The sequence below is a fragment of the Haematobia irritans genome, chromosome 3 (assembly GCF_050003625.1).
Source record: "Haematobia irritans isolate KBUSLIRL chromosome 3, ASM5000362v1, whole genome shotgun sequence".
Taxonomy (NCBI): domain Eukaryota; kingdom Metazoa; phylum Arthropoda; class Insecta; order Diptera; family Muscidae; genus Haematobia; species Haematobia irritans.
The window spans coordinates 68,157,867-68,229,955 of NC_134399.1; positions in this window are offsets into that span (position 1 = coordinate 68,157,867).

The following is a 72,089-nucleotide window of genomic DNA, read 5'->3' on the forward strand; positions in this document are numbered from 1 at the left end:
AAATAAAATTTTGACAAAATTTTCTACAGAAATGAGAAATAAAATAAAAGTTAAATTTTGACAAAATTTTCTATAGAAATGAAATTTTAACAAAATTTTCTACATAAATGAAATTTTGACAACATTTTCTATAGAAATAAAATTTTGACAAAATTTTCTATAGAAATAAAAGTTTGACAAAAATCTCTATAGAAATCAAAATTGGACAAAATTGTCTAACGAAATAGATTTTTGAATAAATTTTTTCTATAGAAATAAAATTTTGACAAAATTTTCTATAAAAGTAAAATTTTGACAAAATTTTCTATAGAAATAAAATTTTGACAAAATTTTCTGCAGAAATAAGAAATAAAATAAAAATTAAATTTTGACAAAATTTTCTATAGAAATAAAATTTTGACAAAATTTTCTGCAGAAATAAAATTTTTACAAAATTTTCTACAGAAATAAAATTTTTACAAAATTTTCTACAGAAATAAAATGTTTACAAAATTTTCTACAGAAATAAAATTTTGTACAAATGTTTCTATAGAAATGAAATTTTGACAAAATTTTCTATAGAAATGAAATTTTAACAAAATTTTTTATAGAAATGAAATTTTTACAAAATTTTCTATAGAAATGAAATTTTGACAAAATTTTCTATAGAAATAAAATTTTAACAAAATTTTCTATATAAATAAAATCTTGACAAAATTTTCTACAGAAATAAGAAATAAAATAAAAATTAAATTTTGACAAAATTTTCTATAGAAATAAAATTTTGGCAAAATTTTTGGCAGAAATAAAATGTTTACAAAATTTTCTACAGAAATAAAATGTTTACAAAATTTTCTACAGAAATAAAATTTTGTACAAAAGTTTCTATAGAAATTAAATTTTGACAAAATTTTCTATAGAAATGAAATTTTGACAAAATTTTCTATAGAAATGACATTTTTACAAAATTTTCTATAGAAATGAAATTTTGACAAAATTTTCTATGGAAATAAAACATTGACAAAAAATTTCTAACGAAAAACATTTTTGAATAAATTGTTTCTATAGAAATAAAATTTTGACAAAATTTTCTTTAGAAATAAAATTTTGAGAAAATTGTCTATAGAAATTAAAGTTGTTTTGTTTTTTTTCATTGTTGTTTTGTTCTTCAATATAATATCAGAATAAATTCGGGTAATTCACTAAACCCAATGTAATTTACACTCGAACCTCCCGAAAAAAGGTTTTCGATAGTCAGCTTTGCATAAAATAAATTTTGTACAAATATTCCACTTTACCTTTTCCAAAGTCAAATCATCGATTTGAGTGCAGTGTAATTTTTTTTTTGAGCGTGCTTCCTCTTTCTTCATTTGTTTTGTTTTTTTTTTATTTTTGGTTTGTTCTTCAATCATATTTGGTGTTTTGATTTCAGCTTAAAACAATTTTGACAAAATTTTCTATAGAAATAAAATTTTGACAAAATTTTCTATAGAAATAGGATTTTTTGGTATGGTACTTTTTTTGTATAATTTTCTTAAAATTTTGGTAGATTATTTATGGCGCGAGTGGCAAACAGTGTTGGAGTGGCAAACAGTGCTGGATTCCTATTGGTTGTTAATAGTTTTTCGAATCATACCCAACAAAACATTTCATTGCCAAGTAATCTTGGAGGTTACTCAGTTCAAAATTGGTAAGCAATTATCTTTACCATCGCAAGAGAATGTCCTATGGAGAAAGTAATTCTCTCCACTTTTGGCAAGAAAAGTCGAAGGCGGCCTTTTGTAACACAGAATTTAAAAATACAAATTTGAAATAAAGAAAGAACAAGAATGATGTTTTTAGCACACACATAAAATAAACATACAATTTAATTTATGTTCAGCTATTGAAAATTTAAGACATTTACATCACTGAAGCTTAAATATCTAATACGGCATTAATAGCTTCGACGCCCTTAAAAAGGATCTTGTATGCATAGGAGAGTCATTTCTTTATATATAAACTCCCGGTATAAGGGTGCTTAAAATGTCCTTAATAATCACGCAGTATTCTTTGTTAAACTCCAACGATCACAATTGTATACAACGTCGATATTTTTGGTTTTATTCCCCAACATTTTAACTATTTGCAGTTGTTTTCCATGGGAATTGGTTATACATGCACGGTGATGCTGCAATTCTCTTTTTTATTACTTATGAGCGCCAACCATCGTTAGTAGCAGTTAGCTAACGATGGGAACTCTCTACACTAAACATTCAATTAATTTATATTTAATTGATTTTTTAATGAAATTTTTATGCTAATGTATGGATCCATTTTGGTGATTTGCATAAATCACATGTGTCACGAAACATGAAAAAAAGACCTGACAATAAGTGAATATATATTTTAAATTTAATACAGCTCGTTATGCAGTATAGTTCTAAATATAAGCGTATAAAAATCAATTTTATGCAAACAAGTTTTATTTAATAAAACAAATCGTGTGAATAATTGATGTAATTAAATCAAGTATTTTTTATTGAAATAGATACAGCTTTTTAATTATGTTTGATTTGTGTTTCCTTAAAGTGATATAAAAAACTTTCAATGGTTTTTATATTGAATCAGAATTCAATAATTCGCAATGCCTGTCTACGCATTGCCGCAAGCTCAAAGTTTTTTTGTTCTCAAAATTCGAATGCGAGTTTTGCTTAGCATAGAATATGCATTTCGCTGAAACAATGAAAGGATTTTGTCTTTAGAATTAGAAAATTCGATTTTAAAATTGTTATCTCTATATAGAATAAAATTCTCTTGTTCGGATATAAATTTGCAGTCAGAGAACGAAAACAAAATTTTAATATTGTTAAAATCATCCTTAAGTTCAACAAGTATATATGGCCGTAAGTTCGGCTAGGCCGAAGCTTATGTACCCTCCACCATGGATTGCGTAGAAACTTCTTCTAAACACTGTCGTCCACAATCGAATTACTTGGGTTGCGGTAACGCTTGCCGATGGCAAGGTACCTTAAAACCTCCTAACACCATCTTCTAAATTGTAAATAAGTCCATACGTGGTATATATTAAATTAAAAAAATACCGATTAAATACGTACATAATTCAGTTTGACAAATTTTTCTATAGAAATAAAATTTTGACAAACGTTTCTATAGAAATAAAATTTTAACAAAATTTGCTATAGAAATAAAAATTTGACAAATTTTTTTATAGAAATAAAATTTTGACAAAAATGTCTATAGAAATAAAATTTTAACAAAATTTTCGATAGAAATAAAATTTTGACATTTTTTATAGAAATAAAATTTTGACAAAATTTTCTATAGAAATAAAATTTCGTTTTGTTTTGTTATTGTTGGTTTTGTGCTTTAATCATTGTTGTTATTGTTATTTTTTTTTATTTCAGCTTAAAACCATGCATTGACAAAACTACAAGTGTACACCCAGAAAAAAGTGACCCCTTCTTTAAGTTAAAATGAACTCATTGTGAAGAAAGTTGAACTTCGTATAGCGCCAAAGACATTTTTATTTGTTTGAACGATGTGATTTTCGTAGAAATTAGGAATAATGCATTCCATATATTAGTTAACATTTTCCTATATTTATATACCACTATACTACAGAATGAAAAAATTTAACTAATTTGAATTCATATATGGAATGATTTTATTGAAATTTTTTCATTCATTTCGACAAATCTTACACATTTGTGGTAAAACTTTTACTTCATAATTAGAACTGCTTACCTTCGTTTTTAAATACAATTTTATTTATTTCTATAAGCAATTTTATCTTCAATAACAGACATGTTTTATTAATATATTGAATATATTTATTAAGAATCAACAGCATCGAATCTCTTTGAAATATTAGTTTATTATTCCACTATTTCCAATTTCCGTGTGATATTATCAACTGTAAAACGCACTTTTTCTTTTTCTTGTACTTTTCACTTTTAATAAGTTGCTGCCTAATGATTTTGTCCTCCTTTTACAATTTCAATACCTACAAATATAAAAAATCATAAAACATTTTTGTTGCAAAAGGTTAGCGTCACTGAATATTACCTGATAATTGAAGATTCCAAAATGAAGACAAATGAAAGGGTTGTTATTCTGCTGGTGTTTTCTTTCTTTATACACTATCACGAACATTGATAGATTTATTTAAAAAAAAAAACGAAAATTTTTCTCACTAATTTAAAATAACAAATATTTTATATATTTTATTTGTTATTTATTATATTATTTTACCATATTATTTTTTAACAATCTCTCCGTATACCAAAGCAACGCGATTCCAACTAAAAAAACAACCGACGCGCAAATATATCGATTACACCCACGCGCAAACACATCGATTACGATGACAGGTATCGATTACAGGTAGACAATAGAAATTTAGGAAAATTTCCTATATTCTAACAAGTGTGTTTCCTTAAGTTTTGAAAGGATTGCATACTTCTTAGTACGAATGAACTAAAATATTTTTCTATGCCAAGTGTTGTTCGTATGTATGAAAAACTTTCTATTATAAAGGAAGTCGCAATTATCATTTTATAAGAAATTTTACTAATTTTGAAGAAACTTGGTTTTAGTTCGGGTTTTGTTTATTTTTACGAATGCTTTGTTATAGGTGAATAAAATTTTCTTTTTCAGTAGTAAATTCTTATACCCAGCGAAGAAAATAGTATGAGTAAAATTCCATGCCTTATTCTAGTTAATGAACTATTCCTAACTGCTTACAGTTTAGGATTTTTTTACTGAAACGAGTAAATTTTATTATTTTTCACAAAAATTTACCTTAATGGAAATAAAATGGATAAACTATATTGATGAAAATTTTTTCCTTTAGTTTCGAAGGCACTTTTTTCTGGGTGTAGCTTAACCAACAGAGGAAAATAATGTTTGTCATATTTATTTGGACAAAGCCCTATAGACTGCAAGATGGTTGGATGGACGCACGTTTAGGAATTACCACATTCCTCATCAGCATCCTCTATTTGCAGCATACACTGAAAAAACAGTGAACCCACCAGGAAGAAAACTTTCGGTTAATTTTAGAAAATTTTGAATATTTGTAGAAAATTTTAACTAAACAGTATTACAAACGTTGGCATCACGCCGATGTCATAAAAATAATTACATATTTTTCGACAAATTCAAGAAAATTTATTACACATAACTAAGTTTTTTCACTTGTTAAAGAAAATTTTGTAGTTTGAAGGAAAAACTTGGAGTTCAAAATTGCAAGAATGTCTTTAGTGATATACGAAGTTCATGATGGACGCATTTTTGGTAAAATTTACAAATTTAAAGAAATTCTGAACTATTTTGTGGAAGATGCTAATTTAGTTCATCTTTATGCTTCATTGGAGTATATTTTTTTCCTCGGGTTTAGTTAATTTAACTAACGTACACAAAAAAGTATTAGAGTAAACAAAACTTTCTCTAAACATAATAATTCCATGAACTAAAATAAACTTAAATTGGCTTTAGTGAAATAGAGAGTTCACTTTTTTTTGAGTGTAACTATCAACCAATTATCAGAATAAATTCAGGCAGTTCATTAAACCCAACAATGAACCACGCTTGAACCTTCCGAAAAAAGGTTTTACATGGTAGCCGGCTTATGCCGAAATAAATTCGTACAAACATATCTCTTTTCCGTTGCCACCGTCAAATCATCGATTTGAGTGCAGTTGGCTGGGTTTATTTTGAGCGTGCTTCCTCTTCTTTCATTCGTTTTGTTTTGTTATTGTTGGTTTTGTTCTTTAATCATTGTTTTGGATCGGCTATATATAATAATGGACTGAATAGTTTAAATGTGTCTGAACCTTAATCGGGTTGCCACTTTAACCTAACCTAACTATAGCCCGATATGGCCCAATTTTGGTATGGTTTTAACGACCATATACTAACACCACGTTCCAAATTTGAACCGGATCGGATGAATTTTGCTCCTCCAAGAGGCTCCGGAGGTCAAATCTGGAGAACGGTTTATATGAAGGCTATATATAATTATGGACCGATGTGGACCAATTCTGGCATGGTTGTTAGAGACCATATACTAACACCATGTTGCAAATTTCAACCGGATCGGATGGAATTTGCTTCTCTTTGAGGCTCCGCAAGCCAAATCTGGTTTATATGGGGGCTATATATAATTATGGACCGATGTGGACCAATTTTTGCATGGTTGTTAGAGACCATATACCAACACCATGTACCATATTTCAGCCGGATCGGATGAATTTTGCTCCTCCAAGAGGCTCCGGAGGTCAAATCAGAAGAACGCTTTATATGGGGGCTATATATGTAATTATGGACCGATATGGACCAATTCTGGCATGGTTGTTAGATACCATATACTAACACTATGTTGCAAATTTCAACCGGATCGGATGAAATTTGCTTCTCTTTGAGCTCCGCAGTTTCTTAGAGACCATATACCAACATCATGTACCAAATTTCAGCCGGATCGGATGAAATTTGGTTCTCTTTGAGCCTCCGCAAGCCAAATCTGGGGATCGGTTTATATGGGGGCCATATATAATTAAGGACCGATGTGGACCAATTTTTGCATGGTTCTTAAAGACCATATACCAACACCATGTATCAAATTTTAGCCGGATCGGATGAAATTTGCTTCTCTTTGAGGCTCCACAAGCCAAATCTGGGGATCGGTTTATATGGGGGCTTTTGTTTGGTTACTATCGCACCACTCCTTCAAGTACCTGTCATACAAAGGGATCAAAAGTATCTGATTGCATAGAGGGGTGAGATAACACAAATAGCAAAATGTCCGTCATTTGGGAACGGTTATATATAGCTCTTCAAAATTTTGTATGCTTATTGATCAAGTGGTAAGCCAGGGATCCACCGTAGTGCAATGCATGCCCGCCTTGCATACATAAGGCCGTGGGTTCGATTCCTGCTTTGACCGAACACCAAAAAGTTTTTCAGCGGTGGATTATCCCACCTCAGTAATGCTGGTGACATTTCTGAGGGTTTCAAAGCTTCTCTAAGTGGTATCACTGCAATGTGGAACGCCGTTCCGCATTGCAGTTAAAATAATGTTAAAATAATGTGTTAAGAAACATCTCCTATTTTAAAATGCTTTTTAGCTTTGTAGCCAAGATGCAAAAAAGCCAACAAATTTAAAGACGATATAAAATAATTTTGAAGAGTTTTCAGAAGTATTAAAACCCAGTTGACCTTAGTAAAAGGAAATTTTCTTTGATGTTAGGATATCCAATTTAAAGACGAATCACTTAATTAAAAAAGCAAACCGACTTCATTGAAATGTTTATCAATATATCAGAGAAATGGTCAAAATTCGCATTCGTATTTTAAGGACACGGAATCTTTGGCCTCACGACATGATTTGCGTTGGTCATATTCTACACGAAATTTTTGTAAAGGCTAGGGCTATTGCTAGGGCAAAGTTGGCTCTACTTCGTCTTAACTCCATTTAAACCACTTTCCTTTCATTTAAAAAAACTCGCTGATGATATGATCTTTAACCAAAGAAATAAATCTTTATTTCACTTTACGCTGCCAAAGTCATCAATCATGTCAGCACCCAGTTTTCTCGCATTTGAAAATTTATGCTAAATTCACCGAAAATTCCATCCATCTAATGGAGCGTGTAATAAACGTTCGAAATACACTTGCCAACAAACGACAAATGGCGCCCCCCAGTAGAATGCCTCCAACTCCAACAAACTTGACTACCATTTATCGTCATCGTCACTCAATGCCATTTGAGCCAATTAATATAATCACTCCCACTTCGATTGACATTCAAGTCTTGCCCCAGGAGCTACAAAATGAAAAAAAAAATCATATCGCATGAAAACTGTAGCTCTCTTTCGTTTCCACCTGCCATTCCATCACTGTGCGTAGCGTGAGTATCATGGAATGCCTAAGATCATTACCGTTTGGAGGTTTCCTCCACCCCCCTCCACAACAACCAATTCTGACATAATTTATATTCCAAATTAATTTTTCAGCACCTTAAGTCAGAACATTTCAAATGGGGCCGCAAAACGCACATCATTCAAAGAATTCATGAAGTATCCCACACTATGCCCATCAGGCCTCTTTGCCATCTCTTTGGCAAGAAGGACGGACCGCATATAGCAATGATTTCCAATGAACACGAAGAACTAATCATTCATCCACGTAAATTTTACGCGGCAGCTGAAAAACAAAACCGACTATCAGAAGCAACAGAGGAACAGCAACAGAGGAACCTCCTGCCATTACTTGAGAGGCGGCTGTTATATAAGTATAATAGAGCCTCCGCCCCGTCCCACACCGTCACCACATCCTTACTCACAATCTTAATTCATGGAATAGTTAATGTGCTAGGCCCTCTAGCGTTGGGGTCTAAGCTATAGGCCAGCATTGGGGTGCCTCACTTCATCAGTGGCGATAAGTGACAGACTACTGTGAGTATCATAGATGGAGGTGCGAGTGCGAGTAACTTTGTAAGCAAGTGCGTGTCAGTGATAATTAAAAAAAAATGTTTTCACATTTTCGCAAGCATTCACTTGAATTTGGGCTTCTGTGTATGCGTGTGTTGCCAACTTATCCAACAAGGACGCACCATTTATGTATACAGGGTGCCTGATATCTAGTGCAACCAATTTAAGGTTGCTATCATTTCTAAAGCGCTCGTCTATAAGCGGGCTATAAGCTTTTTTCCAAGCACAATTTATTTTTATTGTTTATAAGCTTACAAAAGCATTTTATTTTATTGCAATGCAAAAGAAAATTATTTGTGATGGAATTCAAGTGTGAAAGAGTGATTGCTTTTTATTTGTTTGGAAGACCACAAGTGGCTATCGTTGGAGCCCTCTACCATTTAAATGTGAACAAAATTTTCATTTCTCGTCAGTGATGCATCTCGTGCAAAAATTGATAGAAAAAAAAACAAAACGGTAACAACATCAGAAATGATGCGAAAAGTGAAGGCCAGTTTTTATCGAAATCCACGTCGTTGTCATAGAAAATTTACACTTTAGCTGATCATATCGCGATATCGGTTGCAACACATATTGAAAAATGAGCTTGGACTGAAATGCTAAAAGTTCCATAGCTTACAAATGCACGAAAAAGTTAGACTTTCGTTTGGACCAAAGTGGACAGTTAGCGAATTTGGTTTTCCCCATTCCAAATTGAGCAGTTTGTGAACAAACAAGATGAGCTCAAAATTTACACTTTCGCTATCAGAACTCAAGCGCCGCCGATGATAATGGGTTGACTGCCGCAACCATCGATGGTTACTCCCCGCTCGTATTCATCGATCGTGGAATCAAAATAAATGCCGAAACTCTGAACACACAAACTTTTCGGCCGCAGACCATGGGCATTCCAACAGGACAAATCACGAAAATGGGAAAAATGAGCTTGGGCTAAAGCCATTGAAGTTCCAAAACGTGCAAGAGCTCGCCGATACACAAAGAAAGTTAGATTGGAATGAGCCAAGAAGTTGCTACGCATGCACGAAAGTGTCCACACTGAAAAAAAATATTGTCGTGAGACCAAATATTTCATGTCTTTAAAATGCGAATTTTGCTTAATATAGTAGACGCATTTCTCTGGTAGAGTTTTTTTCTTTTCTTGTCCAAAAGTCGATAAAAATTTCAATGTAGTCGTTCTGTCCTTATAGTTAAGTGATTCGATGTAAAACTGAGTATATTTACATGAAAGAAAAAATTGTTTGAGTAAGGTCAACTTCGAATTAATATTTCTGAAAAATTCTTCATAATCAAAATGTTATTTCTAGAGAATATTTTGCAAAATTTTAATTCTATAGAAATTTTATGTCCCAAACTAGGTTAGGTGGCAGGTGGTTGGTGAACTTCTCTCTTATCACTGAGTGCTGCCCGATTCCATGTTAAGCTCAATGACAAGGGACCTCCTTTTTATAGCCGAGTCCGAACGGCGTTCCACATTGCAGTGAAACCACTTAGAGAAGCTTTGAAACCCTCAGAAATGTCACCAGCATTACGCTGAAAAACTTTTTGGTGTTCGGTCGAAGCAGGAATCGAACCCACGACCTTGTGTATGCAAGGCGGGCATGTTAACCATTGCACCACGGTGGCTCCCAAACGAGCAAGCAATAAAAAATCTGACATTTTTGGTAGAATAGAAAATGTTGTCAAAATTTTATTTCTATAGACAATTTTTTCAAAATTTTATTTCTATAGAAGATTTCGTCATAATTTTATTTCTATATAAAATGTTGTCAAAATCTAGTTCTATAGAAAATTTTGTAAAAAATTTTATTTCTATAGAAAATCTTGTCAAAATTTTATTTCTATAGAAAAGAATTCTGCCAACTGTGGCAACAGTGGTTATATTTTGAAAAACCAAGAAAGCACTGTTCGATTATTAATATTCGTTTTTGTTGTAATACCGAAACATAAAAGACAACCCTAGTATAGTGGCAGTCTGTTATTTTAGACTCACTTATGCTATTCAGTCCATTGTAATACCACACGTAGTAAGCTCCTCTCAGTTATCAGTTAGTTCCGCCCGATTCTATATTTAGCTCAATGACATAGGACCTCCTTTTTATAGCCGAGGACGAACAGCATTTCACATTGCAGTGGAACGTCTTAGAGAAATTTTGAGATACTCAGAAATGTCACCAACATTACTGAGAGGGGATATACTACCGGCCAAAAGCTTTTTGGTTCATTCCCTGATTCGATCACATGACCAAGATTTTCAGTGGTGGACATTCCAACTGGACTCAGCACCGACACACTCTGCACGCATCAACCAAGAATGACTGCAAAAAGAGCATTCCTCGCTTCATTTTTGCCACGCAAAGGCCACCAAAATCTCCGTATCTCAATCTGTAGAGCTTTTGCTATTTTGGGGAGTAAACGGGACATCGCCGGGAATGGATCAAAATACCGTACACTCAAAAAAGTGAACCTTCGATGGCACTAAAACCAATTTAACACTATTAGAGTTTATGGAATTGTTATGTTTTTTTAGAAAGTTTTCTCGACTTTTATAATTTTTTGCACACGTTAGTGAAATGAACTAAAAAGAGGAAAAATGATACATAAATGGAGCATAAAGCTTTACTAAATTTGTGTCTCCCACAAAATAGTTCAGATTAAAATTTGTAAATTTTACAAATAATACGCCCATCTTGAACTTCGTATGACACTAAATGACATTTTTGAAATTTTGAATACCAAGTTTTTCCTCCAAACTATGAAACTTTCTTTAGGAAGAAGTGAAAAAAAAATAAAATAATTATGTCGAAGTGGAGAACGATGTCCGTCTGTCAGACTTATCTGTTGTCTTCAAGCAGTTCATGTTTGAAGATGGGCTATATCGGTCTTGGGTTTGATATATATGGGGGCTATATATAAACCGACCTCCTGATTCGAGGTCTTTAGCATATAAACACCGATTTGCATGAAATTTAAAATATAGAGTTAGTTTCGGTCCATAGATAGGTGTGTAGAACATTGTGAAATTGGGCTTATAAAAATTGCAATTTGTATCCGATTTGCATGAAATTCAAAATCTAGAAATATTTTAAACCTAGATATAGCCGTCCGCAAGGTGGTGTGTATCGGTCATGTTTTCTATAGCCTCCATATAGCCCGATCTCCCGATTCAACTTCTTGGACTTTTAGAAACAGAAATTTTAATGCGATCTGAATCGGCGTGATATCGGCTGTTTTGTGAGTGTGTAGCATGTGGTGACTTCGTTCGAACAAGTCTAACGTGATTCTAATTTCTAATTTTATGTTATTTCCTAGATTTTTTGCTTTTGAACAATAAGAAAAAATCACAAAACATAGCGTTATATTGTGTTGCATTACGTATCACCGTGTATATAAATATGAATGAAATACAAATGTGTTGAGTCAAAATGCTTTGCTACTTTTTAGGAAAATTCACATGAGTTGGTAGTTTTAGGAAATCATAAACACTTTGCTCAGGGTATATTTTCTGCTAATTTATGGAACGGAAATTCCACAATGACATGCAAAACGTTTTATAAATGAGCCATATTTGTCCGTTATGAGTATTTTGACTTATGATTTTGTGTACATGACATTCAGATTGATGATATGAGATGGGACAAGCAAAGAGCTTTTCTAATTGTGACACTCTCATTTTTGTGATTGAAGAAAATTGGATTGTGATTGCAGACAATACATATTTTTTTCTGTGTATGCGTTTCAAATACCATGGAACCTTTAGGCACTCCATGCAATAGCGAAATAAAAGCTAAATGCATATATAGTGAAAAAAATATTGACATAATATCAAAAATTATGCAATCTAACTTATATGATACGCTATTTACACAATATTAAGCATAAATTTCTTTAAATTAATTAAATTTTAATTAAAAGAAAGTTTGTAATCTTTACTTCAAATTTTTTTCATTAAATTTAGGACATAAAACTTGGACATTTTCGCCCTTTCGTTAAAGTCGTATGTCTTCGAAGTAGGGCTAAATTTCCTTAATGTAAAGAAAAACATTTTTGGTTGAAAGTAATCGTCTTCAAATTAACTGATATATTGAATCTTTAGATTTAAGATAAATAAGTAAGGACAGTCTAAAGTGGGGTGGGCATTTTCGATACCATCTCAAATCCTCAAATTTGTCGCGTGTAATATATAAAGATTTGTGTTCCCATATACATATATTTAAATCTGAACTGATTTGGGCAAAACCTATTCGACTTCTACAAAATCTCTAGGCTTAAAAATTAATGCCCTTGGGCGGAGCATAATGCTAGTACAAAAATATTGGAAATATTTAAATCTAAAGTCATTGTATTAAATTTAGCATATTTGCACTTATGATTGATCGGTCGATAGATATGTATTAGAGGTATAGGAAATTGTATGTAAGTTTTACGAGTCTTCGCCTAAGCATTGGCGACTTTACCATTTGCCAAAATCGAAAAAACATAAATATTGGGGCTTTGTCTAAATATGAGCCGACTTAGACCAAATTTTTCAACACATTGAAAATGTTAGTCTCTGTGCAAAATTTTCAGTAAATAGGGATGAAATTTTGACCTCCGTCATATGAGTTAAAATCGGAAGAAAGATATATATGGGAGCTATACCTAAATCTGAACCGATTTCAATAAAAATTTAGCACACTTTTGTATACTATCAATAGTACAAAGTTTAAAACAAATAAAGGTAAAAACAAGTATATACGGCCGTAAGTTCGGCCAGGCCGAATCTTATGTATCATTCACAATCGAATTACTTGAGTTGTGGTATCTTAAAACTTCTTAACACCGTTTTCTAAATTGTGACTTAGTCCATACGTGGTATATACTAGACCAAAAAAGGTATGTATAGGTAGTCTACAAATAATTACGAATCGATATGGACTTTTGCACGGTACGTAGAGACCCAGAATTGAAATATGGGGGTCACTTATACGGGGCTACATACAATTATGAACTTGATATGGACCAATTTTTGTGTGATTGGGGATCGATTTATCTGAGGGCTGTATATAAATAACAATAGACCGATATGGACCTAGTTAGGCATGGTTGTTAACGGCCATATACTAGCACAATGTACCAAATTTCAACTGACTCAGATAAAATTTGCTCCTCCAAGAGGCTCCAAAACCAAATCTCGGGATCGGTTTATATGGGGGGCTATATATGATTATGGACTGATATGGACCACTTTTGGCAGGGTTGTTAAATATCACATACTACCACCACGTACCAAATTTCAACCAGATCGGATGAATTTTTCTTCTCCAAAAGGCACCGGAGGTCAAATCTGGGGATCGGTTTATTTGGGGGCTCTATATAAATATGGACTGATATGAGCCAATTCCTGCGTGGTTGTTGGATACCATATACTAAAATCACGTACCAAATTTCAACCGAATCGGATAAATTTTGCTCTTCCAAGGGGCTCCGGAGGTCAAATCTGGGGATCGGTTTATATGGGGGCTATTTATAATTATGGACCAATTTTTGCATGGGTGTTTGAGGCCATACATTAACACCACGTACCAAATTTCAACTGAATCAGATGAATTTTGGTCTTCCAAGAGGCTCCGGAGGACACGTCTGGTGATCGGTTTATATGGGGGCTATATATAATTATGGACCGATGTGGACCAATTTTTGCATGATCATTAGAGAACATATACCAACACCATGTACCTAATTTCAGCCGGATCGGATGAAATTTGCTTCTCTTAGAGGCTCCGCAACCCAAATCGGGGGATCGGTTTATATGAGGGCTATATATAATTATGGACCGATGTGGACCAATTTTTGCATGGTTGTTAGAGACCATATACTAACACCATGTAACAAATTTCAGCCGGATCGGATGAAATTTGCTTCTCTTAGAGCAATCGCAAGCCAAATTTGGGGGTCCGTTTATATGGGGGCTATACGTAAAAGTGGACCGATATGGACCAATTTTTGCATGGTTGGTAGAGGCCACATACTAACACCATGTACCAAATTTCAGCCGGATCGGATGAAATTTGCTTCTCTTAGAGCAATCGCAAGCCAAATTTGGGGGTCCGTTTATATGGGGGCTATACGTAAAAGTGGATCGATATGGCCCATTTGCAATACCATCCGACCTACATCAATAACAACTACTTGTGCCAAGTTTCAAGTCGATAGCTTTTTTCGTTCGGAAGTTAGCGTGATTTCAACAGACGGTTGAAAAAAGTCACCGATTGAAAAAAGTGGCAAATTTCCCGCTAAAGTGGAAAACGGTAATGTTGTCTGGGGCTATTTAAGTGCACATCGGGCGAAAGATATATATATATATATATATATATATATATATATATATATATATATATATATATATATATATATATATATATATATATATATATATATATATATATATATATATATATATATATATATATATATATATATATATATATATATATATATATATATATATATATATATATATATATATATATATATATATATATATATATATATATATATATATATATATATATATATATATATATATATATATATATATATATATATATATATATATATCTTTCGCCCGATGTGCACTTAAATAGCCCCAGACAGCATTACCGTTTTCCACTTTAGCGGGAAATTTGCCACTTTTTTCAATCGGTGACACATTTGTGCCACTAAATTCCATACTTTTTAGTATGTTGTGACACTTTTTGCCCTTCTATGCCACTATATATTTACGTTTATTATACCCTCCACCATACGATGGGGGTATATTAACTTTGTCATTCCGTTTGTAACACATCGAAATATTGCTCTAAGACCCCATAAAGTATATATATACTGGGTCGTGTTGAAATTCTGAGTCGATCTGAGTCGATCTGAGCATATATATATATATATATATATATATATATATATATATATATATATATATATATATATATATATATATATATATATATATATATATATATATATATATATATATATATATATTTTATATATTCTGACCGAAGACACATTCTTGTGGCGAAGCTTGGCGCAGGGTGTAAAAAGCTTCAAATATGGGCTAAGACTTATGCTATGTTCCCACTGACTCGTTTTCTTCATTCGTTTTTCCAAAACATTTCACTGTTCACACCGAGTTCCGATGTTTTAGTTTGACGGTTGCCATGAAAAGTCGAAATTCCCATTTACTCAAAATTCAAATATACGCACCGTTTGTTCAAATAAATACCACGATCGCAAAGGGAAAATATTTTATAAGTTATTTTCACATCTCTATGTTCTTCAAAGCCTTTGTTTATTCGTTTTTTCTAGGAAATTTATTTTAATAATTTGACATATATTTTGAAGAGAGTATGTTCAGTCAGATCAGTCGTATTCCAAATTAGGGGCGTTTACATAATAAAATTGACGAGTTTTAGAGGAAAACTTGTGTTTTGAACTTGATTTTTTGTATGTGGAAAACGACTCGTTTTGAAATGCTTACACTCAAAAAAAAGTGAACTCACTATTTCACTAAAGCCAATTTAACTATATTTCAGTTCATGAAATTATTATATTTGGAGAAAGTTTCATTTACACTAATAATTTTTTGCGTACGTTAGTTAAATGAACTAAAAGACGGGAAAAAATTATACACAAATTTAGCAAAATGATTCACTAAATTCGTACTTCTCACAAAATAGTTCATTATTTATTTAAATTTGTAAATTTTACTACAACAGCGTCCATCATGAACTTCGTATGTCACTAAAGACATTCTTGCAATTTTGAACTCCAATTTTTTCCTTCAAACTACAAAATTTTCTTTAAAAAGTGAAAAAAATTATTTATGTCTAATAAATTTTCTTGAATTTGAATTTTTACTTATTTTTGTGATATCGGCGTGATGCCAGCGCTTGTAATACTGTTTAGTTAAAAATTTCTAAAACTATTCAAAATTTTCTAAAATTAATCAAAAGTTTTCTTCGTGGTGGGTTCACTGTTTTTTCAGTGTATAAAGGAAAAACATTTCAAACCCCAAAACATGCTTGGTGAGAACGCCATATTATTACATTGATTTATAAACGGGCATTTATTTTTACGTGATTAACTTTGTTAATATATCGCAAAATGATAATGAGATTTCGATAAATGTGATCTCTTTCTTAATTCTAATTTTATTGATCCTAGAATTAAAGTCAGATAGGTCTTTAAAATATGACTTTCCACCGAAAAAAAGTGAACTGTTTTATAGGAAGAATAAACTAACACGCACGAAAATTGAACTAGGTTAGGTTAGGTTAGGTTAGGTTATGTGGCAGCCCGATGTATCAGGCTCACTTAGACTATTCAGTCCATTGTGATACCACAGTGGTGAACTTCTCTCTTATCACTGAGTGCTGCCCGATTCCATGTTAAGCTCAATGACAAAGGACCTCCTTTTTATAGCCGAGTCCGAACGGCGTTCCACATTCCAGTGAAACCACTTAGAGAAGCTATGAAACCCTCAGAAATGTCACCAGCATTACTGAGGTGGGATAATCCACCGCTGAAAAACTTTTTGGTGTTCGGTCGTAGCAGGAATCAAACCCACGACCTTGTGTATGCAAGGCGGGCATGCTAACTATTGCACCACGGTGGCTCCCAAAATTGAACTAAATTTTCCTCCACATTTTGAGATTTCCACAAAGCGTTGTTAAAACCAGGAAATTTTAATGCCCTGTTGTACTTTTTATCTGCAGTTCACGAAATTACATCATCACATAGAGGAAAAAAATTAACTAAAAGTAAAGAAGAAAATCGTTGGCGCCAAATCATGACCATTTTAACCATACAGTAGTTCATTCTTACTATTTTTGGGAATCGTACGAAAATTTTCATTTGTTTTAGTTCATATTGAACTTATGTGTACGATCATCGAACTTTATACTTACGTTTAGTTTATAAAATTTTTGAGACGTACTTAAAAAAAAAAAAAAAAGTAAGATTTCATTAAGCTGTGGAAAATTTCGATAAAAATAATAAAATTTAACTACAAGCAAATAATTTTTTTCCAATAAAAATAAGTTAAATTTAGCGTTAGTTTAACTACGCAAAATTTTTTTTCTGTGTAGTTTAAAGAAGTCGGAATTAGGGCTCGGAATCCAAGTCAACTTTTTTGAGTGTACGCACAGATAGTTTAAACTTTCTGAATTTTTTGACTCTTGAAATTCATCTACAATGTATTCTCTGTGTCCATTTGAAGTTCTCTTTTTGTAGTTACGCTTCATTAAGACATTCGTGACATTAATGAACTGAACTTTGAAATGTTCTAAGAACCACTTGAATTTGTTTTTTACTTTCGAATAAAACTAACTATGTCCACCATGCTGTCATGGACAATTTATGGAGTATCCTTGTTTGAATAGCCTGCCAACGGTTACAATTCACCTTCATCTACTTTCAAAATTTGTCATGCAAATTGTGCCAATGTTTACAATAGAAAACAAGAACAACAACAGCTACAACTGCAAGTAAACCCAACATGATGACACTTAACAATGAATGTCCTTCAGAGACATTTACTTTTGCCGCTCTCCCTCTCCACCATTAGAACTTCAAGGTTTTCTTGTCATAAAACCGTTAACCCCTCTTGCATTCTCAGAGAGTTTACTTGGACGGTGGGTTTACATTTTGAATAGACTCCATCACTCTCTGTTGTTTTTTTGTTCGTTGTATCGCACAGGGAACTTTTCCTCATTTGAATATTTTCTGTTGACAAATTCCTTCACAAAGGACAAAAGCAAACAACGATGCCAACATTTAGAATACGCATGTGACAGTTTCACAATCAAGTAAATTTTACCAAAAGACACAAAAACTCTATGACGCGATTTGTTTAGTTTTCATCCAATGTTATCCGAGATGAGTGAGATGAACTATACTTCGCTCATATTCCAACAGAGGGGAGAGAGATTTGGTAACACAGTGAGAGGAAGTGATAACCACACACAGAAAATAAATCACAAAAATAATTCCAATTAAACAGGTAACTGAAGTTGAGAACATAATCAAGTAAAATGTTAACTGATATAATTTTTGAATTAAAGGGTGATACGGTCAAAATTTGGTCAATATAAACTTGATGTATTTCTTTCAATTTAAAAAACCTGAACACCCCTCATTTTGAAGGTGTGTGTGTGTGTGTAGAATGTTGCTCCTATTTTGATTTTGGAATTCACTCTTCAGTTGTGAAAATGCCGTCCAAGCAAGAAGAGCAGCGTATCAAAATTTTGCTCGCGCATCGCGAAAATCCGAGCTATTCGCACGCAAAGCTGGCAAAATCGCTAAAAGTTGCCAAATCAACCGTTACAAATGTAATTAAAGTGTTTGGGGAACGTTTGTCGACAGCCAGGAAGTCTGGATCGGGGGGCAATCGAAAACCGGAAGCCGCTGAGACGACAAAGAGAGTTGCCGGTAGTTTCAAGCGAAACCCTAACCTCTCTCTCCGAGATGCCGCAAATATGCTGGGTGTATCGTCTACAACGGTGCATCGAGCCAAAAAACGAGCCGGACTATCGACTTACAAGAAGGTAGTGACTCCAAATCGCGATGATAAACAAAATACGACGGCCAAAGCGCGAGAGGCTGTACACGACGATGCTGACGAACTTTGACTGCGTGGTAATGGACGACGAAACCTACGTCAAAGCCAACTACAAGCAGCTTCCGGGACAGGAGTTTTATACGGCAAAAGGAAGGGGAAAGGTAGCAGATATTTTCAAGCACATAAAACTGTAAAAGTTCGCAAAGAAATATCTGGTTTGGCAAGCCATCTGTACCTGTGGCTTGAAAAGCAGCATTTTCATAGTTTCCGGGACTGTCAACCAAGAAATTTACGTGAAAGAGTGTTTGAATAAACGTCTGCTGCCTTTCCTGAAGAAACACGGTTGTTCCGTACTGTTTCGGCTGGATTTGGCATGTTGCCATTGCGGTAAAAAGGCCATAGAGTGGTACGCCGCCAACAACGTGCAGGTGGTTTCCAAGGACAAGAACCCTCAAAAACGCCAGAGCTCCGCCCAATTGAGAAATACTGGGCTATTGTCAAGAGGAACCTAAAGAAGACCCACAAAACTGCAGCAGCAGTTCAAGGCAAACTGGCTTTCTGCGGCGAAGAAGGTGGACAAGGTGGCTGTACAAAATCTGATGGCAGGTGCCAAGCGTGAGGCCCGGCAATTCGGATTTGGAAAAGCGAAAGCCTGAATTTTATACTAATTGAACTTGAAAAAGAAATTTAATTTGATTTTTTAAATAACCGATTTCCCCGATTTACACGCGTTTTCCCTTGACCAAATTTTGACCTATCACCCTTTACTTCAATAAGGGGAGGGTGACTAAGACCGCTGGTTTAAAAAAATTGACAATCAGTTGGTACTCCTTGTGCAACATTTAAAGCAAATCACGGCAAACCTCTGGCTTCTGCACCCATATAAGTACATATCGAGCGAAAGATATATATGGGAGCTATATCTAAATATGAACCGATTTCTTCCAAAATAAATAACGTTCTATTCTAATCCAAAATAGATACGTGTGCAAAATTTGAAGTTGATTAGACCAACTTTGCGACCTAAACTTTTATTACGAAAATATTTTCACAGACAGACAGATATGGCTAGATCGACTCAGGGGCCAACCCTGAGCATTATTGCCAAAGACACTATCTCGTCTGCTTCTGGATGTTGGAAACATATGCACTAACTTATATTACCCGGTACCACATTGTGGTGCAGGGTATAATTACGGTCTCACACGCAAAAAAATAATTCTTTCCTCCCAAACGAAATTTTAGACAAACAAAGTTCGTTTCTCATTTGCTTTTCGCTGTAAGGAAGTGTATTTGGAAGAAAAGTATATACTTTTTGTGATAAACGTTTATTCTTTTCCAGGATGTAAAAACCATTTCATAAAGACTAACTCAAAAAAATTTTTTTCTGGCTAATTGCATTTTCCCTCACTTCCACGAAGATTTTTAGTTCTTAGCACATTTTTCTGTAATACAAACAATGTAGAAGAAATTATACGATTTTATAAATTTTTAAAATTTTTTTACCTTTCGCCTGGACGGAGAATCGAACCGCGGACCATGCACTTTGTAAGCCAGCACACTAACCACTGAGCTATGTACCTGTTATGGTCATCAATAGATAAATATCCATATAAGTTATATTTATATAGCATAGCTTGCGGCGCCCACGAACCGAATAAACAAAGTTTATTTAACAGAAACAAACATTTAGTTTGGCACCGTGGAGCAGTGGTTGCTACGTCTGACTCTCATGCCAAGGGTCGTGGGTTCGATCCCTGCTTCGACCAACGTTTTTTTTTTTTTTTTTTTTTTTTACATACATTCTACATATGTTCGGAAGATTCCGAAAAAAATGTTCAACATTACATTGTACTATATTAAATTTTGAACTGTAAAATGTGTTTTATTAAAGACCAAAAGTCAGAAAAGAACAGTGTTTGATATAAACGAAATGGACTCTGTTGTTGTTTCAAAAATAACTTTTTTTATTGAAAAAATAAAAACTTTGTAACAAACGAATTTTTTTGGTGATAAAAGTTTAAAATTTTCGAAGCAATTCAAAAAACTCTAACAAAAGAAAAACGTTTTCGGTACACGTTTTCCAAACGTTTTTTTTCTTTGCGTGCAGGAGGCTCATAAAATCAGGATATTTTCCATTGAGCACTTTTCGATTAATCGAAGTTTTGTCAAAAAGTGCAAAAGTCGATAGCAACTTTTTATAATCTTCAAAATCGAATAAACGACTTTTAATTGATTTGAAAATCGATTCAAATCTGCTTCGAGTGTTGGTCAAAATTGTCTAATCTACCTTTTATAGTGAGCAAAATCGGCTAATGGAACCGTACCTGCAACTTTATACTGAATATTCATCAACAGATCGAAAATCGCGGCTTTACAAATCAGCTTTTCAATAACCATAGGTTAGGTTAGGTTAAAGTGGCAGCCCGATTAAGATTCAGGCTCACTTAGAGTGTTCAGTCCATTGTGATACCACATTAACTAAAAGTACCTATTACATATGGGCACTTCTAGTTTTAACCGCTGAACTTTCTTGATTATTTTTCTTTGTTGAACCAACCAGATTGTTCCAAAAACATTAGCAGACTGCTTAAGTTAACGTTTTCCAGATCCGCCAGTAATCTGAAGCTATATGCTCCTTAAAGTTGCTTGCGCTTTACACAAAATGCAGGACACTCACACAAGAGGTGTTTAATTGATTCCTTTTCCTCCGCATCATGACAGCTCATACAATAGTCATTATACTTCGCACCAATAGTTTTTGCAAAATCGCCTATCAGGCAGCGACCCGTTATAGCAGATATCAGGAGTGATATCTGACGTCTCGAGAACACTAGCATATCTAGTTTGCGGTTTAAGTTGAAATGGGGCCATATTTGCTTGGTGTCGTTACAACCCTTGCAATTCTCCCATCGAACATTTGCCATCATAACAGCCTTCTCAAGCAGCATGAGCTTGCAGGTAGCCAGGGGCATACCAACAGATTCTAGTTCCCCTGGAATATGTAAGGTTGTCCCTAGCCTTGGCAACTCATCCGCTTCGCAGTTCCCCGGTATATTCCTATGGCCAGGCACCCATATTAGGTGAATATTGTACTGCTCAGCCATCTCATTGAGAGATTTGCGGCAGTCGATGGCCGTTTTCGAGTTGAGGAACACAGAGTCCAAGGATTTTATTGCAGGTTTACTGTCTGAGTATATATTAATACCAATATTGCTTGGAGCATTACTTGTCAGCCAATTCACCACTTCTCTTATTGCTAATATTTCAGCCTGAAAAACACTACAGTGATCAGGTAATCTTTTCGCTATTCAAAGATCATTAGAATATACTCCGAAACTCAATTGTCCATCCAATTTGGAGCCATCAGTGTAGAAATCTATATATTCTTTATTCCCCGGGGTCTGTGTGCACCACGCCTCACTGTTGGGGATTAGAGAAACTTTTTGCCGAAAAGTGGACTCGCCAAATGTTATCCACTTCGTTAGGCACATCTGGAATTATTTTGAGAACCGAACTGTAACCGTAACTTTTTTCCGACTACAGCGATAGCTCGCGCAACTGCACAGCCGTTGTTGCAGCTGACTGTTTGGCCAAAATATCTAAAGGCAATCGATGCAGCATGACATTAAGGGAATTTGTTCCTGTCTTGCTGAATGCGCCTGAGATATACAAACACGCCATACGCTGAACTTTGTCTAAACTTGTTGGCTGGTGAAGTGCCGGCCACAAGACTACAACACCATATAGCATTATAGATCTAACCACTGCGTGTATAGGTTAGGTTAGGTGGCAGCCCGATGTATCAGGCTCACTTAGACTATTCAGTCCATTGTGATACCACATTGGTGAACTTCTATCTTATCGCTGAGTGCTGCCCGATTCCATGTTAAGCTCAGTGACAAGGGACCTCCTTGTCATTGAGCTTAGAGAAGCTTTGAAACCCTCAGAAATGTCACCAGCATTACTGAGGAGGGATAATCCACCGCTGAAAAACCTTTTTGGTGTTCGGTCTAGGTTAGGTTAGGTTAAAGTGGCAGCCCGATTAAGATTCAGGCTCACTTAGACTATTCAGTCCATTGTGATACCACATTAACTAAAAGTACCTATTACATATGGGCACTTCTAGTTTTAACCGCTGAACCTTCTTGATTATTTTTCTTTGTTGAACCAACCAGATTGTTCCAAAAACATTAGCAGACTGCTTAAGTTAACGTTTTCCAGATCCGCCAGTAATCCGAAGCTATATGCTCCTAAAAGTTGCTTGCGCTTTACACAAAATGCAGGACACTCACACAAGAGGTGTTTAATGGTGTTCGGTCTAAGCAGGAATCGAACCCACGACCTTGTGTATGCAAGGCGGGCATGCTAACCATTGCACCACGGTGGCTCCCACTGCGTGTATAGCCAATGCACAATTTTTGGTTTTAGTCCCCACTTTTTCCATATTGCCTTTTTGCACGAGTACAAAGCTACCGTTGCTCTTCTCGCCCTTTCTTCAATATTAAGCTTAAAGTTCAGCTTCCTGTCCAAAATAACGTCAAGGTATTTTGCACACTCACCAAAGGGAATTTCAATAGCCCCTAAGGAAATGGGCCTAACTGTGGGGGTTTTGCGATCTTTGCAGTACATGACTAGTTCTGTCTTTGTAGGATTTACCCCAAGACCATTGTCTTTCGCCCATTTCTCAGTCATCCGTAGGGCCCTCTGAATAATATCTCTGATTGTGGATGGGAATTTCCCCTGACTGCAAGAGCCACATCGTCTGCGTATGCCACCACTTTTATACTTTCTTTTTCTAGGGAAACCAGAAGGTTGTTTATAGCAACATTCCAAAGAAGAGGTGATAGAACTCCTCCTTGGGGAGTGCCTCTGTTCACATACCTTTATATGTTTGCTTGTCCTAGTGTGGCTGAAATACGTCTCTTCATTAGAAGTTCGTCTAACAGCCTAAGTATACATGGATCAACATTCAGAGTTGTCAGTCTATTTAATATCGAGCTCGGATGGGCATTATTGAACGCCCCTTCGATGTCTAGAAACGCCACGATTGTGTATTCTTTGACAGATAGTGAGCTTTCAATAAAGCTGACTAGTTCATGTAAAGCGGTCTTAGTAGACCTGCCCTTCGAGTATGCATGCTGTCGTTTTGAGAACAAAATTGAATCAATGCTAGCTCTAAGATAAATATCTATCATCCTCTCCAGAGCCTTAAGTAGGAATGAGGATAACTTGATTGGTCGAAAATCCTTCGCCCTCGAGTGAGAGGCTTTTCCCGCTTTAGGTATTAAAAAAGACTTTTGTTTCCCTCCACTTTCAATAACCAATAAATGTCGACTTTTCACATTTTTAAAAAATAAAAAAAAAAAAAATTTCTACTTTTGAAAAAGTTATGGCAATCAAACAAAAGTCTACTTGGGATCCAAAGGTTTTGACCTTTCCTTAAGGATTTTGGTATTGATTCCGAGCCAAAGTTGAGGCTCCTTTAAAATAAAGATATTTTTAGGGAACCAAATAACCTTAATTATAGGATCAATAAAATTCAAATTTGGACACAGATCTATTTTATCGAATTTTCATTCTCTTTTTGTGATATATTAATAAAGCTATTCATGTACAGACATTTTCCAGTTTAAAAATCCCAATTATAACAGATACTTCAAAGTAAAAAATGGTTTCTTAATTCCAAAAAAGCTTTTTAAACCAATGATACACAATCCCCAAAATACGTATTAGCCTACATTTGAATCATTTTTATCTTAAATCTAAAGATTCAATATTTCAGTTAGTTAAGGACGATTTCTTTAAATCAAAATTGTTTTAATAGAGAGACGCAAATTAAAAAAAATATAAAGCAAAGATCATAGACCTTTTAATACCCTCCACCATAGGATGGTGGTATATTAACTTTGTCATTCCGTTTGTAACACATCGAAATATTGCTCTAAGGCCCCATAAAGTATATATATTCTGGGTCGTGTTGAAGTTCTGAGTCGATCACGCTAACTTCCGAACGAAACAAGCTATCGACTTGAAACTTGGCACAAGTAGTTGTTATTGATGTAGGTCGGATGGTATTGCAAACGGGCCATATCGGTCCACTTTTACGTATAGCCCCCATATAAACGGACCCCCAAATTTGGCTTGCAGGCCATCTAAGAGAAGCAAATTTCATCCGATCCGGCTGAAATTTGGTACATGGTGTCAGCATATGATCTCTAACAACCATGCAAAACTTGGTCCACATCGGTCCATAATTATATAAAGCCCCCATATAAACCGATACCCCGATTTGGATTGTGGAGACTCTAAGAGAAGCAAATTTCATCCGGTCCGGCTGAAATTTGGTACATGGTGTTAGTATATGGTCTCTAACAACCATGCAAAAATTGGTCCACATCGGTCCATAATTATATATGTAGCCCCCATATAAACCGATCACCAGATTTGACCTTCGGAGCCTCTTGGAAGACCAAAATTCATCTGATTCGGTTGAAATTTGGTACGTGGTGTTAGTATATGGTCTCAAATACCCATGCAAAAATTTGGCGAAATCGGTCCATAATTATATATATATTTGACCTCCGGAATCCCTTGGAAGAGCAAAATTCATCCGATCTGGTTGAAATTTGGTACGTGATGTTAGTATATGGTATCCAACAACCATGCAGGAATTGTTTCATATCAGTCCATAATTATATATAGCCCCCATATGAACCGATCCCCAGATTTGACCTCCGGCGCCGTTTGGAGAAGCAAAATTCATCCGATCTGGTTGAAATTTGGTACGTGGTGGTAGTATATGATATTTAACAACCATGCCAAAAGTGGTCCATATCAGTCCATAATCATATATAGCCCCCATATAAACCGATCCCGAGATTTGGTTTTGGAGCCTCTTGGAGGAGCAAATTTCATCCGAGTGAGTTGAAATTTGGTACATTGTGCTAGTATATGCCCGTTAACAACCATGCCTAACTAGGTCCATATCGGTCTATAGTTATATATAGCCCTCAGATAAATCGATCCCCAATCACACAAAAATTGGTCCATATCAAGTGCATAATTCTATATAGAGCCCATATAAACGACCCCCGTATTTCAATTCTGGCTCTCTACGTACCGTGCAAAAAATTCCACATCGATTCGTAATTATTTGTAGACTTACCTATACATAACATTTTTGTCTAATATATACCACGTATGGACTAACTCACAATTTAGAAAACGATGTTAAGAAGTTTTAAGATACCTACCCAAGTAATTCGATTGTGAATGACAGTCTTTCGTAGAAGTTTCTACGCAATCCATGGTGGAGGTTACATAAGATTCGGCCTGGCCGAACTTACGGCCGTATATACTTGTTTAAATTATAATTAATTAATTGTTTTAAAGAAATGTGTACTTAAATAGAGTGTGTAAATTGCGCATCCTAAGTTGGTAAGTCATCCATAAAAATTATTTAGTGCATATTAAAACAATCGCCAGTATTATTTTCCCAATATTCCGTTACGGAAACTCTGTGCAGTAATTGAACTACAAATTCACATATACGAACATATACCCCCAAAACTGCTTTTGCGTCATAACAGCAACAAAGCGTATAAAACGCAAAAACAACAACATCAACTAAAGGACTATTGATTGTAGGGAGATGCATAACAGATACCCTTCATGCAAATATATACTCGCCCAAAGATACTCGGGTACACAATTTGAATGTTGGAATGTGCTTCGTATTGACCCTACATTCGTTAGTGTGGCTTTGTGCTTGTATTTGTTTTTGTTGTTGTTTTGAGATTGCCAAATTGAGACCCCTTTTTTTTAGGAGAGCATTTTACACGGAGCATATGCTTGGGTGAGATGGTGTATGTGTGTATGCACCATTTGAATAGCAATGAAATGATTTACATATAAAACAGAAAAGGTGGTGTATTCACAAATGAGAATACAAACATAACCGCTGTATATGACATAACGACCTTGACACTTTGCCTTCCGATTGCCACTCTGCTCCTTTATCCACCAAATTTGCATCAATTTTCGCATTCACTTAAAAGCTTTTAAAAGTTAAATATTCGTACCCTTTGAACATTTGTCCGTCCATCCACTGTGTCCCTTTAATCTTTAAATAGAATCCAATAAAAGTTGAATAATTTGGCCAGTAGAGGCCTTTGATAGATGAGGTCAGAGGTGAATCTACGTATGTGTGAAAAGGAGAAGATTGTGCTTATGGCACAAAGGATATTTAATATAACATGAAAGAAAGTTAAATCCAATATTGTGTTTTGTTTGACCTATTGGAAAAATGCCAAAATAAAAAGATGCGATGGCTTAGTCGGCCGTTTGAAGGCTATAATTCGTATGTCAGGTAGCCAATTCGACTAAACTGATTCTAAAAATATTATTTCCGACATTGGTTAGAAGATGTATCTTGATTAAAATGTCGGATGACAACTGACGCCTCATTAGGCTCAAGAAGTCAAATTTGGAAATCGATTTATATGTCGGCTATACCTAAATGTGTTCCGATATGGGCCATTGGCAAATCATCAATAATAACTAGTTTTTCCCATTTTATTGTTTATAGCACTTAAATTTTCATTTTGACTGTGTAAATTGCTAAACGATATGGGGAAATGATTAGCCAAAAAAATGAGATACTATTGGACATAAATAAATTTCTAGTGCAGACAAGGTGTAAAATAATATCGGATCTGAAATCGTACCGCAGTTTCATTAATTTTCTTGGTCCAGAAAGCTCGAATAATATTTCATTATAAATAAAGTCATGCATTTGGACATTAGTTGCTTTCGATACATGAAAAGTAAAAGATAATCAGTTCAAAATAGCAGGGACAATTTTCTTTAGCAATTACATAAATACCTCTTGGGGATTATAAACCAATTAACCAAATGTTTACACATACCTGTGAAGAGAGAGAGAGAAAGAATAAAATAATAAACAGTTGTTCTTTGGCAGAAAAATTTCTTAAATATTTTACAAAAATAATATATTAAGAATTCTCTCTTTTCTGGCTTTTTGTATTTTATAACAAATTTTATAAATAGATCATCAAAGTCTTAGGCCTAAGATCAAACTCCGCCTCAATTATTGTCGGAGATATTTTTAACTTTTTTTGAGTGTACCAGTTTTGTAATGCAATACTTATATACTAGGGATTGTTAATGGAATGGAGAGGTTTAATTTTATAAATTTTAGAAAAAAACAAGTATATACGGCCGTAAGTTCGGCCAGGCCGAAGCTTATGTACCCTCCACCATGGATTGCGTAGAAACCTCTACTGGTAGATTATTTTTGGCTCGAGTGGCAACCATGATTATGAACCGATATGGACCAATTTTTGTGTGATTGGGGATCGGCTATATATAACGTCTGATTAGCGGCCTTATACTAACACCACGTTGCAAATTTCAACCGGATGAATTTTGCTCCTCCAAGAGGCTCCGGAGATCAAATCTGGGAACGGTTTATATGGGGGCTTTATATAATTATGGACCGATATGGACCAATTCTTGCGTGTTTGCTAGAGACCACATTCTAACACCATGTTCCAAATTTCAACCGGATCGGATGATTTTTGCTCCTCCAAGAGGCTCCGGAGGACAAATCTGGGGATCGATTTATATGGGGGCTATATATAAATACCAATTTTGGCATGCTTGTTAGAGACAATATACTAACACCACGTACCAAATTTCAGCCGGATGGGATGAAATTTGGTTCTCTTAGAGGCTCCGTAAGCCAAATCGGAGGATCGGTTTATATGGGGGCTATATGTAATATGGACCGATATGGACCAATTTTTGCATGGCTGTTAGAGACCATATACTAACACCATGTACCAAATTTCAGCCGCATCGGATGAAATTTGCTTCTCTTAGAGCAATCGCAAGCCAATTGTGGGGGTTCGTTTATATGGGGGCTATACGTAAAAGTGGACCGATATGGCCTATTTGCAATACCATCTGACCTACATCAATAACAACTACTTGTGCCAAGTTCCAAGTCGATAGCTTGTTTCGTTCGGAAGTTAGCGTGATTTCAACAGAAGGACGGACGGACGGACATGCTTAGATCGACTCAGAATTTCACCACGACCCAGAATATATATACTTTATGGGGTCTTAGAGCAATATTGCGATGTGTTACAAACGGAATGACAAAGTTAATATACCCCCATCCTATGGTGGAGGGTATAAAAACAAAACAAGTAACAAAACACGTTCGGTCAGGCCGAAACTCATGTACCCTCCACAATGGATTGTGTAGAAACTTCTACGAAAGACTGTCATCGACAATCGTGGTAATACTTACCGATGTCAAGGTATCTTAAAACTTCTTAACATCGTCTTCTAAATTGTAAGTTAGTCCATACGTGGTATATATTAGACAAAAAAAAGGTATATATGAGAAAGTCTACAAATAATTACGAACCGATATAGACTTTTGCGCGGTAATTAGAAAGCCAGAATTGAAATATGGGGGTCGCTTTATATGGGGCCAATATACAACTATTTACCGATATCGACCAATTTTTGTGTTTGGGGGTCGCTTTATCTGAGGGCTATATCTAGCTATAAACCGATATGGATCTAGTTAGGAATGGTTGCTAACAGCCATATACTAGCACAATGTACCAAATTTCAACTGAATCGGATGGAAATTGCTGCTCCAAGAGACTCCGGAGATCAAATCTAGGGATGGGTTTATATGGGGGCTATATATGATATCTTTAAGGTCTCTGTTATCTCGATCAACTTCATTTTACGGTCATTCAAAATAATTTTGTAGATTTTTTTTCGTCGGTAACCACCTCTTTCGGGGGTCCACTGCGTTCACCGTCCTCCGTGTTCATTTCACCACGCTTGAATTTTGCATACCAATCAATTATTGTTGATTTGCCTGGAGCAGGGTCCGGAAACTCATTATCAAGCAAAGTTTTTGCTTCCACCGTATTTTTTCCCTTCGGAAAACAGTATTTTATCAAAACACGAAATTCCTTTTTTTCAATTTTTTTCACAATAACAAAAGTTGATTCACAAAAGACGCTCTATCTCACAAACTAATTGACTTACAGACGTCAAATTTTGACACGAATCATTTGAAGGTTGGTGCTATATAAAAATAATATGCATTTAATACTAGCGACGCCATCTATGTGTCAGACAGGGGACTTATCAGCCAACCTGTTATATATAACCTCCACCATCCTATGGTGGAGGGTATAAGAAAAGAATACAATTTGGTTCAAAATGTTGTATCCTCTAGGATCTAAAGAATCTTATCTTATCTCTTCTCATATTTCTGTCATTCTCACAGAACTCTAAGGTCTAACAACCGTTGAAACAAGTCGAACATTGTATGCTCCTTAATATAGGACGAATCAATCTTCTCAGTCTTTTTGCGATTTCGATTGGGGGCAAAAGGTGCAACATTCTCGTAATTGATTGCAAAACATGAAGTACACTGTTATAGATTTTGGATCCAGTAGCTCTCACAATATTATCAATAAACAATACAATGAGAAAAAAATAGTCTAACACCTAGGCAACATATTTTCTGCGAATCGAAAACGCCATTAGTTTTTGTTTTATTATTTTCCTCAAATGAATACCGTTGAAAAAAAGCAAAATATATTTTAATAAATAATTTTATAAAATTATGCTCAGTAAACTCCCCAATGGATTTGAGGAAACATAAATAGAAAGTTTTTCAAAGGGTCCCCATAACCAAACGAAGAAATATACATGCATATATTTACCAAAAATATTATGAAAAGGATTCAATCACATTTTCAAGATACCCATGAGGCAAATTGAAGAAAATATGAAAAAATTCCAAAATTTATCCCAAAATCGGTAACCTCAGTACACACGAATACTACACAGAAGCCAGTCATCATGGGCTTTTGTTAAACATATGTAAATAAATAAATTGAGTAAAATCAACTCAGTGAGTTAACTGCATAAGAAATTATTACGTTAAACAAACATTTTCCTAAGAAATTAACATAAAATTGATTTTCTTATGCTAAGGTGCAAATATAAACAACAATAAGCAACAAAGTCTTATGCCGCCTATAGAGCAAACTGAGGCAGCTCCATATATAAGAGAGCGACCAACAACAATGTAAATATAAAAATCATGCATTAGCAAATAAAAACGTTTTTTTTTTTTTTTGTTCAACAAATTTATGCAAATAACATTTCAAACACCATCAACAACAGCTACTGAAGTTAGCCAAAGGGAACCATGTAGAGAAGCTGTATATAGGAGGCTTATACTTATGACGGTGATTGGTCGAAACACCTACAAGAGGATGGAAAATAAGAAGCCAGAAGACCATTGTGTTCGCAACATCATAAAAAATTGTGACTACCTTGCCATATTATTAATGAGATTTTTTCTATGTATTTTATTGTAAGCATGATAGTAACAGGTTGGCTGATAAGTCCCCGGTCTGACACACAGATGGCGTCGCTAGTATTAAATGCATATTCTTTTTATATAGTACCAACCTTCAAATGATTCGTGTCAAAATTTGACGTCTGTAAGTCAATTAGTTTGTGAGATAGAGCGTCTTTTGTGAAGCAACTTTTGTTATTGTGAAAAAAATGAAAAAAAAAAGAATTTCGTGTTTTGATAAAATACTGTTTTCTGAAGGAAAAAAAATACGGTGGAAGCAAAAACTTGGCTTGATAATGAGTTTCCGGACTCAGCTCAATGGATGAAACATGGCTCCATCACTACACTCCTGAGTCCAATCGACAGTCGGCTGAGTGGACAACGACCGGTGAACCGTCTCCGAAGCGTGGAAAGACTCAAAAGTCCGCTGGCAAAGTAATGGCCTCTGTTTTTTGGGATGCGCATGGAATAATTTTTATCGATTATCTTGAGAAGGGAAAAACCATCAACAGTGACTATTATATGGCCTTATTGGAGCGTTAGAAGGTCGAAATCGCGGCAAAACGGCCCCATATGAAGAAGAAAAAAGTGTTGTTCCACCAAGACAACGCACCGTGCCACAAGTCATTGAGAACGATGGCAAAAATTCATGAATTGGGCTTCGAATTGCTTCCCCACCCACCGTATTCTCCAGATCTGGCCCCCAGCGACTTTTTCTTGTTCTCAGATCTCAAAAGGATGCTCGCAGGGAAAAAATTGGCTGCAATGAAGAGGTGATCGCCGAAACTGAGGCCTACTGAGGAGTACTACCAAAATGGTATCAAAAAATTGGAAGGTCGTTACACTAATAGAAAAATTGCGTTCCACAATCGTGAACGGACGGTGACAAAATGAAACGGAAACGTTCACAAAAAATCAAAACGGAATGTTCACGATTTTGTCCACGGGCGTTCACGATTTCATGAACGGCATTCGTTTTTCTTTTTCCATGAAAATTCTTAAAATAATCGTTAGACGTTGTTATGGCAATTCCGCCAGTGGTGCAATGAGTTAAAACGACTGTTAACGCGTATGGTGCACACAACACAGGTTCGAGTCACGGTAGCGGAAATCTTTTTTTTTTAATTTTGTTTATAAATTCGTAACCATTACGTTTTCAGATCATGAACGCTCGTTGTTGTTTTGACAACGGATGGTGTCATTTTAACGTTGTCAGATTGACCCCGTCTGTTCTCAGTTTGACAACACATGTGTGTTGATTCACTTTCATGAACGAAACGTTTTGAAATGACAGCGCCGTTCATGATTTTTTCTATGGGTGTATAATCGTTGCTCTTGAAGGGAACTATGTTGAATAATAAAAACGAATTTTGACAAAAAAAATGTGTTTTTCTTTGTAAGACCGGGGACTTATTAGCCAACCTGTTATAAGATGTCACAACGTTCTTCAAATAATCTCAAATTAGAAAATTGATATAATGATGGAATGATAGCAGATAGATTGAAACTCAATTGCAATAAATTAATTTATATAAATTTTCACATACTACAAAGTATTTAGTAAAACACATAGCTCTTCTCCACTTCAAATCTTTGTTACTTTTCCCCCATCGCTACTTAGAAACCTCTTCATCTGGCATTACCATTTGTAATCCTGTAGTTTAGTGCAGATTCAAATAAACTGCAAAGGAGATATCCCTCACGTTACGCATTTAGTTTTGCGGTTGAGCTTCTATGTTCAGCTGTCATTGTGGCTATTGATGTTCATATGAAATCTGCTTTTCTAAACGGTTATCCTTTCTTTTTTGTTTTGTTGTTTGCAGCTCCTCTGCAGTGCTGACTGCAATTGGAGATTATAATCAAAACAATAAAAACGGTGTACGTGTTTATGGCAGCCAACTTTTATATAATTTGCCGTTGAGTTGTTTTCAACAGGCAGAAGACTCTATGAAGCAGCACAGAGTGTTGAAGTACCCAGCAAAAAAAATTGGAAATTGTTCCACAAACATTTCTCTTTAAGCTCATCCATTTTTTATTCACTTCCGGTGACGTTCTTTTAGACAAGCCTTAAAACAAGTTAAATGTCGCAATAGACAATAAAAAAATTAAAGACAATTATATGCGGCCGTAAGTTTGGTTAGGCCGAATCTTATGTACCCTCTACCATGGACTACGTAGAAATTTATACTAAAGGCTGTAATCCACAATCGAATTACCTCGTTTGTGGTAATACTTGCCGATGGGAAGGTATCTAAAAACGTCTTAACATTGCCCTCTAAATTGTAAGTTAGTCCATACGAGGTATCCGTCAGACAAACAAGACAGATTTAATAACTATATTTCAGTTCTTGACCGGTATATATAGGCGAGTCTATAAATAATTACGAACCTACATGAACCAATTTGTGCGAGGTTTATATGGGGGCTATATATAATTATGGACCGATATTAACCAATTTATGTATGGTTGTTAGAGGTCATATACTAACTCAACTTACAAAACTGTAAACGAATCGGATGAAATTTGCTCCTCCAAGAGGCTCTTGAGATCAAATCAGGGAATCGGTTTATATGGGAGCTTTCTATAATTATCGACCAATTTTTGTACAAATGTTAGGGATCATATATTAACATCACGCATATGAACCAAATTTTGCATGGTTGTTAGAGGCCATATAACAGGTTGGCTGATAAGTCCCCGGTCTAACAAAGAAAAACACATTTTTTTGTCAAAATTCGTTTTTATTATTCAACATAGTTCCCTTCACGATACAACGATTATGACGACCTTCCAATACTTTTAATGAAACAATTTCATACTTTTTATGAAAAATGTCACGAATCTCGTGATTCAAGTGTGTCACGACAATTTCGTGTCCCGCGCACACCTCTAGACCAAAGTGCATTTGATTGTAGTAACAAATTTGACAAATATCATCACTACTTTACATCTTACGTTTGTGAATAACTTTTAGTTTGATTGCTTCACCACCCATATGAGAAGTAGCGCAGACATGTATTAAAAAAAATTGAATACAGGAATACACTCAAGTACATTATCAAAGACAATTTTATGTCGCGAACGGGAATTTTACAACTTCAATGAAACTTCTTCGTTATTTCAAAGAAACTGTTTCCTACTTTTTATGAAAAATTTTAACGCAGAATGTTTCGTAAAATATTCATAAATTCGTAAAAAGTCATGAAAATCGAACAAAGTTTCGATAAAAGTACGAACTTTTTCAAAAGAAAAGAAGAAAATATTCGTAAAATGTTCTTCGTAAAATTTACAAAAATGAATGAAAATTTCGTTGTTTCAATGAAGAATTCACGAAGAATAGTTAACGAAAAAGGTTCGTTAAATTAACGAAGAAAATTCTTTTGGTCTATAAAAAAGAATGAAACTAAAACTACAAATTTAACATCAGCGTGAATTTCCACCTGTGTCGCTTGGCTTTTACACTTTCTTTTGAGAAGTTTTGCAATTTATAAGAATTAATAATTTTTCATGGATTTAAAGGGATAAATTCGAATCCGTAGCAAGATAAAAACTATGTATAACACAAAAAAAAAAAAAAAACAAGTATATACGGCCGTAAGTTCGGCCAGGCCGAAGCTTATGTACCCTCCACCATGGATGGCGTAGAAACTTCTACTGAAGACTGTCATTAACAATCGAATTACTTGGGTTGCGGTAACACTTGCCAATGACAGGGTATCTTAAAACTTCCTAACACCGTCTTCTAAATTGCAAGGTAGTCCATACGTGGTATATATTAAACAAAATTTTCTATAGAAATAAAATTATGACAAAAGTTTGTATAGAAATAAAATTTTTACAAAATATAATTTTGACAACATTTTCAATAGAAGTAAAATTTGGACCAAATTTTCAATAGAATTAAAATTTTGACAACATTTTCTATAGAAATAAAATTTTGACAAAATTTTCTATAGGAATAAATTTTGACAAAATTTTCTAAAGAAATAAAACTTTGGTAGATATTTGTGGCTCGAGTGGCAACCATGATTATGAACCGATATGGGCCAATTTTTGTGTGATTGGGGACCGGCTATATATAACTATAGACCGATTGGATCACTTTTGACATGGTTATTAGCGGCCATATACTAACACCACGTTCCAAATTTCAACCGGATCGGATGAATTTTGCTCCTCCAAGAGGTTTCGGAGGTCACATCTGGGGATCAATTTATATGGGGGCTATATATAATTATGGACCGATATGGACAAATTCTTGCGTGTTTGTTAGAGACCAGGTATTAACACCACGTTCCAAATTTCAACCGAATCGGATGAATTTTGCTCCTACAAAAGGCTCCGGAGGTCAAATCTGGGGATCGGTTTATATTGGGACTGTATATAATTATGGACCGATATGGACCAATTTTTGCATGGTTGTTAAAGAACTATACCAACATCATGTACCAAATTTCAACCGGATCGGATGAATTTTGCTCCTCTAAGAGGCTCCGAAGGTCAACTCTGGGGAACGGTTTTATAGCTCCTATATTATCGCCCCAATTGTTGCATGGTTATTAGATACCATATACTAAAACCACGTTCCAAATTTCAACCGGATCGGATGAATTTTGCTCCTGCAAAAGGCTCCGGAGGTCCAATCTGGGGATCGGTTTATATGGGGGCTGTATATAATTATGGACCGATATGGACCAATTTTTGCATGATTGTTAAAGAACATATACCAACACTATGTACCAAATTTCAACCGGATCGGATGAAATTTGGTACATGGTTCGGATCCTTCTCTTAGAGGATCCGAAGGTCAAATCTGGGGATCGGTTTATATGGGGGCTAAATATAATTATGGACCGATATGGACCATTTTTTGCATGATTGTTAAAGAACATATACCAACACCATGTACCAAATTTCAATCGGATCGGATGAATTTTGCTCCTTTAAGAGGCTCCGAAGATCAAATCTGGGGATCGGTTTATACGGGGGCTATATATAATTATGGACCGATATGGACCAATTTGCATGATTGTTAGAGACGATATACTAATACCATGTACCAAATTTCAGCCAGATCGGATAAAATATACTACTCTTAGAGGCTCCGCAAGCCAAATGTGGGGGTCCGTTTATATGGGGACTATACGTAAAAGTGGGCCGATATGGACCATTTGCAATACCATCCGACCTACATCAATAACAACTACTTGTGCCAAGTTACAAGTCGATAGCTTGTATCGTTCGGAAGTTAGCGTGATTTCAACAGACGGACGAACGGACGGACATGCTTAGATCGAATCAGAATTTCACCACGACCCGGAATATATATACTTTATGGGGTCTTAGAGCAATATTCCGATGTATTACAAACGGAATGACAAACTTAATATACCCCCATCCTATGGTGGAGGGTATAAAAACAATCTTAAAAAAAATTATTTTTTTTTTTTAATTTAAAAATAATCTCCGTTCTCTATTTATATTTTATTCATAAAAATAAAGAACATCTCGAGAAGTAGTTAGATTGTCACGTTTTGGCGTTTTGAGGTCAGTATTTCAATTTTCAAAAATAAAATGTAAAATGTTGTTTTTTTCAGTTTTTTTTTTTATTTGCATTCCAAGAGATAACTTCTAAAGTTATGCTAAGGATCCGAAAACGGAGTACTTTCATCCCAAAACAAGACCATTTAAAATTCATTGGAGATGATTCCTTTCCGATCCTGAGGATCCCAGCTTCTTTTTTAGAAGCTCTTTTTTTGCTGGGTGATTGCCACGGCTGCATGTAGAACCATCGTTGGCAAGTATTGCGGTAAGCAGCGAGATTACCAACATTAAGTCTATAAATTACAGAAATACACACACCGTGAAAGAGGTACAGGAAAGCATCCAGATGTCATTGTGCAACAGGTCGGTGGCATAAACGATAAACGGAGAGAGAGAGACATATGTTTTGCAGACCTTTTGCACAGAATGTCTTGCATTTGAAATAGTTTGGTGTAGCCTCTTAGAGGATTAAATCCCGGTGGAGGTAAAAACCATCACATGAAGTAAGGTCAACACCGTTTATTAGTCTTTATTCTAGACACTGCCACTTTAACCTAACCTAACCTAAACGGAACATCCCTAGCAGCACGACTCCGAAATTCTCTCGATAAAGGAACATTGTGAACTCCTTAGCCATCAGCATCTGATCAGATTCAGTGGGCTAAATCACGCAATGGGAATTTATTTATGGGAACTTTTGTTCTAAATATTAGTTACGCCCTTTTATACATTCTTTTCCTAAAAAACAATAAAGATGGCGCATAGGAATATTCTAGGGTAGAGGGGATAGAACTATGGAGAGTCTCCCATGGCGATTGTATCCGGTTTCAAAAAGTGGACATTTTTAAAATTAAGATAAGTCGACTCATTGACCAAGAAATAAAAAATGGAAGTTGTTCCAGAAACACTTCTTTTTAAGAGTATCCCGAGATCCTGTTTCATTTTTGTTCTACTTCCAATGAAGTTCTCTCGGACCAGTGTAAGAAAATATGCTATTTGGCGGTTCAAAGTGAAAATTTAATAATGGACTATTAACATAAATGTCGTAAAAAAAATAGAAAATCAACAAAAAAATAAAATAAAAAAATGAAAATATAATTAAAAATTCTTCACTTCCATAGAAGGTCTTTTGAGAAGGTTTTGCAAATTATTAGAATTATCAATTTGTTATTGCAAAAATATATTTATACATTCATACTAATAAAGAACATCTCGAGAAGTAGTTATAATATTATGTCTTTGGGTCATATTACGATCATATCACAAACATTTTAATTGACGTCTCGTGTTCAATGGCGTTTGTGACTGAGCGTGCTGAGCACGGTTGGCACTCAAGCCGAAAATAATCTACCAAAATCTACAAATATTTTACCAAAAATCTACCAAACAAAAAAAATAGCAAAATTTTATTTCTTAGAAAATTTTATCAAAATTTTATTTCTATAGAAAATTTTGTCACAATTTTATATCTATTGAAAATTTTGTCAAAATTGTATTTCTGCAGAAAATTTTGTAAAAGAATGTTTGTCAAATTTATTTGGGCAAAGCCCTATAGACTGCAAGATGGTTGGATGGACGCACGTTTCGGAATTACCACATTCCTCATCAGCAAAACTATCAACCAATTATCAGAATAAATTCAGGCAGTTCATTAAATCCAACAATGAACCTTCCGAAAAAAGGTTTTGAATGATGGCCGGCTTATGCCGATATAAATTCGAAACAATTTATTTTTATAGAAAATTTTGTCAAAATTTTATTTTTGTAGAAAATTTTGTCAAAGTATCATATCTATAGAAAATTTTGTCAAATTTTATTTCTATACAAAAATTTGCTCAAATTTTTATTTCTATAGAAAGTTTTGCCGAAATTTTAATTCTATAGAAAATTTTGTCAAAATTTTATTTATATAGAAAAATTTGTTAAAATTTTATAGCTATAGAAAATTTTGTCAAAATTTTGTTTCTGTAGAAAATTTTGTCACAGTTTTATATCTATAGAAAATTTTGTCAAAATTTTATTTCTATAGCAAATTTTGCCAAAATTTTATTTCTATAGAAAATTTTGCCAAAATTTTATTTATTTACAAAAATGTTGTCAAATTTTTATTTCTATAGAAAATTTTGTATAAATTTTATTTCAATAGAAAATTTTGTCAAAATTTTATTTATTTACATATTTTGTCAAACTTTATTTATTTACAAAAATATTATGCAAAATTTTATTTCTTAGAAAATTTAAAAAAAAAAATTATTTCTTTAAAAATACTTTTGAGTGTTGTTGACCTATTTTATGTTTATTCTGATTATTAATTTTGTTCGGCTTGAGGTCATAGAAACAATCGATTATTGATTTGTTTTAATATTTATTTGCAATATTTCGGTTAGTGCCACTAACCATCTTCTGGGATTTTGTATGTGAGTTCGTGTGATGCTGTTCGTTCTGCAAGTCACCGTACACTATGACCTCAAGCCGAACAAAATTAATAATCAGAATAAAAAATTATTTCTATAGAAATTTTTTTCACAATTTTATATCTATTGAAAATTTTGTCAAATTTAATTCTATACAAAAATTTGGTCAAATTTTTATTTCTATAGAAAGTTTTGCCAAAATTTTAATTCTAAAAAAAATTTTGTCAAAATTTTATTTCTATAGAAAATTTGGCAAAATTTTATTTCTATAGAAAATTTTGTCAAAATTTTAATTCTAGAGAAAATTTGTCAAACTTTTATTTCTATAGAAAATTTTGTCAAAATTTTATTTCTATAGAAAATTTTGCCAAAATTGCATGTCTATAGAAAATCTATAGAGAATTTTGCCAAAATTTTATGTCTATAGAAAATTTTCTCGAAATTTTATTTCTCTAGAAAATTTGGAAAAATTTTATTTCTATAGAAAATTTTGTCAAAATTTTATTTCCATAGAAAATTTTGTCAAAATTGTATTACAATAAAAAATTGTGTCAAAATTTTATTTCTATAGAAAAATTTTCCAACATTTTATTTCTATAGAAAATTTTGTCAAAATTTTATTTATGTACAAAAATTTTGTCAAATTTTTATTTCTATAGAAAATTTTGTCAAAATTTTATTTCTATAGAAACTTTTGTCAAAATTTTAATTCTAGAGAAAATTTGTCAAAATTTTATTTATTTACATATTTTGTCAAATCTATTAAAAATTTTGTCAAATTTAATTCTATACAAAAATTTGGTCAAATTTTTATTTCGATAGAAAGTTTTGCCGAAATGTTAATTCTATAGAAAATTTTGTCAAAATTTTATTCCTATAGAAAATTTGGCAAAATTTTATTTCTATAGCAAATTTTGTCACAATTTTAATTCTAGAGAAAATTTGGCAAAATTTTATATCTATAAGAAATTTTGCCAAAATTTTATATCTATAGAAAATTTTCTCGAAATTTTATTTCTATAGAAAATTTGGCAAAATTTTATATCTATAGAAAATTTTGCAAAAATTTTATTTCTAAAGAAAATTTTCTCGAAATTTTATTTCTATAGAAAATTTGGCAAAATTTTATTTCTATAGACAATTTTGTCAAAATTTTATTTCTATAGAAAATTTTATTTCTATAAAAAAAATTGTCAAAATTTGATTTCTATAGAAAATTTTGCCAAAATTTCATTTCTATAGGAAATTTTGTCAAAATTTTATTTCTATAGAAAATTTTGCCAAAATTTCATTTCTATAGAAAATTTTGCCAAAATTTTATTTCTATAGAAAATTTTGCCAAAATTTGATGTCTATAGAAAATTTTCTCAAAATTTTATTTCTATAGAAAATTTTGTAAAAATTTTATTTCTATAGAAAATTTTGTCAAAATTGTATTTCTATGGAAAATGTTTTGTCAAAATTTTATTTCTGCAGAAAAGTTTGTCAAAACTTTATTTCTATAGAAAATTTTGTCAACATTTTATTTCTATAGAAAGTTTTGCCAAAATTTTATTTCTATAGAAAATTTTGCCAAAATTTTATTTCTATAGAAAATTTTCTCAAAATTTTATTTCTATAGAAAATTTTGCCAAAATTTTATGTCTATAGAAAATTTTCTCAAAATTTTGTTTGTATAGATTTTTTGTTAAAATTTTATTTTTATAAAAAATTTTGTCAAAATTGTATTTCTATGGAAAATATTTTGTCTAAATTTTATTTCTATAGAAAATTTTGTCAAAATTGTATTTCTATGGAAAATGTTTTGTCAAAATTTTATTTCTATAGAAAATATTGTCAAAATTTTATTTCTATGGAAAATGTTGTTGACATTTTACTTCGATAGAAAATTTTGCCAAAATTTTATTTCTATAGAAAATTTCGTCAAAATTTTATGCCTATAGAAAATTTTGCCAAAATTTTATGTCTATAGAAAATTTTCTCGAAATTTTATTTCTCTAGAAAATTTGGAAAAATTTTATTTCTATAGAAAATTTTGTCAAAATTTTATTTCCATAGAAAATTTTGTCAAAATTGTATTACAATAAAAAATTGTGTCAAAATTTTATTTCTATAGAAAAATTTTCCAACATTTTATTTCTACAGAAAATTTTGTCAAAATTTTATTTATGTACAAAAATTTTGTCAAATTTTTATTTCTATAGAAAATTTTGTCAAAATTTTATTTCTATACAAACTTTTGTCAAAATTTTAATTCTAGAGAAAATTTGTCAAAATTTTATTTATTTACATATTTTGTCAAATCTATTGAAAATTTTGTCAAATTTAATTCTATACAAAAATTTGGTCAAATTTTTATTTCGATAGAAAGTTTTGCCGAAATGTTAATTCTATAGAAAATTTTGTCAAAATTTTATTCCTATAGAAAATTTGGCAAAATTTTATTTCTATAGCAAATTTTGTCACAATTTTAATTCTAGAGAAAATTTGGCAAAATTTTATATCTATAAGAAATTTTGCCAAAATTTTATGTCTATAGAAAATTTTCTCGAAATTTTATTTCTATAGAAAATTTGGCAAAATTTTATATCTATAGAAAATTTTGCAAAAATTTTATTTCTAAAGAAAATTTTCTCGAAATTTTATTTCTATAGAAAATTTGGCAAAATTTTATTTCTATAGAAAATTTTGTCAAAATTTTATTTCTATAGAAAATTTTATTTCTATAAAAAAAATTGTCAAAATTTGATTTCTATAGAAAATTTTGTCAAAATTTCATTTCTATAGGAAATTTTGTCAAAATTTTATTTCTATAGAAAATTTTTCCAAAATTTCATTTCTATAGAAAATTTTGCCAAAATTTGATGTCTATAGAAAATTTTCTCAAAATTTTATTTCTATAGAAAATTTTGTAAAAATTTTATTTCTATAGAAAATTTTGTCAAAATTGTATTTCTATGGAAAATGTTTTGTCAAAATTTTATTTCTGCAGAAAATTTTGTCAAAACTTTATTTCTATAGAAAATTTTGTCAACATTTTATTTCTATAGAAAATTTTGCCAAAATTTTATTTCTATAGAAAATTTTGCCAAAATTTTATTTCTATAGAAAATTTTCTCAAAATTTTATTTCTATAGAAAATTTTGCCAAAATTTTATGTCTATAGAAAATTTTCTCAAAATTTTGTTTGTATAGATTTTTTGTTAAAATTTTATTTTTATAAAAAATTTTGTCAAAATTGTATTTCTATGGAAAATGTTTTGTCTAAATTTTATTTCTATAGAAAATTTTGTCAAAATTGTATTTCTATGGAAAATGTTTTGTCAAAATTTTATTTCTATAGAAAATATTGTCAAAATTTTATTTCTATGGAAAATGTTGTTGACATTTTACTTCGATAGAAAATTTTGCCAAAATTTTATTTCTATAGAAAATTTCGTCAAAATTTTATGCCTATAGAAAAGTTTGCCAAAATTTTATGTCTATAGAAAATTTTCTCAAAATTTTGTTCCTATTGAAAATTTTGGCAAAATTTTATTTCTATAGAAAATTTTGTCAAAATTTTACTTCTATAGAAAATTTTGTTTCTATAGAAAATTTTATTGCTATAGAAAATTTTGTCAAAATTTTATTTCTATAGAAAATTTTGTCAAAATTTTATTTCTAGAGAAAATTTGTCAAAATTTTATTTATTTACATATTTTGTCAAACTTTTATGTTATTTATTTACATATTTTGCAAAAACTTTTATTTATTTATAAAAATTTTGTCAAAATTTTATTTTAGTTGGGGATCCAAACTGCATGTTTAAAAGCTCTTTTTGCTGGGGAAATTTCGACTTTTTAATAAATTGAAAAGTTCAATTTTTCGACTTTTTAAAATTTTAAATGACAATTAATAATATAGTTAATAACATAGTTGGAGCCGGAGGAATATGTTCATTTCAGCTAAAAAGGGGCTGATTCTCGATCACTTGATACACTCCAAGTTCCAAATAACAGAACCCCATTCGGCTAAACCACCAGTGTTTCAATATCTCCCATTGGCCACAACCAGCAAACGTTAAGCAATTAATATAAATACAATAATCAATCATTTGGTTTAATTGGAGGAAAACATTTCTCGCCACTTCATATCTATTCAGGCAATATAGTCTGTTGGCCAACTAACTAAGCCACAGCTTTGGGGGACTATCCACACAAAATGCGGTTGATATCCAATCCAATACAAAACACTTGTTGCCATAAAATCTGCCGCAAAGTCTAATCTATCGACTTTTGACGCTATTACCAACCACATTTACATGCAATCAAATGCGAAATTAACCGCAAAGCAAGAGAGTTTAATAAAACTGCGACTAAACGCCAAGCTAAGCTCCTTAATTATGGCCACAAGTAACGACAGTGATGACGACGACTATGGCATAGGCGGAGCAATCACGTACGCTATAACTGCTACGTCTAACTAAAATTCAATCTGCCTGGTTTTTTGTTTTGCTTTTTCTTTGTCTTGTTTATAATCGGCCAAATCTACAAATCGCTTTGGAGCTTATCAGCCATTTGCCATATTTCAGTAGTTTAAGGCATGCGAAGAAAACGGATGCATTTTCAAATTTAATTTCGCCCAGAGGATTGCCTGGGGACTTGCTGGTCTGGCATAGGTCGATAAGGATGGTAGGAGCTTAAAAACCAGTATTTAAAACAAGTTTCCTTAAATAGTTAACACAAAGACGATAACTGAGTTGGGGTAAAGGAGCGCAAAATTAGCGTGATGGAAAAAACGTGAAAGCGAGAACTAAAACAAGTATAAACGGCCGTAAGTTCGGCCAGGCCGAATCTTATGTACCCTCCACCATGGATTGCGTAGGAACTTCTACGAAAGACTGTTATACACAATCGAATTACTTGGGTAGTGGTATCTTAAATCGTTTTCTAAATTGTGAGTTAGTCCACACGAGGTATATAAAGGGTGATTTGTTAAGAGCTTGATAACTTTTTTTAAAAAAAAAAACGCATAAAATTTGCAAAATCTCATCGGTTCTTTATTTGAAACGTTAGATTGGTCCATGACATTTACTTTTTAAAGATAATTTCATTTAAATGTTGACCGCGGCTGCGTCTTAGGTGGTCCATTCGGAAAGTCCAATTTTGGGCAACTTTTTCGAGCATTTCGGCCGGAATAGCCCGAATTTCTTCGGAAATGTTGTCTTCCAAAGCTGGAATAGTTGCTGGCTTATTTCTGTAGACTTTAGACTTGACGTAGCCCCACAAAAATAGTCGAAAGGCGTCAAATCGCATGATCTTGGTGGCCAACTTACCGGTCCATTTCTTGAGATGAATTGTTCTCCGAAGTTTTCCCTCAAAATGGCCATAGAATCGCGAGCTGTGTGGCATGTAGCGCCATCTTGTTGAAACCACATGTCAACCAAGTTCAGTTCTTCCATTTTTGGCAACAAAAAGTTTGTTAGCATCGAACGATAGCGATCGCCATTCACCGTAACGTTGCGTCCAACAGCATCTTTGAAAAAATACGGTCCAATGATTCCACCAGCGTACAAACCACACCAAACAGTGCATTTTTCGGGATGCATGGGCAGTTCTTGAACGGCTTCTGGTTGCTCTTCACTCCAAATGCGGCAATTTTGCTTATTTACGTAGCCATTCAACCAGAAATGAGCCTCATCGCTGAACAAAATTTGTCGATAAAAAAGCGGATTTTCTGCCAACTTTTCTAGGGCCCATTCACTGAAAATTCGACGTTGTGGCAGATCGTTCGGCTATTCATGATGAAATGTCAAAGCATACTGAGCATCTTTCTCTTTGACACCATGTCTGAAATCCCACGTGATCTGTCAAATACTAATGCATGAAAATCCTAACCTCAAAAGAATCACCCTTTATTAGACAAAAAGGTATGTAAGTCCACAAATAATTACGAATCGATATGGACTTTTGCACGGTACGTAGGGAGCCAGAATTGAAATATGGGGGTCGCTATATACAATTATCAACTTGATATGGACCAATTTTTGTGTGATTGGGGATCGATTTATCTGAGGGCTATATATAACTATAAACCGATATGGACCCAGTCAGGCATGGTTGTTAACGGCCACATACTAGCACAATGTACAATGTAGCACAACTGACTCGGATGAAATTTGCTCCTCCAAGTGGCTCCAAAACCAAATCTCGGGATCGGTTTATATGGGGGCTATATATGATTATGGTCTGATATGGACCACTTTTGGCATGGTTGTTAAATATCATATACTACCACCACGTACCAAATTTCAACCAGATCGGATGAATCTTCTTCTCCAAGAGGCTCCAAAACCAAATCTCCAAACCAAATTATATGGGGCTATATCCAAAACCATATTATATGGGGCTATATATAATTATGGACTGATATGAACCAACTAATGCATGGTTGTTGGATACCATATACTAACATCACGTACCAAATTTCAACCGAATCCGATGAATTTTGCTCTTCCAAGGGGCTCCGGGGGTCAAATCTGGCGATCGGTTTATATGGAGCTATATATAATTATGCACCGATGTGGACCAATTTTTGCATGGTCATTAGAGACCATATACTAACACCATGTACCAAATTTCAGCCGGATAGGATGACATTTGCTTCTCTTAGAGGCTCCGCAAGCCAAATCTGGGGATCGGTTTATATGGGGGCTATATATAATTATGGACCGATATGGACCAATTTTTGCGTGGTTGTTAAAGACCATATGCTACCACAATGTACCAAATTTCAGCCGGAACGGATGAAATTTGCTTCTCTTAGAGGCTCCGAAATCCAAATCGGGGGATCGGTTTAAATGGGGGCTATATAATTATGGACCGATGTGGACCAATTTTTGCATGGTTGTTAGAGACCATATACTAACACCATGTACCAAATTTCAGCCGGATCGGATGAAATTTGCTTCTCTTTGAGGGTCTGCAAGCCAAATTTGGGGGTCCGTTTATATGGGGGCTATACGTAAAAGTCGACCGATATAGCCCATTTGCAATACCATCCGACCTACATCAATAACAACCACTTGTGCCAAGTTTCAAGTCGATAGCTTGTTTCGTTCGGAAGTTAGCGTGATTTCAACAGACGGACGGACATGCTCAGATCGACTCAGAATTTCACCACGACCCAGAATATATATACTTTATGGGGTCTTAGAGCAATATTTCGATGTGTTACAAACGGAATGACAAGTCGATGGCTTGTTTCGTTCGGAAGTTAGCGTGATTTCAACAGACGGATGGACGGACGGACATGCTCAGATCGACTCAGAATTTCACCACGACCCAGAATATATATACTTTATAGGGTCTTAGAGCACTATTTCGATGTGTTACAAACGGAATGACAAAGTTAATATACCCCCCATCCTATGGTGGAGGGTATAAAAACTAGACAGTAGGGTGTAGGTCATAGTTTATTTTATTTATATAAGTAGATCGATAACTGTGTGTTGTATGAAATGAATACGAGACACGTACCTATTGTGAATGCAATGAATAAGATTATTAGCCTATCTTCATATTGGGAGCGCAAATTAGTAATGTGGGATTGACAACAGATGGCATATTTCAGGATATACTCATAGGATAATACTGAACAGCTACATTCACGTGATATCTTCACTCCACAGCTTGAATTTTCAGTATGTACATTTGACGGATTATAAACGATGTTTCTTTGCTGTCAATATGGCAAGTTTCGTGCCCACAATACACCAGAATCGCATCAATTACTCTTCGGAGTGTGCTCATTCGGTTTCAATGTGCAAGAGGTAGTGATCTTGATGAGGAAGGCGAGGAACGTCTAGGACAATTGGAGACACTACTCGAAACAGATTCACGGAAAACGCAATAAGAATATACAAAATATTTGGAAAGGTATGCCTAGATGAGATTGCTGCATTATAAGGTTCGGTCACATGATGCAAATCCTGTAAAAGCTGATTTGGAAACACTCAAATGGGAAGAAGAGAACGGCTGCGTATACCGCAACAGACCAGTGTATTTTTCAGCAGTTCGGTATTCTCTTATTTGATACTCTCTCAATTCTTTAAAGGTGAGCCCAAATGCTGAGAGGTGTTGTTGTTGTTGTTGAGTGCAATCACACTCATGTGTGTGCATACGACCAAACTCGTTTTTTGTTAACAGTGCATTGTTGCGATGCTGATTGGTTTAACACTGGTATATTCTAGTGGTACTTTTATTCTGGCATTTTTATTAAAGCAAAACATCGCATGGTAAATGGTGTCTTACTCACTGGCACCGACATTTTGTGGGTAAATCTTACCAAATGCTAAAAAAAGGTTAAAGTGGCAGTCCGATTAAATTTCAGGCTCACTTAGACTATGATGGGAAGAACTACACACAACTTTTTTTTCTGATTCAATCACGAAATTAATTGATTCAATTAATTTTTTAATTGGAATGTCTTCAATCACAGAAATGGTAGTATCAATTAAAAAATTATTGATACTATTCATTCTTGTGATTGATTTTTGTTCCAATTAAATCATTTGTTGAATAAATCAAATTTTTAATTGAATATTTTTTTTAAATCTCAATTAAGATTTTAATTAAAAAATTATTTGTGATTTTTTTCTGTGTACCCATCAACTTACAGCTCAGGCATTGCCCTTTCTTATTACCTCTTGTTTCGATCGATGACGAATGGTTCAAATCGTGGATTGAGTCAAAACATGAGTAGTTTTTTGTCGCAGTATTCCCATTATTGAAGGCTGTAGCGTGATTACAACAGACCGACAGATGAACATGTTTATATCGTCTTAGAATTTCTCCCTGATTAAGAATATATCGATATTTCGATGTGTTACAAACGGAATGTCAAACATATTATACTCCCATCACAGTTATATGGTGGTGGGTACAAAAAAACATTTTTTGACCGTGGTCCCGGTGATTAAACGAGTGTTTATGGAAAATAAGACTGATAGGAATAATACATCCCACGATAAAAACAGAGCTTTTTGTTTGGATACCTACTTTGTGATCCAGTAGTAGTGCAAACTTGGATCATCTCCAATGAATTGTACATAGGCTTGTCATAGGACGGAAGTACTCCATTTTTTCGATCCTTTGCATTGTTTTAGAAGATGTGCCTTCGAAGTTCATTTGAATTAAGAAATAACAAGTATATACGGCCGTAAGTTCGGCCAGGCCGAATCTTATGTACTCTCCACCATGGATTGCGTAGAAACTTCTACGAAAGACTGTCATCCACAATCGAAATACTTGGGTTGTGGTATCTTAAAACTTCTTAACATCGTTTTCTAAATTGTGAGTTAGTCCATACGTAGTTTTAGACAAAAAATTATGTATAGTTAAGTCTACAAATAATTACGAATCGATATGGACTTTTTGCACGGTCTGGGGATCGGTTTATATGGGTGCTATATATAATTATGGGCTGATAGGATCCAATTCCTGCATGGTTGTTGGATACCATATACTAACATCACGTACCAAATTTCAACCGAATGGGAAGAATTTTGCTCTTCCAAGGGGATCTGGAGGTCAAATCTGGGGATCGGTTTATATGGGGCCTATATATAATTATGGACCGATTTCGACCAATTTTTGCATGGGAGTTTGAGGCCATATATTAACACCACGTACCAAATTTCAACTGAATCAGATGAATTTTGGTCTTCCAAGAGGCTCCGGAGGTCAAATCTGGTGATCGGTTTATATGGGAGCTATATATAATTATGGACCGATGTGGACCAATTTTTGCATGGTTGTTAGAGACCATATACTAACACCATGTACAAAATTTCAGCCGGATTGGATGAAATTTGCTTCTCTTAGAAGCCTCCCAAGCCAAATCGGGGGATCGGTTTATATGGGGGCTATATATAATTATGAATCGATGTGGACCAATTTTTGCATGGGAATTTGAGGCCATATATTAACACCACGTACCAAATTTCAACTGAATCAGATGAATTTTGGTCTTCCAAAAGGCTCCGGAGGTCAAATCTGGTGATCGGTTTATATGGGGGCTATATATAATTATGGACCGATGTGGACCAATTTTTGCATGGTTGTTAGAGACCATATATTAACAGCATGTACCAAATTTCAGCCGGATCGGATGAAATTTGCATCTCTTAGAGGCCTCACAAGCCAAATTTGGGGGTCCGTTTATATGGGGGCTATACGTAAAAGTGGACCGATATGGCCCATTTGCCCATCCCACCTACATCAATAACAACTACTTGTGCCAAGTTTCAAGTCGATAGCTTGTTTCGTTCGGAAGTTAGCGTGATTTCAACAGACGGACGGACGGACATTCTCAGATCGACTCAGAATTTCACCACGACCCAGAATATATATACTTTATGGGGTCTTAGAGCAATATTTCGATGTGTTACAAACGGAATGACAAAGTTAATATACCCCCCATCCTATGGTGGAGGGTATAAAAAATAAACTATACTTTTATTTTCTTATTATTTAATTTGTACAATTTGAAAAGCTTCCACCAGGTGTTGAACCTGGGTCTGTAGACACCATAACAGAACGCCTTAGCACACTCAGCCACAAACGCCATTGAACACGAACCGTCGAAACATCAATTCAAATGTTTATGATATAACCCAGTAAAAACCCGTCGCCAAAAAAGTAGTGAAAATGTTCTTTTTGAATCCGGAAGTGGTGCCAAATTGACGCAAAAGCGATGAATTTAACATGGGCTTGTCATAGGACGGATGTCTAACATTTCAACAGCCGCTTCTTAAGGTGTGAGGTGAATTCAGAGTTTTGGATGTGAATTAAGAATTTTTGTGATATTTTGACAAATAAATAATTTTTAAATTTTTAATAATTTTTAATGCATTATAATTTTTAATGCATTATAACGCTTGTCTGGAACATTTGTCATCAAATATTTTCAATAATTCGCAATTTTTTTTTAGAAAGGATTTTAAATTTTTTTCGGCTAAATTTAAATAATTTGTACCATTTTATTAATTCTTAATATGTTTTTAACCTATTTGAAACAAATAAAAATAAATTTCCCTTTAAAAATATGAAAAAAGCGGGTTATAAAAAATTGATTCAAATGAAATTCCTGTGCAGTTAAAATAAACAACGTCTTTGGGAGAGCATTTTTGGAAGTTCTTTTAAAGTTGTGCCTTGAGAAGAACTTCCAATTTTTTTTGCTGGGAATCGTAATATGTCACTGAGGCATAACATTCAAACTACTTTTCGAGATGTTCTTTATTAGCATGAATGAAAAAATAAGAAACCCAGACTCAAATCTCACCAGCGGGATTTTTGTTTTTTATGTTGTACATCGATTTTATTTTGTTATTTTCGACGTATATTTTTGTAAAAACATATTTATACCCTAAACCACATAGTGGTCAGGGTATAATAAGTTTGATCGGCCAAAAAATGTGTCTACCAGAAATATTGATTTTAGATCCCATAAAATATATACCGATCAACTCAGAATCACCTCCTGAGTCGATCTAGCGCTTGGTGTCCGTCCGTCCGTCCGTCTGTCCATGTATTTGTTGTTCACAGGGTTCCGGTCGCAATTATTAACCGATTTTTATGAAATTTGGTACAGGGAGTTTTTTGGGCACAAGGACGAACGCTATTGAATTTGGAAGAAATTGGATCAAATTTAGATATAGCTCCCATATATATGTATCGCCCGATTTCGACAAATGGGGTCACGTTGCGCGTTTTTTCAAACGGATCGTGACCAAATTTGGCAAAAGCTAATCTTTTCCATCGCCCTTCAAGTCTGCAAAATTTCATCCAAATCGGTTCTGATTTAGATATAGCTCTCATATATATGTATCGCCCGATTTTCCCAAATTTGGCCACAAAACCTTTATTTATCAACCGATCTTACTCAACGTTGGCTAAATATAATCTTCTATAGCACTAACTATATGTGCAAAAAATCATCGAAATCGGTTCAGATTTAGCTATAGCTCCTATATATATGTACCGCCCGATTTTTCTAAATTTGGCCATAAAACCCTTATTTATCAACCGATCTTACCCAAATTTCGCTAAATGTAGTCTTCTATAGCACTAACTATATGTGCAAAAAATCGTCGAAATCGGTTCAGATTTAGATATAGCTTCCATATATATGTATAGCCCGATTTTTCCAAATTTGGCCATAGATTTATTAACCGATCGTACTAAAAGTTGGCTAGATCCAGTCCTCTATAGTACTAACTATATGTGCAAAATTTCATCGAAATCGGTTCAAATTTAGATATAGCTCCCATATATGTATCGCCCGATTTTGAAAAATTCGCCCTTATAACCCTATGTTTGACCATACAGGCCTCATTTCGTAACTGATCTTACTCAAATCTTGCACAAGGTAACCTTTTGTATTAATCAAACCCGCAAAATATTATGCAAATTGGTTCAGATTTAGATATAGCTTCCATATATATGCATCGCTCGATTTTCCCAAATTTGGCCATAGTACTCTTATTTATTAACCAATGTTACTCAAATTTCAAATTTTGATGTACTAGCCGATCGTACTTATACGTACTTGTACACCCAGAAAAAAGTGACCCCTTCTTTAAGTTAAAATGAACTCATTGTGAAGAAAGTTGAACTTCGTATAGCGCCAAAGACATTTTTATTTGTTTGAACGATGTGATTTTCGTAGAAATTAGGAATAATGCATTCCATATATTAGTTAACATTTTCCTATATTTATATACCACTATACTACAGAATGAAAAAAATTAACTAATTTCAATTCATATATGGAATGATTTTATTGAAATTTTTTCATTCATTTCGACAAATCTTACACATTTGTGGTAAAACTTTTACTTCATAATTAGAACTGCTTACCTTCGTTTTTAAATACAATTTTATTTATTTCTATAAGAAATTTTATCTTCAATAAAAGACATGTTATATTAATATATTGAATATATTTATTAAGAATCAACAGCATCGAATCTCTTTGAAATATTAGTTTATTATTCCACTATTTCCAATTTCCGTGTGATATTATCAACTGTAAAACGCACTTTTTCTTCTTCTTGTACTTTTCACTTTTAATAAGTTGCTGCCTAACGATTTTGTCCTCCTTTTACAATTTCAATACCTACAAATATAAAAAATCATAAAACATTTTTGTTGCAAAAGGTTAGCGTCACTGAATATTACCTGATAATTGAAGATTCCAAAATGAAGACAAATGAAAGGGTTGTTATTCTGCTGGTGTTTTCTTTCTTTATACACTATCACGAACATTGATAGATTTATTTAAAAAAACGAAAATTTTTTTCACTAATTTAAAATAAAAAATATTTTATATATTTTATTTGTTATTTATTATATTATTCTACCATATTATTTTTTAACAATCTCTACGAAACAACGCGATTCCAACTAAAAAACAACCGACGCACAAATATATCGATTACACCCACGCGCAAACACATCGATTACGATGACAGGTATCGATTACAGGTAGACAATAGAAATTTAGGAAAATTTCCTATATTCTAACAAGTGTGTTTCCTTAAGTTTTGAAAGGATTGCATACTTCTTAGTACGAATGAACTAAAATATTTTTCTATGCCAAGTGTTGTTCGTATGTATGAAAAACTTTCTATTATAAAGGAAGTCGCAATTATCATTTTATAAGAAATTTTACTAATTTTGAGGAAACTTGGTTTTAGTTCGGTTTTTGTTTATTTTTACGAATGCTTTGTTATCGGTGAATAAAATTTTCTTTTTCAGTAGTAAATTCTTATAACCAGCCAAGAAAATAGTATGAGTAAAATTCCATGCCTTATTCTAGTTAATGAACTATTCCTAACTGCTTACAGTTTAGGATTTTTTACTGAAACGAGTAAATTTTATTATTTTTCACAAAAATTTACCTTAATGGAAATAAAATGGATAAACTATATTGATGAAAATTTTTTCCTTTAGTTTCAAAGGCACTTTTTTCTGGGTGTAGCTCTTACATAAGAATATTGCTCGATTTTTACAAATTTGTATTTATTACCCACACTAATTTAACGATTTTCTCTTTTTGAATAATGGGTTCAATATTAGTGGCATACTAACTCCGTAGGCGCAATATCAACACAGCCAGTGTTGCTAGAAGTAGTGAAAATTCCCTATATGTAGGGTTTTTCTAATATTTAGCGCCTTGTAGGGACGTAGGGCCACAATGTAGGACATTTTCACTCAACACAATTTGTAATAAGTTTTACATTTTAGTGGCTCTAGAGGAGGAAATTAGAAGCCGGCAAGGCTTGATCTTTAACAATGTGTGGTAAACTTTATTCCTGTAGAAAATTTTGTCAAAATTGTATTTCTATAGAAATTTTTTTAAAATATTATTTCTATAAGAAATTTTCTCAAAATTTTATTTCTTTTTATAGAGATTTAACAAAAAAGATTACTAATTTGGGTAGAATTCTACCAACTGTGGCAACCGTGGTGGTAATACAAATTTATATTCTAAGTTATATACGTTGCATATTCATGTTTTAAGATAATAAAGTACTTAGAACCATTTTTGTTTTGTAAATTTTTTTAAATTTAACGAAAAATATGGTAGGGAAAATTATTTGGGAATGTATGGGAAAGTAGGGAACTTTTTTTGTCCTTGTAGGGTAAACCGAACATTTTCCCTGGCAACATTGACTATGAGCTATAGTCAGATTGACACAAAGCACCCATAGACATGTACCCCTTAATTTTCTTAAATATGCAACTGCGGTTTATCTCCCAGATCTATATGTTACCCCACAAATGCTTATGATTACTAATTCTGTAATGGTGGTTTAGGGTATGATATAGTCGGCCCCGCCCGACTTTCTACTTTACTTACTTGTTTTTCATTTAAACTCCATAAAAAATTGATAATTCGGGATATTTGTGGACCAACTTCCATTTTTTTTGATGTGATTGTATCGACAGTACTAGAGTGATAAGGCTTGCTTAGGGTTCTCATGGAATGCGTTTCTTTCTAACTTATTGAATACTCAATTGTTATGAATTACATTTTAAAAACGTCCACATTTTTTGTCACCCCACTACTAAAGTCTCCAGCAGAATGTGTTTTGCTTTCTTCATCCATCGTTAACAATCTGTCATAGAAATTAGCGACACCCTATCGATGTGACTTTAATTTATGCACTTATTTTTTTAGTACTCAATTTAAGTGTGGTTAATTTTATGCTTTTAACTTTTCAAAAGTCACGCAACTTTATCTGGATTTAGGCTTGTTGTTTACCGCGTTCAGTTTTGGCAAATAACAAGAAAAGCAACAACAAATTGTAAAAAAAAAAAAAAAACAAAAAAGTTGTTGGACTTTTCTTTTTGCCATATTCGTTCGTCAGTGTGACAGGCAGAAAAAAGCCGGAAAACTCACAAAAATAAAAACAAAAAAACACAACATTTTGTTGTGTGGAAAATCTATTGGGAGTTTTTTTTTGTGAGCAGTGCCATGCCTACCCATTCCATGTGCAAAGTGTTTAGTGGATTGCTGATGTTGCCAAATTCCTTGAGAGAGTTTCCACCAGCGGTATAGCATTGATGTTTGATGCTTCACGGGATATTTGCTTGGTTGGCAATCGGGCGTTCCTTGGCCTAGGAAAGTAGCCGGTATTAGTCTCTAGGCTCGTGTAGAGTACTTAAGATTTGCTATGTTGACACTTTTGACATTATGCACAGCATGTCCATGATGCGTTTTGTCAAGCACTAAACAAGAAACGCAACACGAACATAGGGCTATTGCATGGGGACTATAGATTTTTAATGTGACCTACGTTGTATTCCTTAAAGAATTAACATAACAACTTCAGGTTGTTTTCATTTCTAAACCGCTAGTCGGACAGCTGAAAGTTTTTTTTCCATATTTTATTGTTTACACGCTTACAAAAGCATTTTGATCTATTTTATTCAAAATTAAAGTTACTCAAGATAGAATTCAGTGGCGATAGTGTAATTGCTTTATAGTTGGCTGGTAAAACCACTAGTGGATATCGTTAGAGACTTTCAGCATTTAAACTGAAATAAATCTTCTGTTTTTCGTACGATTACTCGTTACTTTGATTATGGCAGTGTTTCAGTGGGTCCAAAAAGTCGACGAACGGTAACAAAACCAGAAATGATCCGAACAGTGAAGGTCAGATTTGATCGAAATCCAAGACGCAGTGATAGAAAAACTCCTTTCCAAATATATAGAGAAACTACTTCCAAGATAAACTGGAAAGAGCCAAGGATATACTTCGCTTGCACGAAAGAGGCCACTTACCGAATTTGGTTTTCGAAAATTAACAGCCTATTTCTGCTATCCGAATTCTAGTCTTCGTTCACATACAAAACGAAAAACAGCTGATTTTGGTTTCTCTAAGGGGTATCTAAACGAAAATCGAAACGAAAGTCAATGCGAACGAAGACGTAACGTAAGCTCTAAAATTGGGTTTCTCTAACTCGATTCGTTCGCATTTTGACGAACTGAAATGTCAAAACCACTCACTTGGTAAAGACCTTTCGTTTTGTGGAAAAAGGCATTTATAAATAGGAAAAACTTAATAATTGATAAATTTATTAAAGCTTTTATTGTAAATATGTGATAAAAGTTAATTATAGCGATCTATTTTTTCTTTATAACCGCCATAGAGACCGTTTAAGGAAAAGTCTAACACGAGCAAACACATACATTTCGAATGAAGCACTCATTAAAAGGACAACTGAACTGTAATTATTGTAGAAATATGGAAATATAAATCCTTATCTCTCTACACGGGCTAATTTGTTAAAAAAAATTATTGAGCTAAACCAAATATCAAAAGCGGGAAATGTTTGCCAAATGAACGGCGATGCCAGATTGAATTTTATGGAAAATTTTTTTTAAAATGTATGGGCCTTTTTCAGGAAATTGAAATAATTGAGATCTGGTAATGCTAGCATTTGACAGTAACGTAAGCCATGCGAACGAACGAAAGGAAGTTAGAGAAACCCAAATCTAGACGAAAGTGAGTGACTGCCGTTCGTTCGCAATTGCTTTGGTTCGGATATCAGAAATAGGCTGTAAAACTCATTCCAAATAGCGCAGTCTCTGAACAAACAAAATGGTAGGGTTTACTTGCCATAGAGGAAAGCTGAAATTTTACACCTTCGATTGGCCACCAGAACTCCAGCGCCTTCAATGCGCCCGGCCCGCTTCGCCGCGCCTCCCGAAGTATATTAGTCAACCGTATCCTTCGATCTGAAAACAAATTCGAAAAGATTTGAACTCTTTTAAAGAGTAGGATCAGGGGAAGTCTGGCACAAAAACTGAAGTTCTGATTAATCACTCCATGGTTTCCACACACGTGTCCCGTACATTTAAAAAAATTCAGAATACTTGCTTTTTCGTTTATATACAGAAATAGGGCGGTTATGCAGATGTAAAACGGGCCGACTTAACAATCGTCGGGTAGGGGGTGTTCCCTTTCAAACAACTTTTGTACCCTCCACCATAGGATGGGGGGTATATTAACTTCGTCATTCCGTTTGTAACACATCGAAATATTGCTCTAAGACCCCATAAAGTATATATATTCTGGGTCGTGGTGAAATTCTGAGTTGATCTATGTATGTCCGTCCGTCTGTTGAAATCACGCTAACTTCCGAACGAAACAAGCTATCGACTTGAAACTTGGCACAAGTAGTTGCTATTGATGTAGGTCAGATGGTATTGCAAATGGGCCATACCGGACCACTTTTACGTATAGCCCCCATATAAACCGATGCTCAGATTTGGCTTGCGGATCCTCCTGGAGGAGCAAAATTCGTCCGATCCGGTTGAAATTTGGTACATGGCGTTAGTATATGGTCTCTAACAACTATAAAAAAATGGTCCACATCGGTCCATAATTATATATAGCCACCATATAAACCGATCCCCCGATTTGGCTTGCGGAGCCTCTAAGAGAAACAAATTTCATCCGATCCGGCTGAAATTTGGTACATGGTGTTAGTATGAGGTCTCTAACAACCATGCATACTTTTGTTCACATCGGTCCATAATTATATATAGCCCTCATATAAACCAATCTCCAGATTTGACCTCCGGAGCCTCATGGATGAACAAAATTCATCCGATTCGGTTGAAATTCGGTACGTGGTGTGAGTATATGGTCTCTGACAACCATGCAGGAATTGGTCCATATCGATCCATAATTATATGTAGCCTCCATATGAACCGATCCCCAGATTTGACCTCCGGAGCCCCTTGGAAGAGCAAAATTCACCCGATCCGGTTGAAATTCGGTACGTGGTGTTAGTATATGGTCTCTAACAACCATGCAAAAATTGGTCCATACCGGTCTTAATTATATATAACCCCCATTTAAACCGATCCCCAGATTTGACCTTCGGAGCTATTGGAGGAGCAAAATTCATCCGGCCCGGTTGACATTTTGGTACGAGGTGAAATTTGGTACATTGCGCTAGTATATGGCCATAAACAAACATGCCCATATCGGTCTATAGTTATATATAGCTGATCCCCAAAAATAATCTACCAAAATGTTATTTCTATAGAAAATTTTGTCAAAATTTTACTACTATACAAAATTTTGTCAAGATTATATTTCTATAGAAAATTTTATTAAAATTTTATTTCTATAAAAAATTTGGTCAAAATTTTATTACTATACAACTTTTTGTCAAGATTTTATTTCTATAGAAAATTTTGTTAAAATTTTATTTCTATAAAAATTTTGGTCAAAATTTTATTACTATGCAACTTTTTGTCAAGATTTTATTTCTATAGAAAATTTTGTCAAAATTTTATTTGTATAGAAAATTTTGTCAAATTTTATTGCTATAGAATATTTTGCCAAAATTTTATTTCTATAGAAAGTTTTGTCAAAATTTTATGTCTATAGAAAATTTTGCCAAACTGAATTATTTACGTATTTAATCGGCCTTTTTTTGTTTAATATATACCCCGTATGGACTAACTTACAATTGAGAATACGGTGTTAAGAAGTTTTAAGATATTTTGCCATCGGCAAGTGTTACCGCAACCCAAGTAATTCGATTGTGGATGACAGTCTTTGATACAAGTTTCTATGCAATCCATTGTGGAGGGTACATAAGATTCGGCCTGGCCGAACTTACGGCCGTATATACGTGTTTGTTTTTTAATTGTTTTGTATTCAAATCGTTGGACAAACTTCTAAATTTCCTGATATCGTAAATTCACGTACCCGATATTCATTTCACAAACTACCCACTTTCGCTATTCGCCTTCCCCAAACAGACATCGAAAAATCATGTACCCTGTATAAATTTAGTCATCTTCTGCCAATTTGAAGTAAATCGGAGAAGGTTAGATTTTGGTCTATTTTTTGTAAAGGGACGTCACTTTCTCTGCAAATTCCAAGAAGATCTGTAAACTTTCCTTCAAGTTTCATAGCGTGGGGCAATGAGAATGTTCCCGTCCAAATACCCAAAACTCAAGTACATCATATTGATTTCATAACCTTCCCCTACGGCCTTTGTAAATTTCAAGTAAACTTTATAATTTTATGTTTTTTCCAGCTTTAGAGGAGGTCTCTCTCCCCGTCCCAATATTGGACAAGTATATACGGCCGTAAGTTCGGCCAGGCCGAATCTTATGTACCCTCCACCATGGATTGCGTAGAAACTGCTGCGAAAGACTGTCATTCACAATCGAATTACGTGCGTTGTGGTAATACTTACCGATGGCAAGGTATCTTAAAATTTCTTAACATCGTTTTCTAAATGAGTTAGTCCATACGTGGTATATATTAGAAAAAAAATGTTATGTATAGGTAAGTCTACAAATATTTACGAATTTACAAATATTTACGAATATGGACTTTTGCACGGTACGTAGGGAGCCAGAATTGAAATATGGGGGTCGCTTATATGGGGGCTACAATTATGAACTTGATATGGACCAATTTTTGGGGATCGATTTATCTGAGGGCTATATATAACTATAGATCGATATGGACCTAGTTAGGCATGGTTGTTAACGGCCATATACTAGCACAATGTACCAAATTTCAACTGACTCCGATGAAATTTGCTCCTCCAAAAGGCTCCAAAACCAAATCTCGGGATCGGTTTATATGGGGGCTATACATGATTATGGACTGATATGGACCACTTTTGGCGTGGTTGTTAAATATCATATACTAATACCACGTACCAAATTGCAACCAAATCGGATGAATTTTGCTTCTCCAAGAGGCTCCAAAACCAAATCTCCAAACCAAATTATATGGGGCTATATCCAAAACCATATTATATTGGGCTATATATAATTATGGACTGATATGAACCAATTCCTGCATGATTGTTGGAAACCATATACTAACATCACGTACCAAATTTCAACCGAATCGGGTGAATTTTGCTCTTCCAAGGGGCTCCAGAGGTCAAATCTGGGGATCAGTTTATATGGCGGCTATATATAGTTATGGACCGATGTGGACCAATGTTTGCATGGTTATTAGAGACCATATACTAACCAAATTTCAGCCTGATCGGATGACATTTGCTTCTCTTAGTGGCTCTGCAAGCCAAATCGGGGGCTATATATAATTATGGACCGATGTGGTCCAATTTTTGCATAGTTGTTAGATACCACATGTACCAAATTTCAGCCGGATCGGATGAAATTTGCTTCTCTTAGAGGCTCCGCAAGCCAAATCTGGGGATCGGTTTATATGGGAGCTATATATAACTATGGACCAATGTGACCAATTTTTGCATGATTGTTAGAGATCATATGGTAACACCATGTACCAAATTTCAGCCGGGTCGGATGAAATTTGATTCTCTTAGAGGATTCCCAAGCCAAATCTTGGGGTCCGTTTATATGGGGGCTATACGTAAAAGTGGACCAATATGGCCCATTTGCAATACCATCCGACCTACATCAATAACAACTACTTGTGCCAAGTTTTAAGTCGATAGCTTGTTTCGTTCGGAAGTTAGCGTGATTTCAACAGACGGACGGACGGACATGCTTAGATCGACTCAGAATTTCACCACGACCCAGAATATATATATACTTTGTGGGGTCTTAGAGCAATATTTCGATGTGTTACAAACGGAATGACAAAGTTAATATACCCTCATCCTATGGTGGAGGGTATAAAAATGATATAGCGTATATTGTGTAGACGTTCCAGAAAATCTCAAGCAAATTGTATGTTAAGCCCAATTTTTAAACAGCAGGGCAAGGAGAGACCCCTCTTCCTTTCCGAATATCACAAAATCAGATATCCATTATAATAATATAACCTACCTCATATCCTCTGTATTTCAAGTAAATTGGAAAATTTTAATTGTTTCACGGTATGTACTTGAGCAGAAATGAGATCTCCTTGTGCCCTTTTATTTTTCCCCAACAAAATATTAAAAAATCGTATATCTCAAATAAATTTCATAATCTCCCCCAATTTCTCCTTAAAATTTCAGTCGACAAATTTTAGTTTTTTGTCAGTGTACTTTAAAAAAAACAGAGGCCCTTTCCTCGACCAAATATCGAAAAATAAAGTAGATATTCTTTGCCTAGACGCCCCTTTCAACCTTCCCTGAAAATTTCAAGCAAATCGGATAATTTTGTTCGAATTTTCAAAAATCAGGTACCCCATAATAATTTCACAACCTCACGGCGTGTTCTCCGTAAATCTTAAGTAAATCAGAGAATTTTTGTTTTTTACTGTACTCGAAACAAAAGTCGTATAAAGGGGCGGTCCACCTCCGCGACCAAATACCGAAAAATAAAATAGCGGGTCTTTGTCTAGACATCATCCCTAACCTTCCTTGGAAATTTCACCAAAATCGGAGAAATTTGGCCCAATTATTAAAAAGTCGGGGAAGGGGGACGCCACCGTGGTGCAATAGTTAGCATGCCCGCCTTGCATACACAAGGTCGTGGGTTCGATTCTTGCTTCGACCGAACACCAAAAAGTGTTTTAGCGGTGGATTATCCCACTTCAGTAATGCTGGTGACATTTCTGAGGGTTTCAAAGCTTCTCTAAGTGGTTTCACTGCAATGTGGAACGCCGTTGGGACTCGGCTATAAAAAGGAAGTCCCTTCTCATTGAGCTGAAATCGGGCAGCACTCAGTGATAAGAGAGAAGTTCACCAATGTGGTATCACAATGGACTGAATAGTCTAAGTGAGCCTGAAATATCGGGCTGCCACCTAACTTAACCTAACCTAAAGGGGATGCCCCCTCCCCCATCAGATATCCAAAAATGAGGTACCCTATTTTCACCACATGATTACCCTCTACGTTCAAAAAAAAAAAAACAAGCATATACGGCCGTAAGTTCGGCCAGGCCGAAGCTTATGTACCCTCCATCATGGATTGCGTAGAAACTTCTTCTAAACACTGCATTCCACAATCGAATTACTTAAGTTGCGGTAACGCTTGCCGATGGCAAGGTATCTTAAAACCTCCTAACACCATCTTCTAAATTGTATGTAAGTCCATACGTGGTATATATTAAATCAAAAAAGATCGATTCAATACGTATATAATTCAGTTTGACAAAGTAGACATAAAATTTTGACAAAATTTTCTACAGAAATAAAATTTTAACAACATTTTCTATAGAAATAACATTTTCACAAAAATTTCTACAGAAATAAAATTTTAACAAAATTTTCTATAGAAATAAACTTTTGACAAAATTTTCTATAGAAATAAAATCTTGGTATATTATTTTTGGCTCGAATGGCAACCATGATTATGAACCGAATAATATTTGAACAAAATTTTCTTTAGAAATAAAATTTTGACAAAATTTTCTATAGAAATAAAATTTTGACAACCATATACCAACACCATGTACCAAATTTCAGCCGGATCGGATGAAATTTGCTTCTTTTTTAGGCTCCGCAAGCCAAATCTGGGGATCGGTTTATATGAGGGCTATATATAATTATGAACCGATGTGGACCAATTTTTGCATGGTTGTTAGAGACCATATACCAATATCATGTACCAAATTTCAGGCGGATCGGATGAAATTTGCTTCTCTTTGAGGCTCCGCAACCCAAATCTGGGGATCGGTTTATATGGGCGCTATATATAATTATGGACCGATGTGGACCAATTTTTGCATGGTTGTTAGAGACCATATACCAACATCATGTACCAAATTTCAGCCGGATCGGATGAAATTTTCTTCCCTTTGAGGCTCTGCAAGCCAAATCTGGGGATCGGTTTATATGGGGGCTATATATAATTAAGGACCGATGTGGACCAATTTTTGCATGGTTGTTAGAGACTATATACCAACATCATGTACCAAATTTCAGCCGGATCGGATGAAATTTTCTTCCCTTTGAGGCTCCGCAAGCCAAATCTGGGCATCGGTTTACATGGGGGCTATATATAATTATGGACCGATGTGGACCAATTTTTGCATGGTTGTTAGAGACCATATACCAACACCATGTACCAAATTTCAGCCGGATCGGATGAAATTTGCTTCTGTTAGAGGCTCCACAAGCCAAATCTGAGGGTCCCTTTATATGGGGGCTATACGTAAAAGTGGACCGATATGGCCCATTTTCAATACCATCCGACCTACATCGATAACAACTACTTGTGCCAAGTTACAAGTCGATAGCTCTTTTCGTTCGGAAGTTAGCGTGATTTCAACAGACGGACGGACGGACGGACATGCTTAGATCGACTCAGAATTTCACCACGACCCAGAATATATATACTTTATGGGGTCTTAGAGCAATATTTCGATGTGTTACAAACGGAATGACAAAGTTAATATACCCCCATCCTATGATGGAGGGTATAATAAAATTATTTTATAACAAAAGCAACTGCGATGAATTCGAATTATAAATTTTTGTAATGTGCGCTGTATTTTCCGTTCTTAAATTTTCTTTGCTATAAACCTCACAGAGCCCGAGACCTTTCCAACGAATACAAACCCGTGGAAATCGGTTCGTGCGTTCTGGAGTTAAAGCGTCAGGAAGGAAACCCCGACTTATTTTTATTTTAAATGATCTCAAACGTGATAGTCTAAGACTAACTGTATCATCAAATCATCATATTTGAAATCATGTAAAATGCCCCCAAGAAAATGCTATGAACCCTCAGTCGTGTTATACCATTGTAATACCCCCCAAAATCATAGAGCTTTCAATAGCCTCCTCACAAGATTTATGTTCGGTTAGTTTCGAGTAAATATTTCACGTTTTAATGCCTTGTAAATGCCACGCGTTGTAAATGTCTCTTCCATCGTATATTAGTGGCATCTTGGCTGTGATGCCTCCTGCCATGATAGTTGATGGCTGATCCATGTACACGGGGATACATGCAAGAATTTCGCTATTATGTTACCACTTGAGCAAAGCATAGCTATGGGACACACCATTGGAATGGGTCGGGTTAAAAGCAAAATAGACAAACATGAGTACGCGAAGCATATGGACTTTGGGGCACGTATGTATCCGCTTGCATAGGGAAAATAAATCTTTTGACAGGTTGCGTTCCAAACACTATCCAAATGCATTTACCTACCATCTTCGAAAGCCAAAAGATTTATCTTGAACAGACACAAATGGAGATTTGTCGGCCTGGGGCATGGGGTACGGGGATGGATAGGTGTTCATGTAGTTTTACATTGTGGAATTATTACTAGCTGCCCCCGAAGATGAGCTACAAAAACACGATTATTACATTTAAGCTCATTGAAAGTTTACGCGTTCCATGGCGGAAAAAAGGAAAAAAAAACAAATAGAGATTGACATAATGGCTGGGTCAACACTTGGCTATATTCCACCAACTGTTTTTGTAGTTAGGTAGGCAATGGAAAATTTTATAAGGATCGTTCATAAAGATGGACGGATGGGCGGGGTTTGAAAGAAAAATTTGACAGTTATGATTGTTTAGAAAGTCCTCGTATTTGAGTACCATTCAAATGCTTATTTTCATCTTGTTTTTTTTTTTTCTCGGAAGGAGTTTTCCTTCCCAGGAAAAACAAAGAGAAGATAGATGGTTTTAGCCCTCTCAGTAAACATTATATGGCCGCCGAGAACATCTATATATAGGTGCAGAGAAGTAATATGATCACCCCAAACATGTTCCGAAAGGAAAATGTTATATTTGGATTGGGAACAGGGAATACTTCTGTGAAACTAATAAAGGGTACATGATTTTTTGATATCTGCACGAAGAAATAGGCCCACCCTTGCAGCCAGAGAAGGAATATGATCACCTCAAACATGTTTCAAGAGCAAAATGTTATTTTTGGGTGGTGACCATGTAACATGGTTTTCGCAACCATGTTATTTTCTCGGAAATCATGTATCTGATTTCGACAAGCAGGTTATATTTGACGAGAAAATAACATTTTATTGACAAACATGTTACATGGTCACCATACAAAAATAACATTTTGCTCTTGAAACATATTTGAGGTGATCATATTCCTTATCCGCGTGTGCACAACATTTTAAGCCGAACGGCTTAAGTTCTCTGATTTAATTGAGCTCGGAAATGGCTAAATTTAGGCGATTTAATTGAAAATTTTAGAGAACGTAGAGGGTGATCATGTCGTACAAATAGGTTATCTCATTTGTTGATAACTGGTTGGGGAGGGTGACTTCCCCCTTGCCCAAATGTTTGAAAATTGACCTTAAATTATTCGATTTGCTTGAAATTTTCAGGGAAAGTTAAGGGTGGCTTTTAGACATACTATATCCGTTACTTTTTCGATATTTGGTCAGGGGATCTCCGCTTTATTCGACTTTTTTTTAACATATAGTGAAAATTGAAACTTCTTCCATTTACTTGAAATTCACAAATGTCATGGAGGAAGGTTATGATATTATTATTGGGTTCATTCTTTTTATACCCTGCGCCACACTGTGGAACAGGGTATTATAAGTTAGTGCGTATGTTTGTAACACCCAGAAAGAGACTAGATAGACACAAGGTGTCTTTGGCAATAATGCTCAGGGTGGGTCCCTGAGTCGATATAACCATGTCCGTCCGTCTGTCTGTAAACACATGTTTGTGATCAAAGTCTAGGTCGCAATTTAAGTCCAATCGCCTTCAAATTTGGCACATGTTCCTAATTTGGGTCAGAATAGAATCCTATTGGAAGATTTTGGAAGAAATCGGTTCAGATTTAGATATAGCTCCCATATATATCTTTCGCCCGATATGTACTAATATGGACCCAGTAGCCAGAGTTTTATACCGATTTGCTTGAAATTTTGTACAAACATAACACTTAGTCGTATAGTCAAGGGTGCAAAATTTGATTGAAATCGGTTCATATTTATATATAGCTCCCATATATATCTTTCGCCCGATATGGACTTATATGGCCCCAGAAGCCAGATTTTTGGCCGAATTTGGTTGAAATTTTGCACTAGTAGTACAATTAGTAGTATAGTCAAGTGTGCAAAATTTGATTGAAATCGCTTCAGATTTAGATATAGCTCCCATATAAAGGGTGATTTGTTAAGAGCTTGATAACTTTTTTTTTTTTAAAAACGCATAAAATTTGCAAAATCTCATCGGTTCTTTATTTGAAACGTTAGATTGGTCCATGACATTTACTTTTTAAAGATAATTTCATTTAAATGTTGACCGCGGCTGCGTCTTAGGTGGTCCATTCGGAAAGTCCAATTTTGGGCAACTTTTTCGAGCATTTCGGCCGGAATAGCCCGAATTTCTTCGGAAATGTTGTCTTCCAAAGCTGGAATAGTTGCTGGCTTATTTCTGTAGACTTTAGACTTGACGTAGCCCCACAAAAATAGTCGAAAGGCGTCAAATCGCATGATCTTGGTGGCCAACTTACCGGTCCATTTCTTGAGATGAATTGTTCTCCGAAGTTTTCCCTCAAAATGGCCATAGAATCGCGAGCTGTGTGGCATGTAGCGCCATCTTGTTGAAACCACATGTCAACCAAGTTCAGTTCTTCCATTTTTGGCAACAAAAAGTTTGTTAGCATCGAACGATAGCGATCGCCATTCACCGTAACGTTGCGTCCAACAGCATCTTTGAAAAAATACGGTCCAATGATTCCACCAGCGTACAAACCACACCAAACAGTGCATTTTTCGGGATGCATGGGCAGTTCTTGAACGGCTTCTGGTTGCTCTTCACTCCAAATGCGGCAATTTTGCTTATTTACGTAGCCATTCAACCAGAAATGAGCCTCATCGCTGAACAAAATTTGTCGATAAAAAAGCGGATTTTCTGCCAACTTTTCTAGGGCCCATTCACTGAAAATTCGACGTTGTGGCAGATCGTAAGTCTATTCATGATGAAATGTCAAAGCATACTGAGCATCTTTCTCTTTGACACCATGTCTGAAATCCCACGTGATCTGTCAAATACTAATGCATGAAAATCCTAACCTCAAAAGAATCACCCTTTATATCTTTCGCCCGATATGGACTAATATGGTCCTAAAAGCCAGAGTTTTGGCCCAATTTGGTTGAAATTTTGCACAGGGAGTAGATTTAGCATTGTAGCTATGAGTGGCAAATTTGGTTGAAATCGATTCAGATTTAGATATAGCTCCCATATATATCTTTCGCCCGATATGCACTTATATCGACCCAGAAGCCAGAGTTTTATCCCGATTAGCTTGAAATTTTGCACAAGGAGTACAATTGGTAGTACAGTCATGTGTGCCAAATTTGATTGAAATCGGTTCAGATTTAGATATAGCTTCCATATATATTTTTCGCCCGATATGGACCTATACGGCCCCAGAAGCCAGAGTTTTGGCCCAATTCGGTTGAAATTTTGCACTAGGAGTACAATTAGTAATAAAGTCATGTGTGCCAAATTTGATTGAAATCGGTTCAGATTTAGATATAGCTCCCATATATATGTTTTTCTGATTTCGACAAAAATGGTCAAAATTAAATTATTAAATTTCATGATATTTAATATCCCAGCAAAAAAAATTTGAAGTTGTTCCACAAACATTTCTTTTAAAGCCCATCCTAGAATCCCCCAACTTCAACTTCCTTTTGGGCAAGTCCACAAACATTTCTTCTAAAGCGCATCGGGGGATCCCCCAATGATTTTTTCCCACTTCCGATGCAGTCCTTGTGGACAAGTGCACAAACATTTCATCTAAAGCGCATCTTGGGATCCCCCAATGATTGTTTTCTACTTTCGATGCAGTCCTTGTGTATATGTATTAGAAAGAAAGCCATCAGGCTATTTTAAGTGCAAATTTTGGACAACTAAATTTTACAAAAAAATAGAAAACTAATAAAAAAAGATAGAAAATTAATAAAAAATTAAAAAAATAATAAAAAAATAAAATAAATTTCATCTCCGCTGGGATTTGAACCTGCGCCTTCTGACTTTTTCGCTTCCATTCGATAATTGGTCAAAACTTGTCATGAAATTTGTCCGAATTTCTTAAATGTTGCAAAGATAGTGGGGATGATCTTCAAATGGAAACTCGGGACTTCAGTTTTCTATATAAGCACAACACCCTCCAGCCACAATTTTAAGTAAAAGGATTAAAATTCCTATTTTTATGAAATACTGTGCCTGATTTTCTGGTATGTATTAGGGATGGGTATCTTCCCACGGTTGCTATATTTGGTAGAATTTTACCGGAAATGGTATTTTTTTACTTTTGGTATTGGTAGGATTTTTGATGTTTTGGTAGATTTTGCAAAATATTCCTCTGCAATTAATAAGAACTTCACAATTTTCTGCAGAAATAAAATTTTGACAAAACTTTCTATAGAAATAAAATTTTGACAAAATTTTCTATAGAAATAAAATTTTGACAAAATTTTCTATAGAAATAAAATTTTGACAAAATTTTCTATAGAAATAAAATTTTGTGACAATTTTCTATAGAAATAAAATGTTGACAAAATTTTCTATACAAGTAAATTTTTGACAAAATTTTTTATAGAAATAAAATTTTGACAAAATTTTCTATAGAAATAAAATTTTGTGACAATTTTCTAAAGAAATAAAATTTTGACAAAATTTTCTATAGAAATAAAATTTTGTGACAATTTTCTAAAGAAATAAAATTTTGACATAATTTTCTAAAGACAAAATTTTTTAAAGAAATAAAATTTTGACAAAATTTTCTATAGAAATAAAATTTTGACGAAATTTTCTATAGAAATAAAATTTTGACAAAAATTTTTATAGAAATAAAATTTTGATAAAATTTTCTGTAGAAATAAAATTTTGACAAAATTTTCTATAGAAATAAAATTTTGATAAAATTTTCTGTAGAACTAAAATTTTGACAAAATTTTCTATAGAAATAAAATTTTGACAAAATTTTCTATAGAAATAAAATTTTGACAAAATTTTCTATAGAAATAAAATTTTAACAAAATTTTCTATAGAAATAAAATTTTGACAAAATTTTCTATAGAAATAAATTTTTGACAAAATTTTCTATAGAAATAAAATTTTGTGACAATTTTCTAAAGAAATAAAATGTTGACAAAATTTTCTATAGAAATAAAAGTTTGACATAATTTTCTATAGAAATAAAATTTTGACAAAATTTTCTAAAGAAATAAAATTTTGACATAATTTTCTAAAGAAATAAATTTTTGACAAAATTTTCTATAGAAATAAAATTTTGACAAAATTTTCTATAGAAATAAAATTTTGACAAAATTTTTTATAGACATAAAATTTTAATAAAATTTTCTGTAGAAATAAAATTTTGACAAAATTTTCTATAGAAATAAAATTTTGACATAATTTTCTATAGAAATAAAATTTTGACAAAATTTTCTATAGAAATAAAATTTTGACAAAATTTTCTTTAGAAATAAAATTTTGATAAAATTTTTTATAGAAATAAAATTTTGATAAAATTTTCTATAGAAATAAAATTTTGACAAAATTTTCTATAGAAATAAAATTTTGTGACAATTTTCTAAAGAAATAAAATGTTGACAAAATTTTCTATAGAAATAAAATTTTGACATAATTTTCTATAGAAATAAAATTTTGACAAAATTTTCTATAGAAATAAAATTTTGACAAAATTTTCTATAGAAATAAAATTTTGACAAAATTTTCTATAGAAATAAAATTTTGACAAAATTTTCTATAGAAATAAATTTTTGAGAAAATTTTCTATAGAAATAAAATTTTGACAAAATTTTCTATAGAAATAAAATTTTGTGACAATTTTCTAAAGAAATAAAATTTTGACATAATTTTCTATAGAAATAAAATTTTGTGACAATTTTCTAAAGAAATAATATTTTGACATAATTTTCTATAGAAATAAAATTTTGACAACATTTTCTATAGAAATAAAATTTTGACAAAATATTTTCTATAGAAATAAAATTTTGACAAAATTTTCTATAGAAATAAAATTTTGTGACAATTTTCTAAAGAAATAAAATTTTGACAAAGTTTTCTATAGAAATAAAATTTTAACAAAATTTTTTATAGAAATAAAATTTTGACAAAATTTTCTATAGAAATAAATTTTTGAGAAAATTTTCTATAGAAATAAAATTTTGTGACAATTTTCTAAAGAAATAAAATTTTGACATAATTTTCTATAGAAATAAAATTTTGACAAAATTTTCTATAGAAATAAAATTTTGTGACAATTTTCTGAAGAAATAAAATTTTGACATAATTTTCTATAGAAATAAAATTTTGACATAATTTTCTATAGAAATAAAATTTTGACAAAATTTTCTATAGAAATAAAATTTTGACAAAATTTTCTTTAGAAATAAAATTTTAACAAAATTTTTTATAGAAATAAAATTTTGATAAAATTTTCTATAGAAATAAAATTTTGACAAAATTTTCTATAGAAATAAAATTTTGTGACAATTTTCTAAAGAAATAAAATGTTGACAAAATTTTCTATAGAAATAAAATTTTGACATAATTTTCTATAGAAATAAAATTTTGACAAAATTTTCTATAGAAATAAAATTTTGACAAAATTTTCTATAGAAATAAAATTTTGACAAAATTTTCTATAGAAATAAAATTTTGACAAAATTTTCTATAGAAATAAAATTTTGACAAAATTTTCTATAGAAATAAAATTTTGACAGAATTTTCTATAGAAATAAATTTTTGAGAAAATTTTCTATAGAAATAAAATTTTGACAAAATTTTCTATAGAAATAAAATTTTGACAAAATTTTCTATAGAAATAAAATTTTGTGACAATTTTCTAAAGAAATAAAATTTTGACATAATTTTCTATAGAAATAAAATTTTGACAAAATTTTCTATAGAAATAAAATTTTGTGACAATTTTCTAAAGAAATAAAATTTTGACATAATTTTCTATAGAAATAAAATTTTGACAAAATTTTCTATAGAAATAAAATTTTGACAAAATATTTTCTATAGAAATAAAATTTTGCCAAATTTTCTATAGAAATAAAATTTTGTGACAATTTTCTAAAGAAATAAAATGTTGACAAAATTTTCTATAGAAATAAAATTTTGACATAATTTTCTATAGAAATAAAATTTTGACAAAATTTTCTATAGAAATAAAATGTTGACAAAATTTTCTATAAAAATAAAAAATTTTAACAAAATTTTCTAAAGAAATAAAATTTTGACAAAATGTTCTAAAGAAATAAAATTTTGACATATTTTTTAATAGAAATAAAATTTTGACAAAATTTTCTAAAGAAATAAAATTTTGACATAATTTTCTTTAGATATAAAATGTTGATAACAATTTCTATAGAAATAAAATTTTGACAAAAGTTTCTTTAGAAATAAAATTTTGAAAATTTTTTCTTTAGAAATAAAATTTTTGGGTAAATCTCCGCACTTCCAGATATTTTTATGTACAACTTTCTGTGCGGTTTCTAGGGCAAAATAATGTGAAATTAATGAGAGATGGCTATTCTATATTAAAATTTCTCAAACCCAAATTTTTAAAGATGTGACCCACTTGAAGGTGAAAAAAATCACCAGCACTGAGATGAGATTATGCACCGCTGAATAAAACATTTAACTCGGTATGAGGATGGCTTTGTCATTTTCTTTATTTCGGACACATTTATAGACCATTTGGCTTTTTTTGACAAAACCAATATTCTACGAAGAATATGGTTGACTTATATAGCGCAAAATAGTACAAAATATTTAGGTCGCGGTAAGAGCGGTATCGTAACAAGGCGCAGCGGAGCGGACCGGGTATAGCTAGTATTTAAATAAATACTTTCGTATTAGCTATATTTTAGCCCTTTTAGTATCCTTATCCGTGTTCAATCTTTTTATCGCTCACAACTGTCCTTGAATGTCTGTCTCTTTGTTTTGTTCAATAATGTATCCATTTAATGGCAGTAACTGCCAATCAAGTAAACAGCCAACACTCGCTATACAAATATGCTTATTGATTTTTTTTTCAATGCCATCTTTGCATGGCCATTGGGCCATGGTGATACATGGATATGCAATTCGTATTCAAATGTCTTAAAGGCGACACAGTCTGACAGGCCACCAGTGTTTATTGAGACAAGACTAGGAAAATTGATAGCCATATGCCAGTGGAAGGCTAGCTAGACCA